Genomic DNA, 72,089 nt, shown 5'->3' on the forward strand with positions numbered 1-72,089 from the left:
TGACTTTTGGATCTAGGATGCCATGGGGTATTCAAGCAACAGATATTCTTTAGAATCCACTGAAGATTTAAGATTATTTTAATACTTCTCATTCCTTGCACAACATCTCTGTAAAGCGTGCCAAACTGTAGGAAATTTTAGAAATTTCAACAAATGCTATTGTTAACCCCAAAGTGCTTAAAAATCATTAATTCCATTCTGAAAAAGCTTTAGATGAAAATAATAAAAACAATACATGCAATGCATATAATAAAAGCTAATGTCTCACATTTTCAAGCCTTCTCTGATATTATTAACGGTTACAAACATTGCCTTTTTATTGTTAGACTTAATATATTGCATATCCTCCATTGTTACAGACAAACACTAAATAACTGAGTCTTGCATATAATCTTGAGCTGGCAATATTGTCCAGATGGCAGTCTTTTTCCTCCAAACTGTGGCAATCCATCTTCACCCTTGTTTCCATGTTAATTATTCATCCACATTATTGTATGCTTATTAAAGCTAAAAATCTAGAATTTCCAGGTCCTATTCCTAACCCTTTTGCACTACAATAATGAAACATGGTTGTTCATAATCTTGACAATTTTTTTCATGATGAAGCCACCACAAATTGTTTCTGATACTGTCTGGTTAAAGTTGAAGGTGATTACATGTAATGTTGTATATGTTCAGTGGACTCTTGTTTGGCACGTGTGGCAGGCTATCATGTGAAAACAGGTAAAGTTGAAGAACACAGTAATAGATCATTTCTTTCTTTTTTTTTTTTTTTTTTTTTTTGGTAGATATAGAAAAACTGCCATTTTACATAATCCAAAATTTCCTGCCTTTGCCTCCCTTGCCGTTGATGCCATTGGAATGGAGCATATTCTGCACAGCTCTAGAAGTTAAGCTTTGTATTTCAATGGATTTGCAATTCTTCCTGTGGAAATACAACATAAAACCCTGAAACTACTGCAGGTCTTTGTCTGAGTATTAGATCACATGGCTGTTGAAAGAAACATTGAATGAAGAAAGTTGTTCATAGGCTAAATTTCCATCAGCATCAAGGGATCAGGTAAGAGTTCATGTGCTAGTGAAAGCTTTAGGAGTCCCTATATTCAAGACATTGTTGCATAAAAATATTGCAATGTATTGCATTTTGATTTGTAGAGAGTTGGATTCTCCCCTGCATTGTCATGCCATAACTACTTTAGAGAGTTTCACCGAATAAACAGGGATAATTACAGAGTATTGGCTGCTTCCACTCACAAGTAGGACCATCAAGATGCTATTATTTTCACACAAATTATTTTTAATGTTTAAGAAGCTGTATTAGAATTACTTAAATGTCTTTTTTTTTGGTGCAATCTGAGTTAAGTAGGTGAAAATTCTGTCTTCAGATTCTCAAGTTTCAAAAAAGAAACATAACTCTGGATTTTGGATGGTCTGACTTCCTTTTCCAGTGATGTGTCAAGTCCAGTATTTCAGTGTGAAACACTGATGTGACAGACTGCCATAATGCAATGTGTTTAACCACCTCAATGATGCATCAACTGGAAGGAGTTCCCAAAGATTCAGTTCACACATGCACATGCACACAAAAAAGTGAGGGAGAAACAGTTTGGGGAAGCGGAACATAAATCTTTTTCACATAGTTTGGCGCAAATTTAATTATGAAGCATTTGTAAATGTTCAATCAATTAGACCACTCAATTGTTTAACTTATAATGTTGAAGGCAGATTATCTTTTCCAAGAGAAAAGCTTCTCTTAACCAAGACCTTTTATGTTAACTGCTCCAGAAGGAAAATGCTACATTTGCCATAGGACAAGAATAGAGATGCAGAAGAAGAGTGTGTAATACCATGGTGTCTATGGCTGAATTTCAGGATTTTCATAGGAATGGGCTAGTTAAACCTTTAAACTCCCAAAATACCACCCCCCCCCAAAAAAAAAGCAACCCACATTTTTCTTCCCATTAATAATTATATTTAATAGAAATAGTCATGTAGTGACTTTATCATATTTAATGTTTATAGTGGCAATTCAATATTAATTGCAGGTAGATTTGTGTTTACAAGTTGAAGAAACTGCATGAAAGCCCATTCATTTTTCCTTAATTTTCAAATACTTTTTCAGAGTCTCACTTTCACAGTTGTTTTACTTGTAACTTATTTAAGTTCAAAACCTGGCAATTCCTGTACAAGATAGCATAGTCTTCATAAATTATCAACAATCACTTCACAAACATTGGGAACCACAGTTGGGTGACTTGGCTGGCATCTGGGTGCCATGGAGGGAAGACTTGTAAATATGGAGATAAAGAAAACTAAGAGTGAGATGGGAGGGAGATCAATACCAGGAGGGTACACACCACGCACTGTGGTATTTCTTGAGTATTGCTTTCCAACTCTGTCATCAGAGGGAAAAAAAACCTTGTATTAAACATTCTGTCCTGTTGTAGGGGCAGAGCATGCCTATCGGAGAGCAGGAATGCTGGTGGGTTTGGCAGCCCCACGATGGCACCAGAAGCAGCAGTGAGACACTGGAGGTGGAGGTATGTCCCCTCTGCGGAAGAGAAACTCACAGTACAAATTCATTGCATACATTTTATGTGGACAAACCAGAGCTGCCTGCAGTCTGGGAGTAGATGAGAGCAAACCATGAGTGGCTGTGGTCCACTGACAAAACAACCACCAAAATATTGTTCAAACAGAAAAGTGATTGCATTTACTCTCTCCTGTTGAAGGCAGTTGCTGTGTTGGCTTCAGATGGAGTTTGACTGAGCCCTGAACATGCAGACCAAAACTAAATCATAACCAGAGTCTGTCTGAAATCTTGTCTGCCAGCAAGCATGACAGAAATTATGTCTGTCCAAGTGCTGTTGCCGCTGAGTTAAGATGTATCGTAACAATGAGCTGCCTCACTAATTCTAACTGAACGCAGGAGTCTTGGCTGCCTGCTTGTGACTGCATGTAACCTTTTCAAAAGCACCCAAATATCTGAGGAGCCTGAATCTCATTGAAAGTCAGATAGCTGAAGGATGACTAACATAACAGTCTAAATGCAGTGAGATTGCCTGGAATGATCTCATAAATCTCAGAGCTCTCCTTCTACCCAAGTTTTGGCAGTTGTACTCTGTGGAAGTTGCATAGTGGCTGGCTGAGTGTTAAACAGTGTTTAGCTGGCCAAATCTGGCTGATTTTTGGAAGAGCCAGTGGCTGCTAATTTTTTTCAGCCTCCTATCACCCCTCCTTGCCCATGCCTGTTGATCTTCTCTGGGACTTGCACTGGCCACACGATGTTGGTCTGTAGGTGTGTGGTGCTGCACTTATGCACCATGTGCTACCCGAGGTGGTGGTGAGTGTGGGGTGTTCTCACAAAGCGTGCAGCATGCCAGCTCTCTTTAGTTCAGTAAGGACTGGAGGGTTTTTTTTCCCTGTGGATCTTTTACATGCAAGTCAGGCTTCACATAGACCACAGTCAAAAAAAAAAAAAAAAAGAAATCCTCCACTACAGAGACAAATAGCAACATGTGGCTGGAAGATAACAGAAATGTACATGCAAGTGCAAAAATTAAATATGGAAATACGAAAATGAGGGATTTTTTTTTTTTTCAAGCAAAAGAATTGATTCACTTGTTATTGCTGGAAATTACATGGGGCTTTATTTCCTTAGCAGCCCATCTCAGAAAAACAATATAGAAAAAAAAAAATGTCCACAGATAAGAAGCACCATCACAGTACCCTGACTTTTTGGTTGGCTTTGGCAGTGGGAGCCTTTCGCAAAACTTTGCAGCCGGCCTGAAAAATAACAACAAAAAGATAAAAAACAGCATGTTAGAACAAAATGTGCAGAATGCAGATGTGCAATCTTCCTGCCATCCCCGCTCTGTCTCCAGTCTTGCTGCAATGTCACACCTTCCTGAGAAACAGTGGATTTATTTTAGAAGACAGTTTCTTCATTTTCCACTGTCACGTTCCGCAGCTCCTCCCTCCCTCCCTCCATGTCCCTTCTCCCTGTCCGTAGCCCATATCTTTGCCAGATATTTAATGTAAAAATTATTACCTCAGCTTCTTGCAGTCTCTGCCCCTGCTCTGTGGTGGTTTAAACAAGCTGCCTGGTTGCTACAAAAAAATCACGGCGCTCAGCAACGAGGCTGGTTGTCTCTGAGCCACATCACATTGGCGTTTGCAGTTAAGAGCTGCCTCCAGGAGCAGCAGAGCGATAGAGACACAGACTCTAGTGTTAAAGGTGCAGACTGTTGGGATCACTGTTCCTTCTCCTGTTAGTAAGTCAGTCTGTATTTACAGAGGAATAAAGCAAAAGAAGACCCATGATCCTGGAATTTTCATTAGTCCCCAAGAAATCAAGTTATTGAAGTATTCTTCAGTAGGGAAGAAAATGAGTTATCTAGGCTTCCTCTTCTTATGCAAGGATTTTGTATGAATTTTGCCCATATTGCATTTTAAAGTGCATGGGGCTGGGACTGTCTCTCACCAGGGGCCTTTGCTGTGTCAGGTACAATTAGAAACCAAGGCTAATTGGGGCCAGTATTCCATTATACGTAGTACAGTGATAGGGAAATGAGCTTTCATTTTAAGGTAACTGGTCCTGGCCTGTGTGTGGAAGCAGTCTCGACCCTGGAAACAAGCACAGGCCCATTTTGCATGTATAGACACCAAATTTTCAGGGTGCAAAAATGAGCAGTGACCTATTGAGTTTACTTACCAGAATACATCCCAAAACCTGCACATGCTACAAGTCTGAGGCTGCATTGTCTGCCCTTTAAAAAAACCAGAAAATGCTTTTAAAAAAATATATATAGTTTGATAGTTAATTAGCTTCAACATTACGCAGTAAAGGCAGCTTTCCATTAAGCAACCAATAAATAATTTAAAATTGGGGTGATTTATCAGTCCCGTGCTATACAACCGGAGCTTCATGACAGTCCAGCCTTTATGGAGGGGATCAGGGCTCTTCAGTGCACCAGGAAAGGCAGCAGATATGCTATTCATTCTTTAGCCATTAGAAATAAGTAGGGAATCGTGGTGCCATCTCCTTCCCATCTGACTAATAACAAGCTGTGCTTCAGAGCATGCTGTTGCAAAGATTGAAGAAGGCAGGATTGTAGTTAAGCCTATAGTTGTATGTGCCAGAGATGCTCAGGCCTTCACAGCAAAGTGATTGCTAGCGCACAAGGAAAAGAGCCTGGTCCTTTTTTGTGTGTGTTGTAATATCCAAACTCCAAACAAAACAGAACGTGAGACAGCCTTAATGTCCCTGGTGAGCAGAGGGTTCTTGGTAGTACTCCCCTTGCTTGGCTGTTGTCACTATGTTGTTCTCCCACTTTTTTGTTTGGTGAAATCGCAAATAGTCCCAGCTTGCAGGATGGTGTGACTGCAACATGGTGCACCCAGAGGAGGCTTGTGCTCAACAGGTCAGTGCCTGATAGGCTTCCAAGATGATGTATCCAGGTTAACAAGGTGCTCATGACCCTAAGCAATGAGCATATGAATACAGAAGGGAGTAATCAGAGACAGAGGACTACTTGCTTTTCTATATTTCACATCAGTCTAAAGAAATCAGGTTTTCCTTTCTCTTGACAGAGTAATATCTCCATTCTCCAAATGAGGTAGGCATCCTTTTACTGCACCCCATTTGCTCTTCATTGGCACCAACACACCCTGTTCCCACAATTTCTGCTCTAGTTTGCACAGATATTTACTATTCTCTACTTGTTTCCTCTACTTTGAGATCCTATTTTCTCTGCTTCCCTCTCTTTATGTTTACTTTTTCCTTACAATGCTTCCCTTATTAAACTTTTTGCTCCACTTGAATAGCTCCTTTCCAGTCATTTTCACTCTCTAGAGAGTGCCTATAATTTCCTGGGCTAGTAACAAACCTCTGACTGACCACTCCTCAGCTTTGAAGACTGTCTTTTGCCATCTCAGCCATACAGGTTATGTACCTTAATTTATCTTCATCTTCTTCCGACGTACGGTTCCTCTAACCACTTCTCCTGCTTTCCACAGGTCAGCTGGTCATATTCAGAGACCCTGGAAGGGTAACCTGCTTTGAAGGTGTGTGCTACCTGCTCATTTCCTGAACAGGAGACTGCCAAGTTTCATCTCGTCCCTACCACAGTTAACTCCAGGTATTTGTTCAATATTTTATGAGTCAGAAGGAGATTATGGGACAGACTACTTCTTGTCTTTGAACGGTGCACAAAATGGTAAATGTTTTTCATTTTGCCTACTCCTGATCGGCTCCAGAGAGGTAGGACAGTGGAGATGCAGACAATTCTATAACTTCTTGGAAGATTTAGGTAATGAGAGAGGATTGGTCTGGTCCATCCTGCACCTCCCCATGATGCTATGAGTGCAGTGAACAGATAGGCCTGAGTTACTACGAGCACTGGAGTAGATTATCTTTCCCTGGCTTGGCAAGAGTTTGGTGGAGACCTAGTCAATCAAAGTACTGTGCACACTTCGAAACCAAAGGCAAATCAGTCTCCTCCTTTAATATGCTGAGCATTCATCACTACATTCCAGATCACATGTTTCTTGGAATGATTGCCTAAAGAAGGCACAGATAAAAAGTAGAAGAGTCCAGTTTAGGTGTATAATGTACTCTTTGTGTATGAGTCGTCTTGTGGAATCTAGGGAGGTTGTAAAAAACTGCACAGAATTAATGTAGTAAGTTCATACCTCATATATTAAGTAAATAGCGGCTCTGCTAGAGAAATACATACACACTGAGTATATGTTAATGTTCAAAAAATACACAGATAGGAGGCAGTTTTGTGTGTCTGTAAAGACTTTGCTGTCAGTAGACCCACAGAATAATACCTGTCCTTCCAGAAATGAGATCAGAGATCAGAAAATGTTTTCACAGTTGCAGAAGTAATAAAGAAAAGCTGCAGTCTCTGCCTGATTGCAGCAGTAACTCCTGGCCTCCACTCTCCCTTTTAATGGAGAGATGGGTGTTGCTGGGTGGGTAAAGTATTTTTTGTTTTAATAATACAGTCTTTGATAACTTGTGGGAGGTCTTCAGTGGGAATCTTCCATGAATACTGTGACCAGAAGAGCTTTACCAGCTTTTATGAGAGCAAAATAAGTTTTGTGATGTTTTCTCAGTTCTTTGCTCTTTTTTGGAAAAACTCTGGAATTATCTATCATTTAAAAACAAACAAACAAACAAACCCCAAACACCAAACCAAACAAAAAAACCCCCCAAAACCTTCTGCTCTCTAGCTCTTGTAGTTTCAGTAAAAAAAAAAAAAAAACCAAAACCAAAGTCTGTAAATACAACCCAATGATGATTAAAGGTGAGGGTTGTTATGAGGAAAGCTGCAAGGTGAAAATTGCTATACTGTATCAGGGAAGTGGTCTGTATATTGCAGCTCCATATCTCTGGCAGGCGCCAGGGTCTGAGGATTCAGTTGAAGACACAGAATGTTGTGACAGCAAATGAGGACTACACTGTTCCAGACCCAGGTCTCCTCTTATTTACCGGTAATTCGTGTTAACTATTGTAATGCTGGAGATCCTTGTATTATATAAACATCTGACTTCAATGTTTAATATGTTGGATTTAATCTGACTTTGGTGAAATATCGTGGTATTGCATATTAACCACCCTAAATATCCAAAGTGAGAAAAAAAGGATTTCCTTTTATTGGTTTTGAATTTGCATCTCTTTATTATCACTCCTTGTCCTTGTGTTACAAAACAAGGAGAACAGAAGCAGTAGATCTATATTCTCTAAACCAGCCACGGTTTCACATACTTTTTATCCTGTTCCAGAGGAAGCTGTGCTATTGTTTTATACAATGCCAGTAGTACCACAGTACTTCAAACAGTTCTGTGAAATGCAGTTTCTTCTATTCCTGCTGTTATCATTTCCTAGGACATTAGAAAAGATCCCGAGCCCAAAAGGTTGGATTAAGATCTTCACTTCTTCAACAGCTGAGGTCAGTGGCTCCTGTCATTTGGTTTGCACTTCTTCTTACTCAGTCTGAGACAGGTTACAAATAGACTCCCCCAACCTAACAAGCAAGTGGGTCTTACAGGCAGCTGTTTCTGCTGTTGTGTCCCTAATGAGTGACCCCTAAAGAAGGTAATTTCTTTTCTCTTATCCATTATGTAGCATCAAAACCTGAATTCAAAACTTTCTGTAGTTTTAAGAGGTCTTCCCTTAGTGCTGGGGTTTTTGAGTAAACTGTGCACCTGATACTACTCAGACCCTAATTACTGTAAGTCAGGCATCTGTTTCTTTCTACAAGAAACCCTTTTGTGTTATTAAAATACAAAAATGTCTAACTGACAGACTTCCATATAAAGGGGGAGGGGAAGGAGCCACACATAACTTGAGTTACTCGAGCATAAGGTATTTTTATTCAATTGAGCCCTTTACTTCAGATTAGGATCATAGCTTCCTTTGAATGTACAACTTACTTTGAGTTCTTAGTTCAGTGTTGAAAAACTAACGCTTCTAGACATCCCTGGCAAGTTCAAATAAAAATCCATTAGGATCTTCTGAATTTAAATCTCACTGGGAAGTTGAATTTACAAAAATGCCTGTCTACAGTGTATATGGATCTTTACAGGAAAACAAGAACACGAGTTAAGGCAGCATGGGAAAAGTCTTATTTGTATTCTACATCTTAATATTGGGAGAAGAAGAGCTGTATGTTATAGCAAACAAATTTGTAATGGATTCTGAGGAAACGGTGGAAAGATTGTGCTTACAATGAAAAGTGATATGTGCATTTTTTCATATTATATCAATGTGTAGTAAGAGGCAATTGCACCAGTGTCAGGTTCTTTTGGAAGACTATTGATTGGTTTATTTATTTGTACATATATGACAAGGGAAATATAAAACATTTCTTTATAATTTGTCATATCATAACAATAAATTACGTGGTTCTTACGCTTTTTCTCCCCTGGCTTTATAAAGAAGGCCAGTGTTTTAACAGATGGATAACTCAGAACTGACCAGGAAGCAAAAAAAAAACCCAAAAAACCAACAAACTCCTCTAAAACTAATACATCTCAAGGAGGCTGTAATTATTTCCTTCTCTGTGACTTACAGCAACATATTGAAAGTTAATAAAGATAAATGTAACGTTTACCGGGTAATAAGAGATTGTGGAAGGAAATAAACAAACCTAGGATATAGTGCATCTAAGTAAACACAAAGGTTGTAAAACCTTCAAACTCAAATATCAAGAGCACTGCAAATTAATGCTGCACACAATAGACCCTTTGGAAGCTAACTTAATCCACCCCCATGTATCTACATGAGGGCCATGCATAACAATGCATGAGCTGGATTTCCATTAGAGTTTCCTCTGCAGGCTGTCAGTTGTTTGAAGAAATAACAATTTCCTAGGCATGAAAGCTTTTTCAGAATGTTCCCACTGATGTGTAATAAAAGTGACTTTACTTTTTTTTCTTCCCCCCTCTCCCTCAGCCCCTCCCCCCGAGATGTGACTTTGGGGGGGAAGAGGATGGACTTAGACCATCGGCCCCCTACCAGTTTACCTTGCCTGGATTATCAGTGCAGGTGTTAAAATAATTGAAGGTGTGGTAGGAGATACAACCCCTAATAGCTTTTCCTATATGGAGATTACCTAGGTAGAGAATGCCAGAGTACCTGAAGAATAGGCATGTGAGTACCTTATTAACATAGCACCATTCAGCGGCAGCTGCATATCTGGAAAAAAAACCCTTTAAAGAGCCTATTCATCTATGTTAATGGGCCCATTGCACAGTACATTGTGTGGGAAATTAAGTCTCTGGCTGTGAACTTCCTGTGCTGTGCAAGCTGCCTTGACTCTTTTTTATTGCTTCAGTGTTATTATCTCCTCCTGGAAATAAAAACAATCATGTTCTCACATTTGAGAAGCCAAAACATTCCCAGATAACAAACTGGTTGAAAGTTTCTTTTGTTTCCCTTATTAAGTGAAAAAATATGTTTTGAAATTAAAGTAAACCCTAAATTAACATCAAAGCCCATCAAATTAGCTGAGCTGTCATACGCATGACAATGTTGGGATTTCTTTTTTTTTTTTTCCCCTCCCCTGTAAAATACACAATTTAAATTGCTTTCCTATTTATTGTTCCTTCCTTGGAATTAATTTTTGCTACAAAATATGTTAATTTATTCAAATGAGACATGATTTTTGAATGTTTAACTGGCAAAAGAACTGCTTTCTTGCTGAAAGACTGAGGTAGAAAATAACATATTTTTTTAAAGCATTTCTCCAAAATATAGCCCCTTTCCAATTTAGCACAGAGTGGACCAATTCTTTAAAAGCAGATCTGGAGAAGTACACCAAAAAAAAGGAAATTTTGCTTATTCAACTTATTTTCAAACTCTGCCATGAATTTGAGAGTAATATGTGACATTGTGCAGCCTATATCACCTTCAAGAAAGAATTATCATCAAATATTTAAACAATTTTTCATCTTTTCTTTATGATCCAAATGCTGCACATTGCATCATCGTTATCATTATCATCATTATCTTCATCATGCTGATAAAAGAAAGGACTAATGATCAATACTAACTGATTACAACCCAATTAAGGAGGATCTTTCAGTGTAAATTTTTTTTAATCTTGCCTATTCCAGTCCTTCTGCATTTAACATTTTCAAGTTAACTTAATATGTTCCACTATTTAACATGTTTAATGAGCATACTGGAATGTAAGTAAAATTGTCATTTAATGTGCTGTATTTCTTCCATGGTGCATAATCAACTTCCCTTGGACAACACTAATATATAAAGAGCAGCCAAAAAAATCCAAACTCTTGCTGTTAGAAAATGAGAGTTATTGATGTAATTTGTGATAGAATTTAGCTCTTCAGATAAGCAGCTATCTAGAAGCACTGTAAAGATGGCTAGGAAAAGCTCCAAACCACTTACCAAGCAGTAGAGAGAGTGGAAGGAAGCCAGTGTGTAAGGAGCCTCCTAATACAAATCATCACTTTATCCAGTCTGTTTGCACAGACTTCCCTTGCAGCCATACTATTATTTTTCCTCAAAATTTTATCTGTGAACATTTTGGGGCAGGGATGGTTTGGTACACGCAGTACCTTGCTCTGTTTTCTATGCTTGATAGTGCTCAACAGTGTTATCGTAATGCAAATTGTTGTTGTTGCTGGTAAGGACTGCACTGAGTGCTCTTTGGGTATCTGCAAGTCTGACAAGTGGTAATACAGTAATATCAGAGAGGAAATCAATATTTCATATTAGTTAATGATTTAATTATGGAAATCCTTCCCTTAATGCCATTTGTTAACTAAAGTCACCATAAATTGTATTCTGTTCAGCTGATCTTTCAGTGGCACTCTGAATTACGCCTTCCTGACATTTAGATATTGGAATATTAAACAGATTTCGCTTTCCAGTCCAGTCCAACACTTTGTTCACGATGCAGGCCATCTGGGAATGTGTACCCATTAATGCTCTGGGAGGCACTGTTAAGAGTTTGCATATTTTAAAAAGTCAGAGAAAATTAGAACTGCAGGAAGACCAACACATTGCACTCGCATTACATCAGTAGAATTGACACCAACATGATTATTTCTTTTCCAGTGGTATTTTTCATTGTATTTTTTCCCTCTGCTCATATATTTAGCTTTTAAAACAACTTGCAACTTTTTTTTTTTTTTAAGACTGGCATTTTTCAGATTTTCTAGTGTGTTGTTGAGTGTTTAAAAATATACAATGAAGTTCCAGGCTAGCTGTTCCTATTTAGTCACTTTTACACTGTTATGTTATTTTTATATAACAATGTTATTTTTATATAGCCAGTGTGCTGTTGGTATTTCGAGAATCACAGAGGCGCCAGTAATTTGGGTGCAAGCAAAATTTTTTGAAACAGTTCCTGTAAAGATGATTCAGATTAATGGGCCATTTACAGTCTTGCTAACTTACTAACTGGCTATATGCTGTAGGTAATCAGGGTGACATTACTGCCGGCACAAAAATGACATCTCGTCATCAGAAATTTTCTTCATTGGCACAGAAAATGCCAGGCACATCACCTCTGACTGTGTGGCCACCACATCTATTAACCTTATTGATTTGGAGTCATGCTGTGCCACACTGGAAGACTACTCCCTGCTGAAAGACTCAAGTGGATCAATCCTGAACCATGAACAAAAGCTCAATAACAAAATGTAGTAGGCACCTTTCTCCATTAAGTATTCCTCAAAGTAAATCACATTAGAGAACATCACCATGAGGAACTTCCCTTGGGATTCTGTGATCTCCCGGAAGCTAACAGCAAAAAATAGCAAAATAGGAAGGAAAAGATGTGCATATTGCTAAAGGTACTTTATATCACTTGATTTTGTTCTCAAGTATCTTCCTATAACGATATTTTAATTTTATACTGTAACTCAGTTCGCCTTTCTAAACCTTAAAAATCTAACTTGCTGTTTGTTTTTAATGATGATTGTCCCCGGTAAGTCATCCAGTGACAGACAACTCTGAAAAAGAAAGTTTTCTCTCCTTTATGAACCCTTCAGCGTTTTCATGTATTTATCAGCATTTATTTTTGAGACCCTCATTGTGATGGGGCTTGAAAATGAAACAAGGCATCTAACTCCTTTCAGCCGCATACAGTTAACAAAGAAGGCAACAAAAGGAGTTCCAGAGCTTCATATTTTCCTGACAAAAGATAGAGGACTGCAGCAAGCCCCATTCATATTTAAATGTTCCTGGCTTTGGAATTAAAGTCCATCTTTCTTGTTACCATTTCCGTTCCTTACTTTTTTGTTAGTGTTTGCCAGCAATGAAAACTACATCCCAAACATTAGTGTGACTCTTCAGTTCAGTCTGCAGAACTTCTGTTCCTAGAAAATATTCCTTGTCACAGACAACTGAGGCTTTCTTAAATAGCAGTCGCGCATCGTTACAGTTTTTAATTGTCTTGGAAGACTCATTTAGGACAAGAAAAGTGTGGGTACAACCACTCTGTGCACATGTGAGTAATAACTGATTATAGCTGCGTAAGTTTTATTAAAGCCAGTGGAACCCCTCTCCTTGGGAAAGATTACTCGGATGGATAAGGAGTACAGGATGGGACAGGATCGTTTCTGTTGCTCAGTACTGCGCCAACAGTATTTTTGCCCAACGGTCTGATCTGAAAACTTGACAGCTAAAACCTACAGGCGTAGGGTTTAATTTTGCATTGGCTTTGGAGTTAATGAATAGAGCAAAGTTCATTAAAAATACTCCTTGCACTGTGTTCAGTCATGCCTAACATCTCTATCTATATTAAATATTTTAATATTTTATTTCAAAGAAAATTCTGGATTATGCAAAGAAGGGAAAAGAAAATGCAGTGACATATTAGAAAATATTTTCAGTTACTTGGAAAAAAGTGGTTTCTCAAAGCCACATAAAAGTCTGGAAAGTATTCTTTTTATTCCTTAGGAAATAACCCTGGGTTTCTAATTAATATCATGAAATTAAGGCCATTTATCTGAAAAACTGAAAAAAGATCTATATATGCTCCAAAGTTCAGTGTTTGTCCCTGAGCTCTAACATGGGATATACTGTGTGAAAGTCTAACATGGGATACACCATATATCATCTCTATTTAGAGCCCCTAGGCAGGAAGTATGGATAAAAAAAAATAATCAAAATTACTGTTTTTCTTTACTGAAAGCCCTCTAAGGAATTCATTGGAATGAGTTCTGTCTGCCCATCTAATTGATAATTATTTAATTAGCAATTTATAATGATAATGGGATTTTACCCCCCACCAGTCCATCTTGTCTGTAAGAAAAATATAAGTAGACAACCTTATGTATTACTTTACCACTTTTGGCAGTTGGCACAAGATATTGTGGGCCAGCGTTGCGATTCCCTACAGTTAAACCATAAAAGCAATGTATTCATATATTTCCTTTGCCCACAGTGTTTCCTTTTCTCATTACCGTGGGTGACTGGCATTCTCACAATGTGTGTGGGTGCACAGGCTTGTTGTGTCACCATGGACAGTTCTAAGAGCAGCTTCATTAGTTCTTTTTACAACAAAAGCTAGGTTTTTTTTCCTGCCTTCTCTTTCTTTCCCTTAGTTGGCATGCGGGTTGAATTTTTCTTGGACCCCCTGCTTGACTTTTTTTTTAGAGCTCCTTTTGAACAGTGCAGCAGTGTGAACACTAGGAATTGTAACTGATAGACTGTTTGCAGGAGAACTCATGAAAGTTCTCTTTGTTCACTTCACATCAACCAGGTCTATGCAGGCCCTCCCCCACCTCAGCCAAACAGGGAAAAGGAAATCCACTTTTAATTATACATTGATGGGAATCACTGTATAGTGAAATTGCATCAAGTGGAGAATGCCCACTTTATACTCTTTTATCTAAGAATCCAAAAGAAGCACTGGCGTAAAAAAAATGGATATGCAAGCATAGACTCCTCAATATATAGCCAGGCCTGACTAATTTAAATCAATTTGTCAACTCCACTTCCAGTCCTGATAAAAATTTTCAGCAGTGTCTTTGCACTGTGAGAGTGTCTTGTCTTTAGGCCTTGAGCCTGGAAGGTCTTATTTTTAAGACCTTACAAAAAACATTTTTCCCCAAAACAATGGGGTTTTTTTAATGCGAAAAAGAAGATTTGCAAGTGTAAGGCATTTTCAGAATTTGAACTGATGATATTGATGCTTTTTTCCTTTTTCTCCCTCAGACAAGCATATTCAAGAAATTGTGTAGAAGAGTCCTAAGGGCAAAAAGAAAGGAGATCTATCTGGTGGCAGAATGAAAAGATTACACAACTTTGCGACAAGTGTAAGTAAACAAGAGAAGCACTTTGTGTCGTTTTATGCTGCTAAGCCCAGTGAAACAAATGGAAAAATTTTCAGCAGTACCGCAGGGACCTCCAAGATTATAAATCATTTGAGTAATTTGCTAATAAATATGTAGTGTTAATTTTCTTAGACTTTTTAAAATTAATATCACAAGATACCATTAATATAGTGATGATAATGCAGGACATTCAACTTTACTGTGTATACTATTAAAGTTTACTGTGGTTATATTTGCCTTTTGAATCTTCCAGTACAGAAACAAAATATTGGTGGTTTTCTCAAAGATTTAGTCAGGAAAGGAGTTTTCTTGAAAGTGTTCTTGAAGGTCATTTTTTACATTCTTTCTTAAATTGCTTTAGCTTGGCTGTCCCAACTCATTTATTTTGTACAATTTAGGCAACTGTTTTTTTAATATTTCCTGAGAAAAAATGTTAACACCTGCAAAAGAAGTGTTGTGAAGACCAAAGAAAGAGCAGTCTACCTAGAAAGAGCTTATTATACTTAAAAGTAGTCAAGAAAAATGTTAACTAAGGACATAATTAAGCAGAGTCCTGTAAAGGGACTGAGGGAAAAAGGAGAAGATCTCCATGGATGGTGGGAGGCATTTTGGCCTCCCAAATGAAAGAAGCCAGGTGATGTTGATAAATCTCACCTCAAAGACAAAATCGTGATTACATCAAGGTCAAAGACAACGGTGCAATTCTGTCTTGCAGTTGCACCAAGGATGCATTGCACTGGTGACGGGCCCATGTGTTAGGAAACCCAATCTAAGCACTACATCTAAGTAGAGCCTGAGAAAACTCTGTCCAATTTCCACCACCAATACCAGCATACACTCCTCTGCTGCATGATCAAGTCACAAACGTGTGACTAATAGTCCTTTTGTGTCCCCATTCAAACTGGGACTTCTGCCTCTCTCCTATGTCACTGCTGTCCCAGATTTTCTTCCAAGACTCCTTTAAAAAGTTTATTTCTTCCTCAGCAAAAATTTGCACAAGAGCAGAGCATGTGGGATGAGGAGCTGAATGAGGCAGAAATTAAAAATTATGTTGGCTTAAAGGAACTGACTCGGAACTAGTCCATGACTAGTCTGCTAGTCTCGAGCATCCAGTTAACAACAAAACAACAGCCCCGTACCTGATAAACATACGCTGAACTTCAGTCCTTTCCTCACCTGCAGTTGCAGAAGTTATCTGCAGAAGCGTGTAGTGACAATTGAAGTTCTAAACAGACCAGGAGTTCTCCACGTCTTTTTTGGTTCATTTATTTACCAGACCCAAGAGCTCTAATGAGTTTCCCATTTGAACATGTCTGAATCCAAGTTTGTGAGATTACATAAGTCGGTCCATCAAGGGTCTGCTATACCAGAATGGGAACAGCGTAATTTCCCAGATGCTCATAGTTTCAAAGAAGTAATAAGGAAAAGAGGAGATTTTAACAGCTAAACACTAATTCTTTTGGGTATTTTTTTTGGCAAAACTAAGGTACCTTATGATGTTATACCACATGAGGCAATTTGAAAAGGTTCATTAACCCCCAGGGAAAGAAAGGAAGGAATCTTAAAACACGAGATCCCAGTCAGATCCCAGGACTGAGTCTAAAATTATTCAGAAAAGGCAGCGGGTCAGCTTCCAACCAAATGAGCTTTCACTGTAGCCAGCCACTAAATGACACAGAAGCATGGAAATTAAGGCCAAAGTAGCTGTGGCAGGAGTAAATGTTCTTTTAGGTTTGGGGAGGCTCAGACACGCAAAGGAGCCTCAAGAAAAAGACTACAGGGGAACAAGTGATGCACAGCAGGAGTTGCCTGGAAGTGGTGCCTCTCTGCCCGCTGTGAGGGAATCATCCAGGGAGAAAAAGATTGGAACGAAACTGACTTGGGAAAAGGGTGAGGGGGGGCGGCACTGAGAATAAAAAGATAGCTCAGAAATATGTTAAAAAGTAAACCTTAGGTTTGATTGTTCTCGTTTGCTTCCTTTATGCATCCATACTGGCAGTTATTTGAAAGAGTCCTCAAAGATCGGTGTAAGGTTTGCTGCTGAGAATAAAGCCACTGAGTTGGATAATGTTGTTACAACAAAAGAGATTAAAAAAAAAACGTAGGAGTGTTTTCTTGTCATGACTGCATTGTCTGGATTCTCTATAGCTCTCCTAGCAGTAGACCAGGGCGACTCCTTGCCTTCAGTGAAGTTACTCATTCATTTACTTCCTCATTCAGTTTAGAATCAGTACTTTTTTCTTTAAAGTTCAGAAAGATGTAGTTCAGCAAGTTTCCTTCTGTGGAGAACTTAGGAGCACTGTTTGAGGGAAAAGCCCTTGAGGCTGACATGCTTTAGTTGGAGTTCTGCTGAACTGCATTTGCACATTAAGTACTGTACCTTGCTCTTGCCTGCTAAAGCATCCCTTGTTTAAGACTACACGTATGTGTAAATAAAGGAAAATGGGATACAGCCTCAGGATTTATGCTGTGTCATCTGTGAACAGGCCCTTTGGGCTGCAAAGGGAGCCAAGAATTGCTGGATTGTGGATATGCAAGTCATATCATCCTTTCTCAGTGGTGTGCTCCTGCAACAGTGATTGGGAAGGCAGCCCCATACCACTAGAAAATTCACCAAGCCAAACTTCCCACAGCTGGATTTTTCTAGTTTAAGCTTACTTTGGGACCAGTGCTAATGCAATGCAGATTTAACATATGTAAGATACAAGCCCCTAGGTTCTTCAATAATCTTAGCTCTCTCTGCAAGAGCATTCTGTTCCAAATAATGAAATATTATTATTAATAATGAGGGGATGGATTTGTACTGCTTACTCATGTTGATGAAATATTGCCCAAGAGCACAATCCTCACAAAGGTAAGGATGTGTAATTGGACTTTAGATTGATAAGTAACACTAACGATTAAATGCTCATCTTGAGCAGATGTCCTGAATACAATCACTTCAGTCTTCAGTGACAGTTTTCAGGAAACCATGGCCAGGTTTGTGGACATATAAATGAGATGAGAATTTGTCCGCTTATGTTTCTATACTCTGCTTGGTTGCCTATAGCTGAGAAGGCTGACATCTATTAATGGAAAAGCCTTTGACAATGACATGTTTCTTTTTGCAGGAATCTGAATAACAGTGACAGATCAGGAACCCCATTTTGATGCTCACTGTATATTTTTCTTTTCTCCTCAGTTCAGCCGTACTCATTTCATTAAGTTGGGTCAGTTAGGTCAGACAGCCTTATAATTATCTCCCAGGACCAAAGCTCTGGCTGAACTTTTAGTTCAGAACGTTGTATCTTTGCTGGGACCTGGTGGTGTTATCCTCCATTTCGCTTCAAAATTACGAGGACCAATTCTTCTGTGCTTGTGTATACTTTGTATACCTGCCAAGTCCTCTCCTTCCATTTCTTCAGGTAGTCTCAGAAGTGACTGATTATAAATGCTGATCTGACTCTGTAAGCTTTCAGCAGCACACCTGAGGTTCCCGTTTTCTTTCATGGTGAACAGTTTTTCTTTCTTTCTTTGACTTTTTTGAGGAACTGATTCCAAAGATTTTATTCACAGTAGTTAACAGGTGTGAATTGGTGTTTGCTAGCATAAGTGTCGTGCTGGGTAGCCCTTTGTTCCCTTCCTGCTGCTTCCCTGCTCTATTATGGCAAAACTTACTTTAATAGAAGTTTTTTTTAATGGTTTGTACAGTGTGTATTTTTAAAGCATATTATGGAATAAAAGTGAATACCTATCAGAACAATGTGTTCCTATGAACCTCTAACAATTGGGCAGACCCCTTGATTTCAATGGACACACTCCAGAACAAGAGACTTGTACCACCTGAGCCGGAGTGCTAGAATCTGGCCCTCAACAGATGCAGTTTTGTTTCCACCAGCATGTGCCAATTAAAATGATTCTGCTGTAATAAAATATCAGGAGACAGAAAAGGAACCACCGTGAAGTGAGGAAAAACTGAAGAGTTAAGCGTCTTTTCAGCTGACACAGATCCCCTGCTCCATTGGTGATCAATGGTAATAATGACATCCACTTTCCAAGGTGGTGCTGGGCTGCTGAGGGCTGATTCTGATGCCAGTGGCTGGTGTTAGTTGTTGAGGGATATTCAAAGACCATGTTGGATGGGCGGCAGGAAGATCTGAAGCCACCAGAGATGTGGAGCAGAAATAATAGGAGTGGTAAGAATGACACCATTTCCAGAATGTCTGAATTAAGAAGGAAGGCAGGAGAGGCTGAGCTGTGTTTGAAATACCTTGTCATCTCAGCACCAAGTAATTGTACACCGTTTCAGCTACTAGTGCCTCGAAAATAAAAATGAACAACTGAAAATTTAGGTCTACAATTCTTAACAAGAGTGGTTTGAGACAGCAAACAAAAAAAAGTGTTTCTTCTGATAAGTATTTTCCTTTAACAGGAATATATAAACTGCTGAGTTAAGTCTCCAACTCTTTATACCTGTTTCATGCCTTCATAACATGACCCAACCTCATGGACGTTTCTGATTTCTGTAGGGCTCATACTTAAAGAAATTTTTTATTTTAAAAAAATTCTAGAGATAAGAATGCATTTTGGCTCTTTTTTTTTTTTGCCTGTTTCTCTTTACTGTGTCTAATGTTGCTTGTTTTAATAAGAACTGCAATGCTTGTATTTGCTGAGTCTTTCAGTAATTACAACTCAATTTCTGTGCTGATAGCTATGACACAATTTCAAGCTGATTTCAGTGTTACAGAATTTACAAGATTTTACTACTTTAATTGTGACATTTGCCCCTCACAGCTCAATTTCTTTCTCTGTTTTCCTGCTTGAGAGTTTTAATTCTAGGTTTATATTTTTTCATACACGTCTGTTTAAAAACTGATTGGGATGGGAGAAATCCAACATCAAACAGTACAAGAAAAGAAAAAAAAAGAGGGATTGTAAGAGCAAGAAAAAATGCATATAAAACAAGAGGAAACTTTGCTGCACCACCAATGTGCCAGGGTACAGCACTCCTATAATCTTCAGCCATGTTTCCTTATTTTCTCCCAAAATTCCACCTCTGTTAAGAGCTCTCAGGCTTCTTGTTTTCCTCATAGATTTTGTAATGAATCTTGCAAAATACCTGGTGCTGGCAGAGGCAGGAATGAGGTTTATCCCTTGAAGCAGAGAGCTCTTCAAAGCTGAAGCTCTTTGTGAACCTGCAGAGGCTTGTTCCCAGTAACCGGGAATGAAATCTAGAAGATCCATTTTGTAAGGTTAGACATTGGAAATGATATACCAATTTAGCCAGTGGCTGGTGACATGAAAAGCCTGGCAGAAATGAGCTATAACAGAAATGATTTTTAAAAGTAAACAGTCTTTTGTTGAAAGTGAAACATTTTGCAACAAAATCTTCCTATTTTTTTACAGGAAGGCTTGCTTTTTCTCTAAAGTCCAACATGGATGCTGAAGGAGAAGGAATGTGGTCCTGCATCCTCTCCCCACATGCAGATTCACACTTGAATACCTAGAATCATTTTGCGTGGAACCAGACATTTTGACTCAAAGCATTTTCTCAAAAATAGTCATATGATTGTTTTCAAATAGTTAGAAGAAAAATCAACATTTTGAAAGTTGATGCAAAGTAACTTATGTCCTCCAAATAGCTCTATTGATGTATTCTTTAGCTGCCAGAAGCAGAACTGTAGTTCAGCAATTATCTGCATTACATTCACATCTTCCTTTTTCTGTTAAATCATGCACACACATTTTCAATTTATTAGCACTGGATAAGTGGCCAACTATGTCTAGAAGCCTTGTAATGTGTAAATTACCCTAGCCAGTTCTAAGAAGGGATATGTGCCCATGAAAGTGAATTACTCACAGATCACAAAAGAAACCACCTTTTCAAAATTATTTCAGGTGGTCTAATTATCTGCAAAATGTAGGATTGGTTTAGTGCTGTTGAGATTTGTTAATATCCACCAAAAATGCTTGTGGCATTTTTGTATGCACAGCAGGAAAATCAGTATGGAACTGGAATTTGTTGTTAATAAAACTTGAAAAGCACAGCTTAAGGTCTTTGCTGAACTATAAATGGTTTAGGCCTCTCAAGCCTACATACTGTCTTAGGGTGAGAACATATGGAAAAGACACATGAAAAAGCAATTACAGAAAAATTTGGGTTCAGGTTATTGATATTATTAATTAGAGGTGAATAATGCTGATTAAAAAACTTGACACTCCAGAAATGGTGAAGCAAAGCAATCACTAACATGTCTGGAATTCGTATTACCTGTCCAAGCAATTTTCTTTCTCCTTCGTAAGTGCACAGTATTGTTCATTTCAATGAGATATTACAGACAGACACTAGACACTCAATTCCCACAACCGGGAATTAAATATCCATTCAGTTCAGTAAATGGTGTGTCTATCATGAAACTCCTTTTTAACTCTATGTCTACAGCTGCATACGCATGGTTGATATATAAATAATAGGCATTTTGCATCCTTCTGAAGAGCAGAAATGTGTACAGTTGTGGGCTTTTTTAAATTTCTGATTCAGGCAGTGGATGACTGGCACAGAATATATATAAAAATTATAGTGCTACAGGAGGAAGAAAAAAGATCTTTTACAGAGGGTTAGATCAAAGACAATAAGGTTGGTGACATACTGAAAATTAGTATCTACTTCTGGCTTATATTAAGACTGGGTAGGTTTCTCTGTCAATAAAAAAAACGTTCCCTTGTTATCCACATCTGTTTTGATTTCATTTTTCTTGAATTAATTTTAGTACCGATAGTAGGTGTATGCTGGGAGTGGTTTGTAAAGAAGAATACCTGAGTGTGGTATTGCATAGGCACGTTAAATGTGGTTTATTGTCTGTTCATAAAATATAAGGGATACAGCAGTCTGCTAAAGTCCTCAAGGGATTTCCCGGAGCTTGATGTTGAAAGTATAAATGAAGCATTTAAGTAACATCAGGTCACAACAGGAAAGATAAATTAAACTTTGGAATCAGCATTTAGCACTAAGGCTATCAGGAGATTCTTCCCTTCCAGGTTCACTCTTACAGGATGTGAATATAAAAAACTATTTTGAACTGAAGAGTCAATAGAAGAGATTTTGGAAGAAATAGGAGAAAATCAACAGGATCTAATTATGAGGATCCAATGCTGTTTCTCCAGATAGAATTCAACAGGGAAATTGCTGTTTTAACTTTGATACCAGGTAAGTTAGTATGACTACAGTTTCTACGAGAACAAATACAATTTTGTAGGAGCTCAACAAACAATGCGAGTTAAGATTGTGTGATTGAGATACTATATCTGGGTTTTCAAAAAGCCTTATAAAGCATCTCTAACCCAAAAATATTTAAGAAACTAAGTTCTTAAGAAATAAGAAAAAACAGCTTGGATTAATAACTGAATAAAAATAGGAGACAACGGGCAGGAATAAAATAACTATTTTCACAATGAAGAGAGGTTGCTGATGGAATCACAGAGGATTTGTGCAGTCTGTATATTCTTAAATAAATTTTATAAAGCGAGGGGGTGATTCAGAAGGTGCCAGTGTTTGCAGATAACACAAAATTATTTAAGGTTGACGGATCTACAGCTGGCTATGAAGGTTTGGAATAGGATTTCCTAGCTGAGCACGGGGCAAAATGGTCTAGGACATTCAGGATGTGTTCCAGTTGCTTGAAAATAGACATCTAGAGTCATTTGAGAGGGTACTTGACATAGCCATATGATGGTGGTAGAAGTCAGACACACAGCTTGTCCTTGGCTGTGTCATTAGATGCTTATGTTTGAGAAACAGAATCCTATTCTTAGTGCCTGTTAATATATTGTAATACTTATGGAGAAAAATAACATTAGGCCTATGCAAAAAATGCCTAGCAAAATGTTCAGGTAAGAGGTCTTGGAGTCAAAAATGTGTATGATTCTCTGAAAACATCAGTAGTGGCCAGAATTGCAAACTGATTGTTAAGCATTATTAGCAAAAAAATAGGAAAAAAATAAAATTACTGTGGTCCTGCATAAACCTGAAATAAAACCACAACATCATGAATACTGTCTTCAGTAGTGATCTTCCCATCCCCAAAAAGCCATAGGAGAACTGGAAAAGGATTACAAGGGAGACAGGAAGAATGGAACTGCTTTCCTGAGTAGATTAGGACTCTTCGTTTGCAAGAGCTGCATCAGAAGAGAGATAAGACAGAAAACTATCAAATCATAGAATCATAGAATCATTTAGGTTGGAAAAGACCGTTAAGATCATCAAGTCCAACCATTAACCTAACACTAGCGAGTCCACCACTAAACTATCCCTAAGTGCCAAAAACCATCAATGATATCAGAATGTGAACTAGGAATCATCATTCCCTATTTCTCACAGCATGAGATGCAAGACTCCAGAGCAACTGAGCCTTTTAGATTTAAAATGGAGAAAATGCTACCAGTTGTGGACTTCACTTCTACAGAAAACTATAGAGGTTAAAGGTATAGATGGGCTGAAAAAGCAGCAAGGTAGAGTAATGTAGTGTTGGTTCATCAGTGGTTCTTAAACAGGATGACCTGGATGCAACAGCGAGCTTAGTAAGTTCATAAGTCACTAATATCCAGAGTGCAGGAGGAGAAACTGAAGGAAAAATCACTTCATGTATGACACTGTCTCTGTTTTTCTCTAGCCAATCACCAGTGCTGGAGCCAAGAAAGAGAGTTATGGAAAATTTGGTGTGACTGATTCTGCACTTTTATTATGAGATCCCTCCCCTTGATCTCTAGTGCACTGGCTTCTCTGTAGCTTAAGAATATGGAGTAAATATGCAGGGTCTTTTCTTCCAAATACATACCATTGAAAGCCAAGAATAAATTTTAAAAAAACCCAGAATATGCAAAGAGAAATAAAAGAACCCTTCAGGAGGCTCCCCCCCAAAAATTAATTGTCTCATAATTGGCTATATTAACTTTGAATCATAGAACATACATAATGCACCTTAGACTGATACTTCTGACTGCAGAAACAGCCTGAAATCATCACTGAGTTAGAGGTACTGCTGGAAGAGAACAGCTTTTGAGCAGTTACAGAAACTTAACACAACCATTCAGGACGGCAGCTGCGTAAGGGAAATGCTGGAGAATGTAAGTGCACATGCTGAATTCAAACATGCAGAAGTTAGTTAAGAGAGTAGGGATAACACCACTATGGGGAGAAACAGAAACACAGGAAAAACGGTTCCAAAGATCAAAATCTTTATGGATTTTAATGACCAGAGCTACTAGTGGTTGATTTCATAGCTCCTATTTCTGGTTGGCACCTGAAACCCCCATGCAAAAGCACTTCCACACTGCTCTGAAGCATTGTGCTTGCCCCTCTTATAGGTCCTCCACAGCCTTTTCCATCCAAGCAAGGGCACCTAAAGCTCATTCATGCTCACATATAACAGTTATGCCCAATTTAGGTATATTCCAGAATGCACTAGAGGAAGCATCTATGCAATCTGGATCACTGAGTGAGCTCTACAGGGTTCACGTCAAATCAAATGCCACTAGGAAGGTTTTATGAGAAGTCATCTTTCTCTAACATGCCTGCTAGACGTTTCCTGCCATCTGGGATTGTTCTGAGCTTTTGCCTGTCCAGGTAAACGTGTTGCTCTTTGCAAGGACAAGTGACATCAACTGACAGCCTTTAGAGATGCAGCTCTGTTTCAGCCACAGAGTACACATGAATAGTGTTACAACTTGAGGTAATGTAATGGTTACAACAAAATCCTAATGTGAACCATAAACAAACAAGTAATAGAATAAAGTAGGCTCCTAATACTTGATAAGACTATTTCCTAAAATCGTGATTAATTTCTACTGTAATATCTGCTGATCTCTTTACTAATAAATCTCAGTGTGTTTTAGATTTGCAGACAGTTGTGCATGTGTGTATACACGTGCACACACACACATACATATGTATATATATGTATACATACATACACACATATATATACACATTTTTCTAGATATAGATGTAGACATAAAATAAATTTCCTGAGCAAGGGAAAGATGAATCAAAGGCATAACTGATGTTCTTGTGGTTGTGCTTGGATCCCCACAGCAATGAAGCTGGATCTCCCTCCCTAAAGAGAGCTTTGGGTGCACACTGGGAGAGCTGCCACCATAACAGTTTTCAGTGCTGCGGGAACATTGCCTGCTGACAAGCCCTTTGCCATTTTTGGCACTCAGGCTTTGCTGAGTTGCTGGTTTTCAATCACTGTGCAAAGCAAGAAGCAAAGAAAGGCACAATATGGTAGCAACATGCAGCAAGCTTGCTGTGAACTATGAAATAGTTATAGCAGGTAAAACTGAATGGTTTTGTATCACAAGGAGGGCAGAAGAGACTGTACTGGGACAAGTGCTAAGGAGCACCAGGGATGCACTTAAATAGGCAGGGCAGTCCTGAAGTATATGATAAAGTCTATCCTTTATTTTATTTTTGTGGAAGACTTTCTTGCCCAGCCTAGACAAGAAAGTGAATGGCGCTAACGGGAAGGTCCAGCTATTTCTCAGTCAAGTTATTTCTTTACTAGGTAATTACTGGACCAACAAGGTGATGTGCCCCAAACCAAGAGGACTAACATGTGGGACTGTATACCTTAGAAGATAAATTGCAACCCCAGACAGTATACGAGAAATAAGAAAAGCCTGACAAGGAATGGAGGTGGGGGAAGGACAGCTAAGCAAAAAAAGGTACATCTTGGCACTTCATAAGGATAGCGGTACACAGAATTGGCAAAAGTCAGGCAGAGTCAGACCTTGCAAACCAAGTTAAACAGATGGCAAAAGCTTTCTCAGCCATATGAGGGGAAAATAACCAAGAAAATCGCTGTGCAATGAGGATAGAATAGAGATTAAAGATAATCTAGGTGTGACCCAAAAACTAAATTAAGACTTTGAGAATAAAAAAAAAGATCAAAATGGGAAAATGGGATTAATGAAACATTAATTTTTTTTTTTTTAAAAATCACACAGATAAACTTGTTATCTCACCCCCTTTATTTTAATGACAACTTGATTGTTGAGATAAAGCAAATGCAGTAGATTCAACCTTTCTGCTTTTCAGTAAAGCGTTTGATACTACTGCATGGGGAATTAGTAGTTAAATTGGAAAAGATAAGTACAAGTATCAGGACTGTAAGATAAGTAAAGAAGTGACTGAATGGGAGACAAGAGTGAGTTATGTTGAAAGGATTTCTCTCTCTCCCTGGAGGAAAGTTACTAGTGGAGTTCCTTTAGGATTGGTCTGGGGATTAATTTTATTTAATATTTTCCTTAATGACCTAGGCAGAAAAAGTAGGAGTGTACTAATTAATTTGCTGATGATACAAAACTGGGAGATGTCATGAATACAGAGGAGGATTGGAATATTATACAGGAAGAATTAAATGACCTTGAAGACTGGGGTAATAGAAATGGGATGGAATTTAAGGTCATGCACTGCAAGGTCATGCACTTAGGGACTAATGAAAAGTATCTGCTATGAACTGTCAGTGCGAAATAACAGAGAGAAAAACCACCTAGCTCTAACAGTCAATCATAGAATTACTATGAACTACCAGTGCACTTAGACCACAGAGAAGGAAAATGCAATTTAAAGATATATTGAGGAAAATATTTTTAATGAAGCGAGGAGAGTATTCATGCCATTGACCAAGGTGCTTGTTAGACATCACCTGAAATTCTGAATCCCTGTGGTTGGGGTGCAAATGTTTGGGTTTGGTTTTTTTTTTTTTAAAACAGGTGCAAAGAGTGACTAGTATAGTGATCAGAGGAAAGGATGGCCTGTCTGAAAAGAAGCTGTGCCCAGCAAAGCAGAGGTTGAGAGGGGAAGCAATTGCTGTTTATAAATACACGATGAGGTAAACAATGGGCAGAAACAAAAGCTCTTGAATTCACATGATAATTTTGACATGAGAACAAATGGATGTAAATTGCGTATGAATACATTTGGACAAGAATGGAGAAAAGCTTTCTAGACACCAGAACCATAAGCAAAAGAGTATGGGAATAAGCACAGAGCTGGATAGATTTATTAACTGGGTTTATGCGATGTGATTCATGTGCTGGCACACGTTTGAACTTGATGACTCCTGGTTAGCCCTATGCCCTATTTTTCAGGAAATCTTGCTTCACCATCCTTTGCTTGGTTTATTATGTTTTCTTGCACATTCTTGGTTGCACTTGTGGATATATTTTGTAACATAATCTCCTTGATATAATACAAATATTACATGAGATCTTTAGTTTATCTATTCTCTACCTTCCTGAGAGGCAAACAGCAATGACAGCCCATGTCTTGCAATGACCAGAACAATGGAATGAAACAGAAATAAAACTGCTGTTCCTTTACAACAAATTTGTTGTATTGCAGCAAAAAATCTAAAATCAGAATAAAGTAGTTCAGAAAATAAACACCTTGAGTCACATCCACTCAAAAAACACATTCAGAAGTAAGAACAATTCCACTGAAAGACAGTCTCTGATTTTTGTCTTTTTGTTTCCATTCTGTATATTTATACACATTTTTGGAAGTTCCTCGAGTGCTTTCCAGTTTTAAAGTTTACTCGGTACATAGACCAAACAGTTTTCATGATGACCCATTACAATTGTTATTAGGTTCTTGTGTTCATGCAGTTCCTTCTCAGATGAGAATTACACTTGCAATATCGATAGGAATTTTTTTCTGAGGACTACAGACTCTAATATTTTATAAAAATAAAAAGTTGGTTTGTTTCTCAGAATAAAAATATTCTCTTTTCTTAACTGGAGCACAATTTTTAGGTTATAATTCCTCAGTTTTATTGCATTATTACTGGGGGCAGAGAGCGGGGAAGCCCTCAGTTCTCTCTCTGTTGAGTGACATGGCTTAATCATAATAAATGGAAATAGTCCCAAGGATATGTACTGTATTTGTGGTGTAAAATCAAAACAGTCATATTGTGTCTTTAATGCTGTCTCAAATGGATACTCTCATTATTGTGTTCTGAGAAATTCTCTACCCCAGTATGTCTCAAATCTCATTCTAATCATTATAAATTAGCAATGCAGAGGCTGAAAAGCAGCAGCGGCATGCTCTGATACTGAGTAAATAACGACAACCCTGTGTTTCCCAGGAGAGGGTCCTTCCTTTATGATAAACCAGTAAATTGAACAGGTTTCTCACTATCTGATTGAAGAGTTACAACTATTAAAAGTTTGAGATTATTTGCAATGACTACTGCATCTGACAAATATTGAGTTACAATACTTAGTCTGTGTAACCAACAGCTTATTCCTTTTTGCCATGTGCTGTTGTGTTGTGTTTCATCAACTTCGGAGACAATGATGCAAAATAATGCAATGTGACACCATGAAATACAATAAGATGTGACATAACACATTAGAAATTTAAAGAATGAAAAGCTTCAGTCAGCTCAGGAAACAGGAACCCTGTCCAAATTTATTGTGACAAGTAAGAACAGTGCAAACACTAAACACTGTTTTCAAACCAGAGGGCACCATTGTTTTTTGACCACCCAAATTGCTTGCAGATACTGCCGTCATCTTTATTTTTAGTTTAATTTAATAGGCGCAGAGCTGGGAGCTTTTTCAGTTTGGGTGGTGTTTTTGTTGTTTTGGGGTTTTCCTCTCCCCTTCCCCCAGTCTGGCATTAGTATCTAAATATCTAAATTGGCATCTGAATGACTTGGCGTGATTGTCGGCAACTTTCCATTCCAAACAAATCCGTTCCTTGACATTTCAAAAAGATGCATTGCTAACATGCTTCCAAGGATTTTGTAAAAATCCAATTCTGTGAACACAGGATGAAAATGGGTGAACAAAAAAGCATCTGTGTTAGCAGAAAGGAAGTGTTTTCTGTTCATATCTAGGGTATGCTAATTGAAAATCTAGAAACAGGCTGCTTTCCTGTAGAGTACTAAAATGAATTGGAATATGAAACAACTCTCTTAAATCTGACTACTCCAGACTTTTCTTCCTCACGTTTTCACTGTCATGTATTCATATCAGTCTGGTGATATTTAGGTCTGCATTAATGGATTAAAGTCCACATTGATCTCAGTTGGAAAATATGAGTTGCTGTTGCTGATCACCCTATGCTATTGCCAAAGCCTTCTCCTTTGCTAGTAAAGTCAGATTCTATTGAAGTCTATCCCAAATAGTCATCTGTATAAACAATGATATGTGATTCTAAACTTCAAGCACATTTTCTGACCAGCTGTACTAACCATTTTTATGTAAGTTTTATTTAAGGGCAGCACTACCATGCCGTGAAGTCAGACAATGAAGAGATTAAAACTATTTTTTTTAAAAGCCATTTTGGGGCCTGGATGGCTCATTTGATCAGACACTGGCCTTCCATCACAGGGAAAAGCAGCTCATATCTAGCCTTGACCATTGTGTTCAGAAGTAATCTTTATGGCATGCTTATAAAATGTTTATAATGAAATGAGTACAAGGATTCTTGGTTTACTTGTCAGTACAGTGAAGAAGAACAGGGAGCTGTCAACTAGTGTATATGCAGGTGAAAATTAAGTCTCCTGAAAGGGATTTTAAAAAGCGCAAAGCTCATACAAGCACCTAGCTAAATGAATAATAGACAGGTGACTGCTAAAAAACACATCTTCCCTGGCAAATCAAAATTAAATAGTACAGAAAATCCTTCTAAATCAATAAGTGCTATAAAAATCTCTGTGGAGATTTATTTTTGTGCGCAAAAGGATAAAATCCAATGTTCATTGAGATGGATGAAGAAATAAATGAATTAAATATATGTTCTTCTGTGCTGCTCCTGCCATTTTTAAAAAAAATAATGATTCTGGACCAGATCCTTAGCTGAATGACACATCTGATTAGCTCCAGTAGGGGGATTTTGTGGTAAATCAGATAGTAATATATAGCTACATAACTATTTTTCAGAGCTAAATCTGTCATTAATTGAGTTCCGTGTATTACAGCAGCTGAGAAAATAGCTCAAAAATATTCACCTACATTTTAACATGAATTGGTACCCAAATGGGTACAGTTGTAGCAGAAAAAAAGTTCTGTAATGGATGTAAGGCTGCTTGAGCAGCTTTCTAGACTTCAATGCCCTCAGGTAGAATAAAATTTGATACTGATGTGATTTAAAGCCAGCTTTTAATGTATTTAGGTAACTAGCCACAGTTCACTTGAAATCTGGCCTGTAAGTGTTGTTTGTTTAAAGAATTACTCACAATCATATGATCACATGATACTGAATTTTCAATACACCCAGAAAAACAATTCCCAGGAAAGCAGTCTTCCAAGTTTCTGTATTTTTTAACTGTAGTCATAGAGCAACTTAATCAGTGTTTTTCAAAATCTGGTTAGAATTAAATTATTATTTTTTTCTCCTTATAGGTTTAATGATTATTATGAACTTGGCAAGTTAAAACCGAGTATCAAAAATTGATAGGCTTTCCATGAGCTATTTGTTAGATGACATATTAAAATGAGTAAGTTCCTTTAAAAATACAAGAACTTAGTTTCAAGTTTTATGGAATAGCCGAATTACTGTCAGCCAATGAGATTCCACATATATACATATAAATATATGTATATAAACATAGATAATGCATTCACACTATACAGATAACATTTATAATGTAGGCTCAGCTTTAGCTGGTCACGGGAAAAGGCTCCAACAGGTTTCTGGGGCTGTACCTGTTACCCCATCCTGTGACATGGATGCAGATGCACTGCAGAAAACCTCCCCCCATTCCTGTGATCTGCTTGTTCTGCACTCTTCAGAGCAGAGGAGTGACCCCAGGGGTGGGTTAACGATTGGAGAAGAGCCATGGACTTCATCCTTAGCCAGGTGGTCTTCAGAGGTGACAGCTTGCCTTTACAGAGGTACTAGTAGCACTTTTCTTCTGTACAGGGAGGTTATCCGTGAGTCTGCCAGCCTCTGCGTACGCCCCTGGGATGGTTTGGCTTCAAACTGTGCCTTCCAAAGAGCAACTTGCAACTGGCATGGCCTACTGCTTATACTGTAATTTATGAGCTCAGCAGTGAGTAAACTTGTTGTGTCTTCTCTATTCTTGCAGTTTCCAAGTGCAAGTTCCTCTGTAATAGCCTGCCAGTTGAATGAAAGTAATGGTTTGGGGGGAGGAGGGCTATGCCCATTTATTCCTTGGTTTCTCTGCTACAGCTGCCAAGAAGAGAACAAATTGTAGTGGTGTCTTTTGTGATGTGGACATCTGCCCACTGAATCTGGATAAGCCCACCAACATGTTCCATGTAAGTCACCAGACAATCATCACATGGTAATGACTTTCAGTCACCAAAGACCTGTCCAGATTTGAACATCTGACCCAGAGATGAAAGGTTTTCTATAACTCAGTGTTCTCCTGAGCTCACCAGTACCCCACCAGCTCACACTTCGATGAATACAGTCAGGAAAGACTAAAAACACTCTGCAAACAATACTGATTTTATGCACCAGATTCTGGAATCAGTTTTTCCACTGTGTTTTCTGCAGCTTCAATGCCATCAGCACAAATATAAGTTGTATAGCCAATATAAAAATGATCTACACCAGCTCTTGGTAGAAACCATTGATTTTTTTTTTATATTTTATTTTTTTAATGTGTACCTACTCACTGCTGGCTTCTGGGAAAATAGCTGCCTTGCAATTTGTAAGGATAACTAGATGATACAGAGCTGGCTGTTGCATGGGGTGGAGGATGAGTTTCTTAATATTTGTCTGTACTAGAATTAGAACTAGAGCAGGGAAGGTCTGTGAATTGCGTGGCATTTTGAAGCAACAGGAAACTGAATGGCAAGTCTTTTCACATACACCAACATAAATATGGATCAGTGGGTCTTTGAAAGCCGTGGAAATGCTGATAAAACAGCAGAATCTGACCCACTAGTTTAAGCACTCCTTTTACAGGTGTTACTTTGGCATATCCATGTGTTTTTAGTAACAGCTTCAAGCCACACAGCAGATGTGAAATAAGTCGCTAGTACTTCAGGCAATGCTAATATTGCTAATATTTACAAATGTGTTTTAAGTTCAAATTCAAAGGATGGCATGGTTTTTTCTCTTATCCTTTCGTGAATTAGAGGTTCCAAACAGGAAATCTGGTATTAGGAAACAGAACTTCTTCCCTCCCAGCTTGAGCAGCCAGTTCTGAGAAAGCACTATGCAACCACTGCTACTTTCAAAGTATCCCTATAATGTGTATAGCTTCAGGTCCCGCAAGGACAAGCAACCTCTTGACCTGACACTTTACTGATGGAAAAAGGTTATATGTTACTGAGGCTATATTTTGCCATATCACAGATTATTACAGCATGCACGGTAAAGATATTCAGCTGGAAAAAAAAATAAGAAAGAATGAAAGAAATTCTAAATTGTGAAACCACCCACCCTACTGCTTATTGTTTTAAAATCCTCAGTTAGGGCTCAGTGTAGGGAACTGAAAGGCTGAACAAAAATATTTTTAAATCCACATAGTGCTATTTTCTGTAAAATAGCAAGGAGATTTCTAAATGATTAAGCTTTTTGCATTCTCATGTGAGTACTCTGCCTTGGTATACAAATGAAGCGAACATAAAATTCAAATAGTAACTGTTCTTTGCCATGGTGTCCAGATTAGAACCATGTTCTGTGCAGAAGTGATGGGCATGTAAGCCCTTCGTATCAGGAGATCTGTCTGGCACTCATCAGGCAGTGTTACTTGATCACAGCTGGATAAAAATGCACACCCAGGGCAAATCTGTAAACACCAGCTTAATCTGCATGGGAAAAGTTACTGTCATCTCCTCCGACAGAAAAAGCCTCCAGGACACATTCCAGCAGTAACAGTCGCTTCGGTTTGTTACAAATGTTGTCAGATTTAGACACAAAACCATTATAGATGTCAAAAAGCTACAACTGAAAAAAATAAATGTATTGCTTTTTAGGTATTTTATTTTAGAAAAATTAGGAAAGTCAGTAGTTTTATCGCTATGACCAAAAGAGTGTGTATGTTGTGGGGGGGATCCCTATCATACAGCACTAGCTAACAAGCTACATTTTAGACAGTAATTCACAGTTATCTAACACAGCTTTGCTTTTATATCAGGATGTCTTAAAGAGATTTTTCTTTAGGGGAGGGATTGTAATTTGGATAATACTTTGCAGGAGTCTTCCTTGTGCATAAATTTAAAAAAATAAATCTGTATGTAGGACAAGCCAAAACCTACTTTTGGCTTCTTATGCCTCTATCAATGGTCATATTTGCAATTGCAAGACCAGAGCCCATTACACTTGTAATCAGCCCTGGAAAACACCCTGAATCACTTCATCATCAGAATAGCTATAAACTAATGGGAAAAAAAGGGCTTTAATCAACTCCAGACAGTTTAACTAAAATAATACAGTTAGAGATTCACAGCTTGCTTGTCTTTTCCAAGCAGATATTCCCATTTCCCTCAGAGAGATTATGCATATGTGCAAAAAAAAAAAAAAAAAACCAAAACCAACCCAAAAAAGCAGTGCTTGGGACTTGATTCAGCTATCCAGGACTGGCAATGGGAAACTTCCGTTTAAATCTAATGTGAGCTGGACCAGACCCCAGAGTTCCCAGTGTAAAATCTTAATGCTACAAATTCCTCCCCCCCCCACCCCCCCAGCCTCATATCTTCCCTTCTACCCTCCCATGCCCACACTCCTGCATAACAGAGCTGCAGAATGACTGGTTTCTGCAATGTGTTAAATAGGAGGAAAGGGAACATTCAGAAGAAAACTAGGTATTTGGGGCTTTCTTGAACGCAAGATTAATGTCAAGAGATTTTTCTTAGCATTAGTGTCAGTGCTAGCCAGGAAAAATGATCCCATTAAAGGGCCCCTCTTGAATAATTCATGAGGCCCAATTTAGTGTTAGTACTGAGGGTGAGAGATAAACAGGTGATAGAGTTTATAGGGAAACCATTGCGCTTGGCATCGTATTTTGGTGGTGTTATTTTTTTTAAATCTGTATATGTATTAGAGGAAAGAGACATAACATGTTTTTTAAAACTCAGGTTACTGTTCAACTTTGAGTTAAGGATCTATGTGATCTGTATTTCCAAATCATTAGTGATGAGCTATTCCCCCTAAGTGCATTAAAGTAGAAAGCTCCATAGACAAGCTGGTAATTTAGGGGCTGTGTTTGGCAACAGGATTCCTCACTTCTTTGCTGTTCTCTTCTAAGTCCATTGTGAAGCATAGTTAGTGAATGTAGCAATTAAGGGGTTTTTTTCTCCCCAAATTAAAAGTTACATTTTTGCAATAATTGCAGTAGTTGAATAATTTATGTCCATTTAAATAGAATAGCACTTAGCACTGATGTTTACTGAAAACCTTTTTGTGTTTAATATAAAAAGGTGAAAACAAAAGTGGTGTAGAAGAGGTACGGGGAGGCCTGTGAGCATGAGATTATTATCCTGCCTGTGCAAATGGTCAGACCTCAACCTACAACTGATTCTTTAAATTATAGCGTGAGTAGGTATGTTCCAGCCAAACAGAAGTTACTAGAGATGGTGCTGGGGCTGGTTGAGCCAGCTCAGCTGGTCACACAGAAAACTCCTAGAAAGGCTACAGTAATGAGTCTTTAATTTAAGCTGTATGCCCTGCTGCTGATCAAGCATTTAGAAAACCAGAGAGAAGTGATGCACAGTAGCTAAAGGTGACTGGGTATTGTGCCTTTTCCATGCTGCCCCTTGTAACACCAGGTGCAATTAAAATCTTTGCGTCTGTGTTGTGCCATTGCTCTGCAAGCCTGTTTCTTTCTAAGTTAATCATGGGGAAATGGCTACCAGCCACTCAGTGGTTTTGTTTTATACTGTGTATTTTGCACTTCTCACTTTTAGTTAGAAATGCCAATAGAAAGAGGAACTCAAAATCCCTGGCAACTCTGAATGGAGAAAAGGAGAGACAGCTTACTATGCACATGCTTGTTGGGCCTGGCAATGTGACTGTTTCCATTTTGTTATACCGATTTTTGCATTCAGCCATAGGATATGATTCTGATTTGCACCAGTATAATTCCATTGCTACTTCCAAGTTGCAAGGAAGGCAAGTGAGATCAGCATCTGTCCTCCTGGGTTTATTCTGATAAATATTTACTGAAGATTGAATTCTACTAAAATGCCACTAGGATTTTGCTCTAAATAGAAATTATGTCATTGGACTTGTGGCCTCTATTGCCAAGATCTGTGAGCTGTCAATCCCAGATGCTCATTCCCATGCAGTGGCTAGAGTTTGCATGGTTGAGCTGGTTTAATCCAAAACTAGGATGTCTCCACCAGTGAGTGATTGGCCTAGAGGCATGAAGTGACAGGACAGTACTTCAAAATTAATTTACTTAAGTGATGTTGCTGGTCTTTCTAGAGTGGTCACCTCTGTGGGACATTGGTTTTGTAAGCTAAATGCACATTTCTCAGTGTATAATAATCACTATCCCCCTAAGCCCCATAGGGTGACATAAATTACTTTAAAAAAATTCTGTAGTGACATGTCCATGCACATGATAGTTCAAGCTCCTATAGTAAAAACACCATCAACTCTCCAAGTTTCTGTTCTTGAAAACAACAGCAATCTATCAAGTCTGTAGTAAAAAAGTTGTATTTTTGTAACTGTGCTTCATGAGTCATTGCAAAATTGGGGCACATAAAAATACTCTCTGCTTTGAAATTTCTGTTTTACCCATTTCTGTTTTACCCTCAAAGTGGATAAAAAATGAAAGTGAACTGCAATCTTGTGATCCAGATGTTGAGGTGAATAATAATACAGCATACAGAGAATAGGTTTAGAACATCAGGCTGAAAATGTATTAACCTAATTTTAGAATTCCATGCCCCAATCAAACAGTCCTGGGGTCCCAGTTGTAGAAGATATGGCCTCATTCTGATGCCAAGAGATGGTTTTCTTTCTACCTGTGCTCTTCAAGTCACCTGGGGGATTCACCTCACTGCTCAGCAGGAGTAAGGATACGCATAAGGGATTCCTTTCTCTTCACTAGGCTCAAAAGGTTCCTTCTGCTGCAAGGATCGTGGTAAAATATCGCTGGGGCCCCAAACTTGAGTTTGCCTGGGGATCTACTCCATGGATTTGTTGAGAAGCTAAAATAGTGATGATGACGTACAGTTATCCTCCTGCCCCATGCTCCTGCAAAGCCCCACAGTCTTACACCTTTACCCTAAGGAAAGAGGGAGGAACAAGCGTGCTCAATGAGGTTCGTTGCTTCCTTTCTTCGTGCTGGTGAGTACAAGGTCTTGCAAGAAGGGAGTAGGCAAGATCTAGTTTTCACCGTAAGGATGGTCTGTCTGTCTGTCTCCCTCTGAGGCATTACTGGCTACTGGGAATATATTTGCTTGCTTCTCTGGTGAAGCACTATTCCTGAGGAGCGGGAAAGATAGCATTCTGATATACTGGCATTTGGGCATAGCTTTCTCTTCTATAAGGTGACTGTGTAGCCCAGTTGTACAAAATGTGTGTGTGTAAATATTTATCTGCTTCTTTGGGTAGTCGATAGCTACATAAACTGTATGCTGTATGTGGTTTTTTAGGTATCAAAAATATGCTTGCAAGTTTGGGAGTATCTGTTTTCTGTTGCATTTTTTGAGGTGCTACATAAACATTATTCTTCTGTAAAAATGCTTCTACCTTGGATTATGCTTGGAACCAATTTACATTGTAATATTACTGACATTGCCATTTAATTTGCCTAGTTGCCTATGGTCTAAGTGTAGGTAATTTACAAACCTTTAACAATGTTCAGCTTTCGTAAATGGTGGGGAGAACTGCAATTACACTTGAAATGCACTGGTGCACTATGTGTCAGCAAAAAAGGACCTACAAAAGACATAATTACAATGTAATTGCCCACAAGTTCATGAAGTAAACATACATTATTAGAAGGCACTCATCTATTCAATTTAAGTGACATTACAGATAACATATTGCATAAATAGGAAGCCATTTTGTGACTAGTTAGTATAATAATAGGAGTTGAAATTAAAATGTGGTATATGTATTCCTAAGAGCACTTCAAGCTTGGCATCTGCTCTATAGTGGCTTGCATTATGCTCCATTTCCAGTTTTAAGCATTTGAATATTCTCTGAAGATATACACCAATAAATGATGACACTATTAGGTACCTCCTAAAAAAAAAAGTTTCAAACAAATGTTTAGGGTGCCTAAGGCCATTTTTATCCAAGAAAAATCTGAGAAGCAGGAATTTATCAGAGACACTTGAGAAAATTTTCATTTGTTGTTTTTGATGAGCGAAATTGCCCCAAACTATGGAAAATTCAAGCTCTGTTTCATTTTTGGTCACCTGAACATCACTGTAACAAAAGCAACGTGACTGCAGTCTACACCCCATTCCAGATGTACATTCAAAAGTAACCACCAAAGACGCAATACCAGCATCCTCTTGCCTCTGCTTGGCGAGGCCTGGATATGTATGGGGGTCAGTGGTTATCCCACATCGCATCAGGCAGAGGATCTAAGGTGTCTGCAAACTTTCATCTTGGAGGCCAAAACTGCATCCTGAATTGCACGTTTTAGAGAATTTGGCCTTGTACCTTTTTAAGAAACAGCAGGTGAATATGCGTGTAGATTAGATTTGGTCACTGGAAGTTAATGGTCTCTCTGGATCAAATCCCCTCTGAACTGTCCCCCTTGCATCTGACAATTTCTGGTAGGACAGGCTTTGCAGGGATTTAGGGCAAATAACAGGCTTATTCTCACAAAATCTCTGGAACTAACCCATTCTTCACATGATGACACCATATCGTCCTAAATCATTTTGTTGTTTTTCCTGCTTGCTGAGTAAGCAGTGTGCATCTCCTCTTCCAGGTCCCTCACTGGAGCAGCTCAGCTCTTCCTGCAGTGCCCTGGAGAGGCATCAGGCTTCATCTCAGCAAGGAGGTAGAGCCAGAATTGTGAGTTTGGGGCCTGTATTGTTACCAAAAGCAAAGTTGTCCCCTTAGAATATGCTTGTGTTGTCAAGGACCTAAGTAGTGTAAAAAGCCACTTTATTTAAAAAAAAAAAAAAATCTTTATTATTAAGGTCTTGTTATGTTCTGTGGTCTCTCAGTGAAAAACACAGTTCAGTTTGAAAGTCAGGAAAATATCATAAGGCTGCTGGAGCCAGCTATGTCATGTTTTACTTTTCTTGTGTGACCTTATAAGCAGTCTGACACAGCGTAGGTCCAGAGTTGATTGTTTACTTTTAATTTGCTCATAACAGCCTTTGTTGCCAACTTTTACAAACAACATGATATCATAGATTTTTACTTGGGATTCCACTCTGTTGAACACAGCTCAGATTTTTTTTTTTTTCCCCTCTTACCTCTTTCACTAGATTAATATAATAGTGGATTACAAACTTGTTAAGTATTTCCTTTTGGAAAACATTGTCTGATACTTGATATTGTACCAGGGCTCAAAGTAAATTGGTTTAATTCCTTGTACCTGCTGTGTAGTTAGATGAGATCAACTAGACAGACCTTTCCCATTGGTTAAAGGTCAAAAATAGCCTAAAGACATGTTGTTTACAGCACATCATATTGAGAAATATACTTTTCGTAGAAGGTATGACCATATTTTCATTAGCAGTGATAAAAAAGCTTAAACAGCTCTGTGGATATAATTACAAAGGATTATTTCTAATTGCAAACCTATTTTTAAGAAAATGTAGAAGAATAAAATTCACCAGAGAATATTTTCGTTATTATTTTACTATAATTATTACTAGATTATATATAATGGGGGGTTTTTTCCCAGTATTTGAGTACATTTGAGAAACCCCAGATACTTCAGAGTAAGAGTTATATTCTGATGACATTTATGTAACTGTAAATAACTTCACTGATGTCTGGCCCTATGCAAAATTATAATGGAATCCCTGATGGCTGAAATTATGACTGATATTGTTGGGTTTTCTTATTTTAATTGTTGTGAGATGACAAGATGGAAACTAATCAGTTTATTTAAACTTTTCAAATTATTTCATCCTTGCAAAAAGAATGAAATTATTAACAAAATTTTAATGCTTTGTGAGATGATTTTGTAAATGTTTTGTAATCTTTGTTTTGCAGAACTGAATGGCAAATGTATTAAGTGCATCTTCACAAAGAGTATGAGTTTTTAAAAAGCTCAGGTTAAAAAAAAAATACAAGCAAGATTAAGAAATGTAAAGGCTGGGGTGGGGTTTTTTTTGGATGATGGCTTGAATTTTACACTGTCCCATAATAGTTGGGATTCAGTGGTCACCAAAATATTGGCACCATCATATTTTCAGACATTGATGTTACTTTTTCCATTTTTTTAGGAAAAGTTCTCAAAATTATTTGCTGATTAATATAAACTTATCAAGAATGTACAGCAAGCACTTTAGCATTAGATTTTGTGTTTAGTATATATAGTTTCCTAGGAAAAGACTAATTTCCACAATATTTCTACAAAAGAAAGGCACTACAGGTTTTTCACCTTTCTTTTATACTAGAGCTCAATATCTTAGTATTTTACTTGAAAATGGTTTATATGGACCTACCAAAACAATTGAGAGGTTTTTTGAAGCAGTTAAGCTGGAAAATGACTTTTTTATTAAGCTAAAATATCTCATGTTGACATTTCAAAACAAGCCACTAATATTTTTTATTTCAGAAGTCATGTTCATTGGTAGGTGACTACTTCATTAAGCCAGCCTTTCATTCTGATGGGAGAACCAGAAAAGGCTTGAGACTCAGATGTAACCATTATTTCTTTAAAATTGGGGGTTGCATAACCCTAGATTTTTAAATAGTGTGCTTACATTAACTAGAATTTATAGAAATGATGAACGCTATTCGCGTGCTGTGGTTCAAGGGACCTGGATTTAGAAGCCTGTGTCCCTTCTGTAGTTGCAGAAGACACACGCATCTCCAGGGAAGGATTAAACAGTTAATCTCTGTTCAGTGAGGTATTAGTTATATGGTAGATAGCATGCCAATGATGAGTTTGACAGATAATAGCCTATAAAGTCTAAATGCAACATCCGAAGTAAAAATGGACGCAAATATTCCAAAAGTAGAGACATTGTTCTGTGGTGTTGACATCCTCCCAACAGTCATATCTGTTCACACAAGTCATGTCTGAGAAGAGGAAATAACATTTTCAGTTTTATATGGCTTGACATCTCTAGAAGACGAGACAGGGGAAGATCCGATAATTCTGTAATTTACAACATTAGATAATTAAAGCACTGAAGAGGAGGAAAAAAAGCATCAAAATGATGATGAATAGTGACTTTCAGACATTTGTGATGGCACATTTGCCTCTTATATAAAATTCCCTGAGTTTTCATAAAAGATATGTGCTCCAGCCTTCAAAAGCCTGATTTTATTACGGAGGAGACCTCTCAAATCCCATGATCTCCAATCACCTACTTGGCACAACACCCTTACATGCTGACTTTTGAGGTGCTGTGGCAAATCTTGATCAGCTAACTTTCTGATGCATTTGTTGGTACTGGAAGCTACCAATGTCCTGAGATGTGAAACCAAAGTCAATGGTAGTGTCAGATACCATACGATTTTTGAATACACTTGATGATATCTTAAATTCACTATTGTGCTTGATTGTTCTTGGTTTACCTTTTCAATCAATTGCTTAACAAAAACTTTGGTGCATATTTTAAAACAGTGCTTAAATGGAATGAGTGAATCTTAAACATTCAGCAAGTGGAGAGTGTGTGTCTAACATGGACAGTGGAGTCCATGTTTGTATTTTATATGACAAGAAGCAGTAACTTGGTAATTAAGTAAATATTGTAATAAGCATGGCTCTGACATCCACTTGAAGCTTATAACTCCCCAGGGAACAGATGCTTAATTTGTGGCCGTGATAATAACAACCTAATGAACTTCCCATCTTACTGGATAGCTTAATAAACTTCAAAGAAAACAAAACAAGAATCTATGAGTAAAAGTACATCCTTAGCTTTTCATTAAACAAAATGAGCATGAGTCAAGGCCCAGCATGGCTTCCAAAGTTAAAGCTACCAACTACAAAGCAAATGTATGCAGAGAAATGTACAACAAAAGACATAGCTTTTAAACCTCCAGTTGAGTTTCCATAAATGTTGCTTACAAAAGCTACCATTCTCTACGTTAACAAAAAGTTGTGGATATGTTCTTCACTAAATCCTCTTTTCCCATATAATCCACCTTGTGCACTTTATCTCAAGTGTGTTTTATCTGATCTAATCCTGGGCTCATTCATTCTCAGATAGAAGCAACAGGATTATTTCACACTTAAACCAGGCCCAATCTTTCTGTGGGTCCATAAGAGGACACCTGGGTAATGAGAAATTATCTATGGAACAAAAGATTAAGCAGGTGCCAGGAAAAAAATAATTCTTTCAAATACAGCAATTTTTAAGGAAAAGATAAAACATTTTTATCCAGAAAAATGTTCATAGGAGACCCTACATTTTAAAAGGAATGAGCTTACACCATATTTAGTACCAATATTACTCGGTACAAGTTTTATTAGGAAAAAAACAAATTCTGTTTCAGTCACCCTGAAGTGACATTGATTTCCCTGGAGTTAATCTCGATTTTAATAGGTGTAAAGTGTGCAGCATACAGGATGTATCAGAGCATTAGTTTTAACCAGGTCAAAGAGACCAGTTCATACCCAGTCATATCTTTCTTCCTTGTTCTACCAGCCCTTACTTTAGCACACTTTCAGTTAGGGGGAGGAGGAGAAGGGAGGCTTCGTGGCTCAGTAAATTAGCTTCAGATTTTTTTTTCCTTTGCTGTAGTGGGCAGACAACTCAGAAATAAAATCAAAGCCCTCTCCTCCCCCCTGAAGTTGTGAGACATGGATTAGTATGAACCAAGTTCAGTCTCCTTCGCTTGACTCAGCAGAAACATTAAATAAGAAATTTATATGTGCATGTATATCTATATCTATTCCATCTATAGCTATATCTATATATCTATGTCTTGTACGTCTCCTTTGGCTTTTAGAGACCACAGGATCACCCCAAATATTGTCTTCTATCCATTTCCAGTGTATATCAGACTCTTGATGTGAAGGTGTGAAGGCAGAGCAACAATTTACTATTTTAAAACAGCGGACCAGTTCCTCAGGAGACATAAACTGGTATAGTATGTAATTATTTTCCAATCATTCCCTCCTTCCCTTCTGTCATCAGCCTCATGGACCAATGTACAACAGCAGAGAATTTGTCCCTTAATTCCATGGACACAGTGGGACCATGGACTGATAGAATCACCATAGAATCATAGAATTGTTTAGATTGGAAAAGACCTTTAAGATCATCAAGTCCAACCATTAACCTAACATTACCAAGTCCACCACTAAACCAATTAAGGGTAGAGTAGCAATTTCATGTTTCCTGGCCTGGTGGCTGGATTTTTTATAATGAAAGTAAAAACTAGGAATCATTAAGATTGGAAAGGACCTCTAAGATCATCAGTCCAATCATCAACCCAATACCTCCATGCCCACTAAACCATGTCCCAGAGTGCCACTACACATTTTTTGAACACTTCCAGGGATGGGGACTCCACCACCTCTCTGGGCAGCCTGTTCCAATGCTTGACCACTCTTTCCATGAAGAAATTTTTCCTAATATCTAATCTAAACCTCCCCTGGCACAGCTTGAGCCCATTTCCTCTTGTCCTATCGCTAGCTACTTGGGAGAAGAGATCGACAGCCACCTCCCTACAACCTCCTTTCAGGTAGTTGTAGAGAGCGATAAGGTCTCCCCTCAGCCTCCTCTTCTCCAGACTAAACAACCCCAGTTCCCTCAGCCGCTCCTCATAAGGCCTGTGCTCCAGACCCTTCACCAGCTTCATTGCCCTTCTCTGGACACGCTCCAGCACCTCAATGTCCTTCTTGTATTGAGGGGCCCAAAACTGGATACAGTATTCCAGGTGGGGCCTCACCAGTGTTGAGTACAGGGGGACAATCACTTCCCTGCTCCTGGTGGCCACACCATTCCTGAAACAAGCCAGGATGCTGTTGGCCTTCTTGGCCACCTGGGCACACTGCCAGCTCATCTGAGTGGTGATCCTTTGAGTTTTCTTCGCTCGAAAGGAATACAACAGAAGTACTGTATGTAAGTAGTTTCACAGGATTCAGATGAATACATTACTGAATTATTACACTAGAGATTGAAAACAGATACCCATTAGAAAGGAAAAAAAAAAAAAAGAGTGGATGTGATCTAAATCCTCAGGATGCAGACTAATCTTCTGCTTAACTGGCTAATAGGGAAGAAATGTCCCTACAGCTGCACAGTAGACATTTTGTTCTTTTTTCCTTTGTAATATCCGGTACTATGTGATGTCAGTCACAGAACAAAAGAATGGTCAACAGATGCAGGATTTTATAGTCTGTCTTGCTCAGGTGTAAAGATGAATCTGGAGTTTACACTGGGTTTGTAGTTTGGGAAGGGGGGGTCCCAGTGCTGTGAGTTTTCAGTTTCCCTGGAGGTACACAGGGAAGTGAGAGTGCTCAGCACCTTGTAAGGGTACGAGTCTATGGCTTGACAGTAGAAAGCAAGATTACCAGATCCAGAAAGGCGTTTTCCTAAAGCACTCAAAAAAAGTAGCCTAGCTTCAGCATTTTAAGTTATTACTTAACCCACAATGCGTGCTTTGTAGAAGCAATGGTGCCTTAGCAATACAAAGCCTCGGTATGGAAATTTATTATCAAAGCTGATGAGTTGTACTGAGAACTGAAGTGAAAAGCTATAAATGCCTTCGTTTTTGAATTGTATATAAATGCAGTTTTATTCATTCTCAAGGCTTGTAAGCCAATTTCAAACTGGCTTCTAGGTGAATCTGTATGAATAACCATTTTTTAAAGTGTATTTCCAGATAGGCTGAAAATAAATAAATAAATAAATAAATGTATCATTACATAGATGGAAAAAAGTCAATTGTGGCTTAAAAGTTTGATCCTTTAAATACTTTAAGAAACACAAAATGAAATAAATGAAATCAATTCACTGTTATTTTGCAAAAATATAGAAAAGTTTCAGTTGGAAAATGATATTTTTTTTCCTGACTGTGTAGAGGCATTTTTCTAAGTGGAATAATTCCCAAATTAATGAAAATTAATTAACTGAGAAGGGTTGCTAAACTTCTGATTGCTTTTGTGTGGGACAGCTCATTTATGCACCATTTTATCTCACAATTTGACGGAGCATGTTCCTCCCCAGATATTCTCTGCTAAGATCCGTAGATTTATTGAAAGGCAAATACAAACACTTAGAAAGGAAAAATCAGAATAATACTAACACTGATGAATGACAGTATGAAAATAATACTCATTTTTCCCCATAAGCATTTGCCTTCAATAGGGCAAGTTGTGCTCACCATCTTGGTCTCCCCAGCTCCTCCCAGCTGGTGGGACAATCCCAGCACACTGACCAAAAGGGTGGAGGATGGGAAAATAGAGTAAATATGTAAATATCCAAATCTCCATAATGTACAATTAATAGTCTTTTTAGAAATGACTGAACATGGAGCAGCAATTTTCTGTCACATGCAGAAATTCCTCTAACCAAGGACACATGCAGATTGATTTAATAAATTACCCGTCTCAACAATGGAGAATTCAGTGCCTGCAGTTTAGGGTTATTTAACCTGGGATGTTTTACCCAGGACGTGTACAGAAAAAAGTTCATAACAATTTTTTTGACTTGTCATCCAGCAGCAGTTAACAGAAATGCAAAGTTAGGTCTATTGACTAGGTAAAATGAAATTTTAAATTAATTTCATGTGTACAATTTCATATTTATTTCAAAATTTTTAACAGTATGATGTTACTAAAAAATTAAATATCAATAGACTTGAAGATCCCAATGCTTTCAAAACTATATTTTAAAGACAATTTTTGCTTTTTACCAGTCTCATGGTAAAACATTTGTCAATTTAAAGGATGCTTATTAAACTTATTTATGTGTGTATTTCCATTTCTTTATGATAAAATGTTGATTCAAATAGAGCTAGGCTTTTAAATAATCCTTAATTTGTATATGCAAGATATGTGACTGTAAGACTAGGCACAAAAATAAACACTGAAATGACATGGCATTCAAGCAAATCAGTTAACTTTCTTGGCTTCTTTCATAGAGTTCCAAAAATATAGTAACTGAGAAGAAAATGTTTCATGGAAAAAAGATCACCCTTAAGTACTCAGGACTCAACAGAAACAAAATCTATTTGCTGTGGGTTGTTATTTGTGTATCAGTTGCTTTTCTCTTTTAAATGAATATTGCAATAAAACAATGGCTGCTTCTCTTGGAACAATGCAACTGTTTTAAAGCTGATAATCCTTTACAGTGTGGGTGGGGGAAGAAAAAAACCTTTGAAACAGTGATTCAGAATCAGCATGACAAAAGATACTACGCTGATATTGCCAGACTTAATTTTTGATTAGTTAAAAATTATTTTCTCTTTCTTCTGTATAATGCCCCTCCACCCATGCAAGGACCCGTACTTGTTATTTGGATGTGAAGTTTAAGAATAAAAAAATGACATGCAAAGTGGTACAGGGATAAATAAGACAAAGAAGTGCATATCTGTATATATATATAAAAAATATGTTTATATATACACATATATACACCTATATGCTATACCCTATCTATTTCTATACCATGCTGTTTGCTCTTCTGACCAACAGATAGTGGTAATTATCTGTGTATAGGTACGTGTATGAGAGAGGGAGAACAGATGTCCATGATTATGTAAGTTATGGTAATTAACAGTACATAAATGAAACAAGTTTGTTTTTGTTGATGTGTCACTTGCACACTGCTCCTCTTGAGCATTGGGTTACATCCTGTACACGATCGCCTTATTGTCTACTGTCATAAAAATTCCAGTTTTGTTTCTGAGCAGTCACAGAATGGGACTTGCCAGCTGTCATGGAAAATGTATTCAGTTTCATTTCCACTTAATTTATCTAATCTTAATTCTATTATTATTTTATTACAATTATTTAAGTGCTTGGGGCAACAATCTAAAGTAAAAACAAATAAACAGTAGGAGTTCCAGATAATTTGTAAGTGATCTGAAAGGTCTAATGGAAACAACATCATTATTGCCGTTTTATTTTTTGAAAGGTTAATATTATAGAATCTTCATCATTGCTGCTATAGTTAACAGTCTGTCAACACTGACATGTTAAATTCCCGTTTCATGAGATTAATGGCTAAACTATAAAAACTCACTCTGGACAGGGAAAAAAAAAAAGTTGTGAAATAAGTGTTTAGATATTCAAAACCTTGTAACTACAGGCCTCATATCACCTTCATTTTCAGCACTATCTAGTTCAAACACAGACGAGCATCCAAGCCCGTGATTTAAGTCCATTTCTGTTCTGCTCAACACTTCCATGCGAAGGCACCTGCTAGCTTCCTTGACTGCAATGAAATCTGAACACAGGCTTAAAGGTGTGACAGTCCAAGTGTTGCATCAAACTGAGATGAACTTGTGGTTTGCTGTCCTGGGCTCAGCTGCTCATCTCTGCTCACCCTCTTCAGCAAAAAAAGTGAGTAGCGGCATTCAAAGCAGTGCATAGCGATCGTCTGTCTGGTATCCAAGGCGTGGGTTTGTTGGGGTTTATGCTTAATCATAACCTTTAGCTTCCATTTAATCTCCGAATCCAGCCACAGTTGCTCTCACAAATGTGACAGCCACCCTGTCTACTGAGTCTGTGTAACCACAGAGTCCTCATTACCACTCATTTTACTTCTCCATTACCCTTGTTGCCTTGCCTTGATCCTCCCCATGACATGGCTGGTTTAGGGCGCCTTGCAGGGTGATTTGGATTCTTGCTTTCTCTTTCTAATGCAATTAGTTAGTTACTTCTGGTGTTCCAATCTTGCTTTAATATCTTTTTTTCTCTTTTTCCTTCTTTTCTTACTCAGCCTTTAGATGGCATGATGTATGTTTCACTGTGTTTATGCAGCTAAACCACATAAAAATATATGAAGAGGCTAATAAATCAACTCATTCAAACTTAAGAAATCACTAATACACAGTTTTTACTCTATTCTAGAAATTACAGGTAAGAAGTATGAAACCATTAAATTCAAGTATTTCATGGGTCACATAATCATAGAGTGTTTTAATTTCATCTGCTGTGTAATAAGACACTTGATTTGACTAAGAAATTGCTGTAAAGTATCCTGGGCCTGATCTAGCCATCATTGAAGCTGATGCAAGGTTTTCTATCAATACAATGTAAAGGGGATTAATTCCTAATTATCACCATACACATAAAAATGAATGGCTAAATCTGGAGCAACGAGATTCAAAAGGAGGGTTTTGAATTACATGTCAGCTTCTAACTTCTGGGAATTTCAGCAGCATTCAGGACTGCTTTAAAAGAAATTTGGATTTAACTGGAGATAGGCAGCTGCAGATAGCATTACTTGTCTAAGATGATTCCTCTCTGCATCTGAGAGGAGTCCTTACGACGTAGGAAAGAAAAGCAAAATTCCAGAGTGACGACTCCAAAAGTGTTTATTTAGAAACCAAAGCTCGACTTTGTTTTCTTGCAAAAAACCAAATGTGTTAGTTTGGTTTGGATACGGTGTATTGACAAAGGGTGGGTGGTTTTTCCTTTTTATCTAAACCTGGTTGTGGAGATGGAGAAAAATAATCTGTCCTGAGAGCAAACAATGACTGAAACTCATTGTTTGCTTGAAATGGCTGACCTTGCTAGGAAGATATATCTGCACAGATGATCATGCCTCCAGAAGCAGTTAGGAAATCCTGGCAAGTGACCCGATGCCTGTGTGAGCAGATGCAAGGCTCTTCCTTTGTGCTCTGATCCAGAAGCCGTGCAGCCCTGGTAGGTGAGCAGTGTGCCGCAGGGAGTCTACCCTGCAAAGCTTGGCCCACGTCTCCTCCTATTGAAATTCTTCTGGGGGGAACCAATATTCTCTCTCTCCAAAGGGAATAGGGAAAGGCATAATGAGTCAAAATCCATGCCCCCTGCAGTGGCACAGCCTGCTGCCCCCGGAGTCACGTTACTCTTAGGAGTTTGCCTTGGCGCAGGGCCCGGGCAGGTGGGAGCCGTGCCAATGGTCACCCTGTCCATGGGGCTGGAGCTTTCATCTCCGACCCCATTTTCTCACGATGGACAATACTTTCCCTCCTCTTGTTGGCGTGGGAAAGCTGTGAGGCTGCAACACAGAAATCACCTTGTAGCTGGCTATTAAGAAAGTTTAGCAAATTGACTGCTGCTAAAATAAGAGATATGAAAGTGCCATCTGCAGTTCAGTCACACGGGGCAAATCTCACAGGCCTTACGCAGCCAGAACACCCATGGAGCGCACACGGCGGGAGCTGACCCGCAGGATAATAGGGATGCATACTGAATGAATTGGAAGTAATACCTGGCCTTTATCTGGAAAATTACCATTTTTTTTAGGCCAATCTTCAAAGCTGAACATTTCTTTAGGACTCTGGAGCCACTGAGGAGGCAGACAAAAGGAAGAGAGTCATGGAGAGACATGTAAAAGCTGTAGACCCAGCAGAAAGTGCAGGAGGGTATGGAAGAAGGCTGGAGGAACAGGAGTCAAAACCTCAGTGTAAAATTCCAGTTCTTCCTGTGTGGATCAGTTTTTCCAAGGGTGAAAGGAAAACGAATTTCCCAGTGCATTTAAGTGATTTCATTACACAATTACGTGCTTGCGTAAACTTTAGCCACATACTGTTACCCATCCTTGCAAGTAATCAGTTTTTGGTCTGTGTTTTACAACAGGTACTTAGTTTAAACATAAAATACATTCGTGGCTGTGTTTGCAAAGAGACACATTCATCAAACTCTTTGCAGTATTTCTCACTCTAGATGTAGGGAAGGCATCATTTCTGGGTAAACATACATACCATAGAGGAAGAATGATCAGTCTTTAGAAACATCCAACACACATTTACTACATATATCTAATTAGGAGAAAATGCCACATTAGCACTCAAGTTTCCAAACAGATGCTCAACTCATTACACTCAGGTGCAAAAGAAACCATTGCACAGCTCAACTGGAGGGGTGTATGGAGAATACTTGGCAGTTGCATTCTCACAGATATCTTGCTCTAGTCTGAGACTGATCCAGCGTAACATATGAGTAGGTTGAAGCTGGTAGAAGTACTCAAATGCTTAAAATTTCACACTTTCTCAAATGCTTACTTTTCTGGATCAGGCGCTTGTGAATAATCGGGCCTGCAGCTTCTTGGACTTTTCTTTGGGTGATCAGGTCATAAAAATGAGAATGCCATCTTTGTAGAGACTTAGCAGTCACAAACTGCAAGCTGATCATCAGCCTAATTGCATGTCATCCTTTCCTAAATCAGATTAGTCACAAATGATTATCAATTGAGCCCTAAAATCCTGACATAGTTTGAAAATATATGAGTTTTTATGAAGGTTATCTTGGAGGCCCAATGAAAAAAACCAAACATGCCAGCTTTTAATATATTTGGTGACACTACCTAACAGCTAAGAGAAAACATTAAGGAGAATTTCTGTGTAAAGTTAAAATCTTTTCAAGAACAAGTTAGCTAGCTGACCTACAGCGCTGGAATCTGCTGTCGTTGCCAGCAGCCACCCTCAATATTTTTGTGTTGTTTTGCCTTCACTAGCTCACAGCTCTGTGGCAGCTATTGGTATTTTGAGTAAATTATGCAGTTTTGATTTGCATAGGCAGGGAAAAATCCAGGCACCAGGTCTACTCAGACTGAGTTTTTCTGTGCAGTCTGGTGTGAGCTGTAGAGGTTGCATCAGCCTCCAGGTTGGACCATTAGTCTCAGAAAACCTCTACAAGCATTTCACGGACAACAGGGCGCTCCTGTCCCAGGAGAGCAAGCCTGTGCATATGTATTTACTCAACTTCGTACAATATTCTTAAGTTTAGTGCAAAGCAAGGAGCCAAAGCCACAGTCTGTTAACATCCCAGTGACATGCCACATTAAATCAGGCAGACACTTCAGCACTGTCTGTGTAGTGCTGTAATCACAACTGCATGTTATATCTTTGCAGAGATACTTCTTGAGACACCAAGTACATAATATGTCCTAGTATGTAACAGGTTCAGGTGTATAATATGTCTTGGCTGAACAAATAATTTCTGGTTTACGTTTCTGTTCATCTGTCTCTTCTACTACTGGAATTGATTTTTCCCCATATTAGTCTCTTGATCCATAATTAAAGGGCCAGATCTCTCTATTTCTTTTCTGAGCACCTGTTTCCTGTTTTGAAATGTAGGGTAAGTGATAGTGTGTATTTTTTTCCTGAGGGGAAAATCCTTTAGTCCTAGAGCACAAATAAGGTTGTTTATATTTGCCTCAAGTGCCAGAACTTAACATACTTATGCTCTAGTTATCCAGCTGACATTTTGTATTTATTAGATTTTTAGTACAGTATGTGGCATTATAATCAATGCATTATTGACAAAAGCACTTGGATCACACACTATTTATTTAATTTATTACACTGACTCATTTAGTAAACTTAATACATACACTGTGTTTTCCTGGCACATTCAGATACATTATTCAGAAAGGGCACATAGATTGCACAACAAACCACTATAATGTCTAAGCTATGTCACAAGCCTTTCTGTAAACTGTTGATCATTAACCTGTTCTCTGCTACAAACCTAGCTTGCTACCCATGTATTGGGCAGTAACTTCTGAAATTTGGTCATAGTTATACAGCATTTTTAATGTCTGCTAAAGTCATAACACAAGAAGCATTTTATTGTAACCTGCAGGCACCATAAATACTAAATCTCCAACATTTTTATAACCAGTTATATCAAAGGCAATCTGATTGTCACTGTTTTGCACATAGGATTCTCCCATTAGTAAGCAGTCTTATATTACAGGCATAAAACACTGTTAAGCTTTTTAGCTCCGCCAGACTAGCTGCAGCTGTGTCACATTTGTGTTTCCTTATTTTATGTGTGCCAGTTATCTAGATTAAAGTTGGAATAGCATAGCACTCCACTAGATGACAGGCTTGGTTTAAAGCCAGACCACTTAGTGATGCTTATCAAACAATTTTCAGCTACATACAGTAGCATAATTCAAAAACCTGAGAAGACTCAAAATTATCAGGCCTGCCATGAGAGATCATTTCTTTTTTGGATGGAAGATTGAAACATTCCCCTCGCAAATACGTGGAGTCTTCCTAGTCAGAGGCATCCGTGAAATAATCTGATTTCACTTTTTCTGCTCAGTTTTGAATGAATGTGTGACCCTCGTGGTTTTGAACATACACAATCTTACCCAATCATTTGGGGCCCAAGATGGAAAATGGGTCAAATCAGTGGCCTATGAACTTCAGAAAGTCCTGCTTTCAAAAACTCATTTTTCTGTTCTTTGTTCTTACGCTCATTTAGGCTTTGTTTGCTTGGTTGTGGCTTCTAGGCTATTAATGACTGATTCAACTCCAGCTGATGGGCTGCCCCAAGGCAGCTATGCATTAACTTGCAACCCCATTAGATACAAGTTCACCTTGAGCTTCCTGTTGGTTAAGGTGGGACAACTTGTGCTCATAGATCATCACGTGTATTTGCAGGAAGAGTGTGGTTGTTGATTCTGACACATCCTTGAGAGAGGATGCCTCCTGAGAGGGAGAGGGGGAGTTATTCCTGTACTCTGATGAGTGCCTGGACTGGTATCGTGACTGGCCTGCTGGGTGGGCTGTTACAAGAAGGAAAACGTGGCTTCAGCATCCAATACCTATCTTTACCTCATCCAAGGACCTTGTTTAAAGTAAGATTACTTTTTGCATTAGAAAAGCAAATGAAGTAAATTATGTGGAAGATAGACTGAAACTATGCTCTGAACCTACAAGTTTGTCTGTTGCTGCTGTGGAAAAAAATTGAGAACTATGTCCTGTACAGAGAAACAAGCCAACAGCCTGACTGCAACACTACCACCTCCATCACAGCTTGGGAGGTATGGAGTGGCCCAAGCTGTGCTTATAGCTGATTTCTTGCACACTGAGGAATGACAGTTAACTTGGTTTAACTTCAGAGAGCAAGACAAGGCTCATTGCCTGGCCCTACTGAGGGAGAGGGTGAGAGGGCTGCTCACTTGCTTCTCTGACATCATGATTTGAAAGAGAAAGCTCTGAGTTAGCAACCCCATACCTCTTCACTCTTTTTGAGTGAAGTACCTCTTCTACTATACTGTAGTTTATAATAAACAAACTATAAACAACAGCAAAAACAGCTAGCATTTTGTAAAATTCCATAAATAAATGGAGTTAAGAAATGCCAGGTAACTTGTGCATCTGTAGCAATAACATTAGAACTGGAACCTTCCTGTTACAGAAGCAAAGAAGCAAAATGCATCCTGATGTTCAGAAAGGTTAAAGAGCTAATGGTATGATCTTTGCAAAGTCCGATTCGTTCATTATTCTCTTCTCAGAAAAATAAGAAAACACAATCACCCATCCTTTAGGCTTATGTTGTGTTCATTTATATTTTAATGTCTATTAAAAATGTTCTGCACATTTCCCTTAGCAGTATCTGTCAGTGTTTTAATATTACAGGGCCTGACTGTTCACTTTCTGGAGTTGGTCTAAATTTTCCCACTGATATGACTGACAGCAGAATCTGGCCCCTAATTTTTAGAGGATTGAAGCCATCCTTAGAACAGCATATGCTCCGCTCTCCACTTTTCTTTGATGACTTCTAACATTCTTTTGATGTGGACTCCAAAAAAGATATTTTCATCTTTGGATATATGTGTTTTAAAAGATGAAAAACATTGAAAAGCAGAGTAAGAACATTTTGTGTTTCAGGCCACAATCCCATTTAAACCAAAACTTGCTAATAACTGTTACGTGAAAGAGAAGAAAATGTAGAAGAATAAAAATATTGGGCGAACAAAACGAATAACAACTAAACAGACGCTCTTCAAACTCATGAAAATACCATACTGTTTGGATCATGAGTGTAGGCATGCATGATATGCACTGACATAGCATAAAAATGTCACTTACGCCCTGGTGTCTGTCTACGATTATGAGCAGGATGTTCAAGCAGAGGTCTTGTTTGTGAGCATCCTGCTTCTGCTTCTCTGCACTCTGCAGAAAGACTAGTTAAGAAAAAAAGCATAGGAGGGTAAATGCCATTTATAAGTACAGAAGCCCAGTGCTCTGGCATGCTGATAGTGAAGGGAGGGGTAGAGGCATGTCAGGATTAGATTCACTTAGGATTCACTCCCTCAACGCTATGATGAGAATAAACTCTGATGAAGGCTGGATTAAAAATAAAATCCAATGGCTAGAGAATCGTGGAAGATGCTTGGCAGTCCTGCAAGGTGCTGAGCAGGCACAGCTCTGATTGACTTAATGGAATACAGTTGATGGAACAGTTGATGGGATGTAATCACATTGTTTAATGTAATATGCTGGAAAGATGCTCCAATATTACAATGATATGTGTAGTGTAAAAGCTGGGAAAAAATAGAATAAGATAGAATAGAACAGAACAGAATAGAGAAGAACAGGACAGACCAGAGTAAAATTTCCTTTCAGAGGCTGGGGTTTCAACCACTGCTCTGAACTGACTTGAATTTCCTTTTATTTTTTTTTCTTAGTGATTAATTATTATCAAATATTCTTTAAGAGCTGTGACATCTGTTAAATGTAATTACATTGTCTTCTCTGTGTAAATCAAGGTCTTTCTTTAAAAAAAAGAGGTATTTTATACTTAAATTAACTACTTTTATCTGCAATTTGCAAGTTAAGGTATATGTAAAGCCTGTGGCTATACTAAAGGCTCAGTTGTGCCTCCTAGGCATAGCGTTAATTAAAGGGTGATGTGGATTCATACCACTCTGAGGGGAACTCTAGAAGGGATTATACCTTAGAGAGGCACAATGCCTCCAGTGCACCACAGCATGTAAGTAAAATGCACATGCTGTGCACCACCCGCATTGGTGTTGCTCAGCATCTCTGTGGGCCTCTCTCCTTCCCACACCTCCTTTGCTGGGGTTCACACCTAGGGGGGGGACAGGGAAGATGCAGTCCTGGCACTCCTGACCCGTTCCTGCATGCCAAGGCAGAGGTGGTGCTGACACCCTTATCTTTGCTGATAACCGCTCAGAGGCTGGATGCAGCCTGGCCAATGATAAACAGAAATTGCCAAGTTTCATTCCCTAGATATAGGTCCTCTTTTTATTGAATGACAGGTCTTTTAAAGTCTGACAGTGGGCATAACGCTTGACAGCTTCTTACATCTTACCTGAGCCCATCCTACACAGCTAATTTTGAATAATTTTATATCCAGCATCTGATTTTGTTCTCCTTGGTATTTGTCATCAGGGATCATTTTTCCCTAGGGTAGCTCTCTTGACATCAATGAAGTTTTAGATATGATTTGCCCCTGTGCAAATAAGATCAGCATCAGACCCATAGACCTTTGGCTTAAAATATTGACTGTATCCAAAGGACATATTCCAATATCTATGTAAATAATGCCTGTGATTAATTTAATGCACATTTAAGGGTTTTTCAGGGCCATATTACTCACTGGATTAAATGTACATTTTGGTAATATATTATTGTTATTGTACATCCAATAGATCTAATTCAGCCCAGGGTGATTTTTTTATGACCAAGTAATAGACCACTGAAAATAGGATTTATTATAGAAATGCCAAGACACTCTTATTTATAGTATAATAGTACAAATTGCCACTATAATAAATACTCTTCAGTTATCAAATCATCAGTCTTTTATGGTAACATTGACAAATGATCCCATCGGCAGTATGATATTACTAATGTAATGTATTAACTTTCAATTTTAAATTGGTTATTAGATCTGGAACAACTGTACATTATATGATGCAGTTCAAGTAGAACTTGTGACCTAAATTTGCATATCTGTACAGCAAAACATGACTACACATAGCGCTTTAGACTATCCACATATGCAACATGGAAACAGTATCACTCTCAGTCCACAATCCAACACAGATCTGTAGATTTCATCCACTTAGAGGAAACTGTTAGCAAGACATGTCTAAAAGAAAATTCTAAAATCATGCCAAAAGTTTTTGGGAAGTCATTGTCATTATTGGTCCCAAGAGAAAGCAGGTCAGTTGTTAAGAGTTGATGAAAATAAAGAAAATAGAAGAATAGATTTTTTTTTTTTAATTCATCTGTTGAGGGTTCTTTCCTTACCAGCAGGTGTTTGTTTCGTAAGAAGCTGTTCATTGTTTCTATACAAGAAACAACATTTAATTATGTATATTTCATCTGGAAAAAGTGCAGAACCAAGTCCTTTGTAGAGATTCTACATCTGTATAAAGTAAAATAAAATAAGCAGGCTGGATTAAGAAAATGTTATAAAAGTAAGCTTTGCAAGAAGTATTTATTTGAACAATGAGATTGGCAAGTCTAATAATATAAGAAATATACACTTAGCAACTTTTCATACCTTAGATCTGTAGTTCTCAGCAGATACATTTTTTTATCCTCAGTTCAGTCCCATATTTCAGTACTAGAAATCCAAATTATTATTAAATCATTATTAGTCTTAGAATGAGCAAGTGTCCAGTACTATTTAATTTCATAAATTTTATGCTTCAACATCAAACAGTAATTAATTCAGAATTTTAACTGCTCTTTCTATACATCAAGACTTGATTGGAAATAAATGAAAATGTACTATTTGTCTTTCTGGTCAGCTGGATAATGTTTGTTTTATTTAAGAGAAATTTAGCACATTCTTTCCAGCAGCCAGTTAAGTGTGGTCATTGTTGGTGCCAATGCACTATAGAGATTTTAAAGTAAGCTAAATAGTTTAGACAGTTAATTGGAAAAAAAGTAGTAATCACAATGGGCTGTGGTGAGGATTTTTTCTATGTCTTTCTTATGTCTTTTATTGAAAAGATATACTCAGCACAAGAAACATTTTTCCATCATGGGGAAAATCATAGTTTCCTGCTCTTGGCTTACTCTCCCTCCCAGCACCCAGCCGCACAAGTCAACTAGAGCAGCTAACTGGCTGGTCAAACTTACGACAGCTGGCTAGCACCCCCAGACCATGTTATAGCATGGAAAAATTCATGCTGGATCTCAGTCAACAGTCTCTTCCCTGCCTGTCTGTCCACTCCCACCCAGCTAACAGGGTCTCGTCTCTTCAGAAATTCCTGGACTTGAAGACACAGCTTTATCCCAGGTGGAGATTCCAGTGCTTTTACACTCTCCACCTGAAAAACATTTAGATACTAAAAATATATAGCCAAACAGATATTTCTGCAGTCCTTTCTACTCACATTTGGCCAGCAGAGTGTATCTGTAATTTTATTAATTTACATTGACACAACTCTAGACTGAGGATTAAGTGTTCACAGCAAAGCATCAGTTGTACTCATTAATAGGCAGTAAAAGAAGTTGTTTATGTCTGTCTATCCATCTTTATTTTTTTTCTTAGTAGAAAGCATTGCTATTTAGCCCAGCTACCATCTCACACATTCATAAATAGTCATCTAAAGTGTAACACCCTTCAGTCCCCCTGTGGGAATGTCCTCTCTTCAGCTCGTCTAAATGAACTCTACAACTACAGTATACAGCAGTTTAAAAGTCCAGTTCAGCAGCCCTTGTCTCATCAAAGCTTTTGCCCAAATTAAACCTTAGGTAGCTGAAAGATCAGCAGTTGCTATGAAAATTAATAATCTGGAATTACCCGGGGCACCAGTAAGAGTCTGAAACAACCCCTAATTCCCATTCTCTGTTGTCCAAGTAACAGAATTTGTCACCAAGGCTTCATTTTGAGATGGAACTTTTGATCTAGGGACAAAAAATAATTCATCGCTGATTTACACCTGCAGTTGCTTTTGGAGATGTAATTATATCCGCTATCCCAAAGTCAGAGGCCAAGTCAAAAATCATTCTAGGAATCAGATGCTAAATGGATGGTGGTAAAGGCCTCGAACAGCTGCCCATGCTCAGTTCACACTTGATCCCAAGCCCATTGAAGTCACTGTGAATCTTTCCTTTGACGTCAATGGGCTTCAGATCAGGTCCTGAGCAATTTTTTAAAAACCTCAGACAAATCAAAACCATTTCCTTTGGAATGAGACTGTTCACACCCCTTGGTGAAGACTATTTCCTTTCCAAACACAGCCTTCATACCAGAGTCACGTCAGCTGAATTTCTATTTTTTACCAAAAGCTGCATTTTTTAAAGAAGCAGGAAGTGTATTTTTTACTTATATTTCATCTATTAGCAGCTAAGATGGTTTTGTTCAAACTTTCAAAAATATCCCCAGCTGGGCAGGCCAGACCTACAACAAAAAATGGGGAACATTTTAGAAAGTTATGGCCATTTAAAATGTTACAGCCTTTTTAAAAATGTAAACTCCTTGCAGATTTAACCATAACAGTCACTGCATTTTATGTGGCGAGGGGCTGTCCCTACACACTGCAGCCAGTAGACTCCAGTAGATCATTTTGTCTTATAAAATGTACGACACTATAAAAATTGTTATAACTTGTATAACAGAACTAAAATAACATTAACTCTTATACAGAATATTGCACTAAATACTGTATAAATTGGTTTAGAAATGCTTCCAAAATGCAAAATAAATTATAAGATATAGACTTGAGAAGAGTAGATCCACCTACCAGGCACTATTTCTGTGTAACAGTTTCCTGAAAGTAATGGGGAGACTCTTGGATAATTTTGTCCATGGAAAGCAATCCTTGTGATGACCAAGAGAAGAGTGAAGTGTTCCCCTTTTATTGAAGACTGTGAGAGTGGTGAATGTGTGTTCACTGCCTGGAAAGAACAAAAAGACATGTTCAGAGATACCATGTTGATATGTAGAAGAGGCCAAGCAGAGTACACCGATTTGAATCTATTCCTCTGTGTAAGTAGATCTCCCATAAAGTTTCACACAGGCATATTACTGACCGGTGGGCTACGGGAGACATTCTGTCCCTTTCTGAATGCCATAGAAGTAGCCATTCCTCCAGCTGCAAGAAGTGTCAATCTTGCTGCCGAATGCACTCCTGCAGGGGCACCTTGGGACGCCATGCACCATACAGCCTCCTGGAGCAGTGTCTGAGATTGAATTTGGATCCATATATTTTGTGTACAGTTTTTTCCCTTCTACCTAAATACTTATTTCACCATTTCTATATTGTTTCATCAACACAATAACTCTGCCAGACTTAACAGTTAAGACTAGCGTATGCCACTGTATATCATCGTTTCACGGAATGAGGGTATAAGGTCTCTTTGCTTCTTGACCTGAAGTAACTCTTTATGGTGATGGAGAGACTATCTGAATTAGATTAGGTGAGGTACCACAGGAAAAAATCAAATTAGATGAGCTGTGTTTTCTTTTTCTGCTCAAGCATGGGCATGACAGCCCCACCTCAGTGATGGCCATCTCCTGTTTAACATGTGATTGCAACTTTACTCTGGTAAACCGCACTCTCTGAACATTGCTTCCTGAAGAATGTCCTAGGGACACTTCTTGCCAAGTTCACTGCTGTGTTTTGTTGTATTGGGCCTCCATCCCTTGTGAGAACATCTGTGTAAAACAGATGGATAAGGTGATCTTCATCTGCAGTCTCCCCCCATAATTTTCTGAGTATTCTGAAAAGACGTACCTCTCAGGGGCCCCAGATCTGTGATTGATTTTGATGCAGGAGCAAAAGCACGTGTTTTGCAGAGGAAGAATGTAGGTCTTGTGGGATAACTTACGATGCACAGTAGTCTTGAGTAGAAGCTAAGTGAGTGAGATAAGCCAGAAGGTGATTCCCCGGAGCCTGCTATTAGAGGAGTAGTCCAAGCTGTATGGTAGACAATTCTGGGATGAGATAAAGCAGAAGAACTGAGTACAGAAAGATGACGTAAGAAACCTCTCCCAGAATGAAAACAGCAGCTAAGAAGCCTGACTAAAAACCATTGTCAACTACTGCTTCTGGACTGCATCACTTCACCTACAGTAATGAAAGACTTACTCAGAAGAAAATTTATTATCCAAAAAGGGCTTGTTCTAGCACTTTAAAGGGGGCCAGTATAAGGGACAGAGATGACTAGGTTGCTGTAATATGTGAAATTGCCCCCAAAATATTGTTGTGGTTTAGCCCCAGCCAGCAACTCAGCACCACGCAGCCGCTCGCTCACTCCCCCTACCCTGATGGGATGGGGGAGAGAATCGGAGGAGTAAGAGTGAGAAAAACTCCTGGGTTGAGATAAGAACAGTTTAATAATTGAAATAAAGTAAAATAGTAATGATAATAACAACAATATAATAATCGTAAAAATAATAATAACATACAAAGCAAGTGATGCACAATGCAATTGCTCACCACCCGCCGACCGATACCCAGACAGTTCCCGAGCAGCGATCGCTGCTCCCCGGCCAACCCCCCCCAGTTTCTATACTGAACATGACATCATATGGTATGGAATAGCCCTTTGGCCAGTTTGCATCCACTATTCTGGCTGTGCCCCCTCCCAGTTTCTTGTGCACCTGGCAGAGCATGGGAAGCTGAAAAGTCCTTGACTAGCATAAGCAGTACTGAGCAACAACTAAAACATCAGTGTGTTATCAGCATTCTTCTCCTACTAAATCCAAAACACAGCACTGTGCCTGCTACTAGGAAGAAAATTAACTCTATCCCAGCCAAAACCAGGACAAATATGTACTGTGCCTCACATGAAAAACAAGCAGACCAGGAAGTATAAAATAAGCCTTGAAGGCAGTGCAGGGGGTCACAAGTTTTTTTTAGTGTGAGGGTCTTAGTGGACTCAGCTGATGTCAATTTAAAGAGACAAATGATTACACCAGAGGCAGAAAAAAATAATGTGGTATTATTCCCTGAGGTATCAATATCTCATCAGACACCTTTTTTTTTTTTTTTTTTTTTTTGAGTTAAGCAACAAAAAAGAAGGAGTTGGGCAGGGAAGCCAAAAATACAACCAAAAACCCCCAAACCACAAACACCATAGTTCCTCTGAGTATGAATTTAACCAACTGGTTGCCTGGATTTATTATGTGGTTCTAATCCCATGAAAAAACTGACTTGCTTATCCGGCTAATTGGGACCCTGCTTGTATCATGTCAGTTCAGGAATCCTAAAGAAAAGGGCTATAAATACAGACAAAAAGAGAAGGAAAAAACAGGCAGTCATCCTGTGGGTTTAAGAATTTCCCTAGCAGATACCAGATTCCCAGTTCTAACTCATTTCTTAAACAGCACTGGTGAACATCAAAGAGTACAGCATGGAGCATGCTGAGTCCCAATTACACACCTCAAAAGTAAATGTTACCTCAATGGAAAGTCTTCAGATATTCTAAATGAAATAAAGGCCAAGATGCCCAAATGCTCCCTGAAAAATGTAGACCCTTTCTTTATTGATAACAGTTGCTTCATTAAAATACATAGTTGTTAACATACAAAACTACATTGCTTGGCAAAAAAATATTTTAGAAATGTGTTAGAGCACATATGGATATTACTACTCTTTGCAAGATGTCAGGAAAAGAAGTGTCAAATAATTAATTTCAGTGCATTTCTATTGTTTTTTAACAAGCCGTCTTTAGAGACAGGAAATCTTTTCTGAACACAGCTCATGTTTCAAAGGAGAAATAGAGTTAGTACCAATAATTAGTGCTCGTTGAAGTCAGAGGAGCATGAGTTGTTTTATTAAAATAAAGAAGTCTTTAAAAGCTGTGTAAACTCTCTGTACCTAAATACAAATTCAAAGAGTTATGTCTTTCACATCATTTAGCAAAAAATCATGGCAACAACCATCTTTGATTTGGGGTTTTTTTTCTTTCTTCCCACAGTACTGAACAGATTTTTCTCTAACACCCTAATCCAGTGCAAGGAAACAAACTTAGCAACATGGCCATAAAATTAATTCAGGTAAGTAATGAAAAAGGAAATAAGCATAATGACTGTCCTTTAATTTCAATTGTACATCCTCCCTAACTTTCATGCCAGTGCTCACACGCATATTCCTGTCATATCTACTTGCCTTCCTGCAAGTATATCCAGTATCCAGTGAACTGGCTACTGCAGGTGAATGAAAATATTGAAGTACCTTCTGTAGTTGCTAGCACACCCAATGTTACTTTAACGGAACATTACCCCGATGGGATGGGGGAGAGAATCGGAAGAGTAAGAGTGAGAAAAACTCCTGGGTTGAGATAAGAACAGTTTAATAATTGAAATAAAGTAAAATAGTAATGATAATAACAACAATACAATAATGATAATAATAACTTACAAAGCAAGTGATGCACAATGCAATTGCTCACCACCCGCCAACAGATACCCAGACAGTTCCCGAGCAGCGATCGCTGCTCCCCGGCCAACCCCCCCCAGTTTCTATACTGAACATGACATCATATGGTATGGAATAGCCCTTTGGCCAGTTTGCATCCACTATTCTGGCTGTGCCCCCTCCCAGTTTCTTGTGCACCTGGCAGAGCATGGGAAGCTGAAAAGTCCTTGACTAGCATAAGCAGTACTGAGCAACAACTAAAACATCAGTGTGTTATCAGCATTCTTCTCCTACTAAATCCAAAACACAGCACTGTGCCTGCTACTAGGAAGAAAATTAACTCTATCCCAGCCAAAACCAGGACAGGATTCTAGTCTGGATGCATTGCAACTGAAAGTTTCTAGGTAAGGGAGATGTGTCAATACTGAAACACATAGCAGATATTCATGTTGAATGTCTTCATTGATAGCATAAAGACTAATTTTGCAAGGCCAAATAATTGAAAGAAGGCTTCATTTTATCATGTAATAAAAATAATTATTATGTTTTCATTTCTCCAAATTTGTCAGAATTACAAAATGTTTTCAACTTACCCTTCATTGTTCTCTAATTCCCTTCCTTTCACTGCTTTTCTGTTATATTTTTCTTGATTTTGTTTTCCATAGCATTTCTTAATTTATTTCTCTCTTTCAACCCATGACCATAGTATCTTTCCTCATTGTATTGCGTTTCTCTACTTTTTTTCCCCTCTCTCTTCTTTTTCAATAGTTCTGTCCACCATAATTCTATAATTTACTTTTAAAAAGAATGGGGGATCGTACAGGTGAAGGGGGAGAATTTACATTAGATTTCATTTTAAAAACAACAGCTGAGCTTAACTGTAAGCACCATGGTCTAAAATCCTTCAACCACTCATTAAGACCTTTTCTTTTAAATAAGCACCTATGAGTAATGTCCTTTAACGAGAACAGTGCTCTCATGTTAACACTCCTTTCTGTTGTGAAAAATAGCAGAAAGTCATCTGGATTTGCCCACATTGTCAGCCCCCATCTGCTAGACCTGAGTTTAGGTGCTGCCTGCACCCAGTGCCAAAAGACAAGGAGAGGAGTCAACAGCTGAGCTTGCAGGGCAAGTGCTCAGCAATAGCAGTGAGCCCTGCTAAAGAAAATATTTAGATGTAAAAGAAAACATTTGGATATAAAAGGGTTTTTTGATATTGCTGCTTGATTAACCAATCATTATGCCTGCCGAGGGTTCTTATACATCTCAGAGTCAGGTGTGGTTGATCAAATATGGGCAGAAGCAGATTTGCATGCAAGATTAGTCAAACCTATAAACCTTTACATCAAGATAGGTAGCAGCTGCAGCAGTACTGAAGCTAAAACACAGAAACCACACAGCAGGGAGGCAATGCACAGTAAAAAGTGAGGAGCTCTGAAGTCTATGTTCTTCTCTTCACCCCTCTTTTTTTTTTTTTTTTTTTTTTTTTTTTTTTGCATGCTTTTGATCATTTCTAAAATAGTTGAGAACTGCCAGTTAATGCTGAATCCAGATAAACGGCAGCAGTTCCTACATGTCTTAGAACATGTAGGATGATAAGGGTTGCTCTAGGTACAGACTTCTGGGGGGGGCTTTCGCTACCATAAGGGCTGATGGTTTACTTTTTTCCCCAGGAAATCTTGGATTGTGGACCACAACTCATTAGTCATCCCTTGTGGCTCAATATCACCTTCAGCATGATCCAAACCACAAATGTGAGTCACTAATTATCTTTCCTTTGTTTCATTAGAATCGAGCATATTTACAGTTTTTATTATTTTTAATTTTTTATTACTTGTTTTATCAGGTGCACAAAAGGAAAAATTTGTTCTTCATTGGTACCTAAACATGATGTACATTTTTTTTTTTGTTGCTATTTCAATTTTTCTATAACACAGAATTATCTGCTCTGTGATGCCATAAAATGTCTCTTGCTGTTTTACAGTAAATCACCAGTTTCAGGACAGTCAGAATGGCAGAAAAACTTGCTTTCAAAGTTGTACTGAAAAGGATTCTTCGGCTCAGACTTGATAGGATAGCCTTGTGCCTAGATGATATCAGCATTTTTTCCTATTAGCAATTTTAAGAAATTTTCTCTTAGTACAGTGGTACTGGACTAATACAGACTACTTTTAGATTTCAGGTTACTTGGTTCAAACTGCAGTACCTGGAACTTTCCACAAACTGCAGTGCACTCAGCCCACTAAAAAAAAATGGTTTAATACAGATTTATGGATCACTGCTGTTAAAAAAGATGATTTTCAAAATGTCTCTTTAGAGCCCTCTTATTTCTTATCACTGTTTTACTATTTCTTGCACCAAGAATACCAAGGCAAACTGATACACTCCCTTAGAGTTAGAGTTGATTCAGGGAATATACAGACTATTTCTGCATTGTAATGCTACAACAATTCCCCCAAATTCTCTGCGTGCATGGAGAGCTCTAGATTTACCTACTTTGGTTCCTGTGAGCCTAGACAAAGAATTCACATCAGTACTTCCATATTTCTGCCCAGGATTTCCCAGACACAAATATGTGTTCACATATCCTTAAAATATTTGAGGTATGCACAGTAAATCCATTACTTTCATAACATGTCAGACGTACTTGTGAATGTGCAGAAGAACTGGACACCACATGCTAAGTAGCTGTTATGCCTCCTGGAAAATACAGATACGCTGTGAGTGTCAGAACCGCCTGGCAGCGCGATCCAGCACTTCCTGGAGTCAACAGACTTAAGGCTGCACCACTGTCCCACAGGACAGTGAACCTGCTCTTCCCAGCACAATGCTCACACACAGCCCACTTGCATAGGCTGCCATACACGTAGGAAAGAGAATGCCTCCTCACCACCGCCAGGCACTGCGTTTCTGGACTGAGAGCAGCAACAGGAAAACCCCTGAGCAGCTGGAAACCCCCTGGCAATGCCAGATCACACGCATGCAGCCCTCCTGCAATTCCCATAGAAATGATGGAGCTATGCTGATCAGAGTAAGGTTAGGGTCTGACCCAGCCTCTTTTCCTCTCAAGAGAAGACTTTCGTCTTTGGAATTGGGTGTTACCATAGATCAACAAACAGAACCAACAATGGGTAGAATATGCATTAGCGTAAGGATAATAACAAGCACATCAAGAAACCCAAGAACGAATTAAGCCAATAGAAACAAGCAAAGCAAGAATATCTACATGTATACACAATCTGGGGAAAGATAATATTTACAACAGATGTTCAGCTTCTTGACCATTTTCTGCAATTCCAAGTTTCAGGAGACAAACACTGCTTTGGCAATGTTACTGTACATGTTTAATGGAAGGTACTTAGCATGCATGTATGCTCTTTAAAAAGTTGACATTCATGTTGGGGGCGGGGGGGGATAAAAAAAGAAGAGAAAAAAAAAGAGAAAAACATAGGTAAGATGAAGATGCTGGAATTGGCTCTGTTTTTTTCAATTCCACATGCAAATGTTGCTGGTATGCTTCTTCAACCTGGACACACTGACAGGTACAGACAATCAGACACATAGAGCCCAGCAGCGGGGAACAGGGAAGCAGCTGAGCCAGGGTCAGATCTCAGGATGGGAGGGGAGAGTGGGTCAGGAATAGGGATTTTACATCCTGGGAAGGATATTTTGTTCTTTCAGGAGACTTCTATGTTATAATCCAAAAATGGGATGTTACGCATACAAGGTTTAATTGCTGTATTTCAGCCCCAAAAAAGTAATGTGCAATGCAAATTTCAAAAAACCATGTCCCTCGTTCTTACTGGACAGCTCTGGTGAAAGTGTGTATGAAGAATGTAACGTATCTTCCTTGTATTAATATACAGTATAAAGAAATAGCTTTAGAGCTCAGGACACAAATGGAGCTTTAGATTAGCTGTCAACAATGTCATATCCATGTTAATAATGCCCTATTCATGCCTGGGGCTGACAGTCTTTCTTATTTTTATTCACAAATTCCATTTAATAACAGCAATAAGTCACTCTAGACAGTGCATTTCTAAGGGATTTTTGCACTTCTCAGGTGGTTAAAGTCACTTGACCTTCGGCCTCATGCCTTAAAAACTCCCTAAGAGATGTGCTAAATTGCCCAGAAATACATTGCCTGTCATGTCTTGTTGCTTAATTAAGGGCCAACCTCGATGGCCTATAAGGACTGCCCTTAAGTAATTACTAATTGATCTCCTACTCAAGAAAAATGAATAAATTCCACAGCAGCCGCACTGTCAGATGGCATTAACTCAAATTCATATTCCCCCAATAGAGAATGAAAAGCACACAGTGAACGGGTGGATTGAGGGCAGAAACATCTTTAGAGCAGCTAAGCCTCACTTCCAGAGTTTGTCATGTCTTATTGGCTGTAGCCATCGCTCTCAGCCCTTCGCTTGCATTGACACAAAATACCTTGCTTGAAAATCAGAGCTTTTAGGAACTAAGAAATATCTAGAATTTTCCATCTGGATTTACCTACTTTGAAAGATATTTCATCTTTGGTACAAATATCTAACTAAGGAATCTCAGCAAGAGTGATAAATTGTCACCAGCTGACAGAAAAATAATTATAAGCTACCAAAGCAGCCAGAGAAAACACATTTCAAAATTCTTTTCTGAGGAAAGGAGGTGGGATTTAGGCTGGCATAGGAGAGGTTCTTGCAGTTTTTGTTACCCACATTGTTTATCAGAATGCATGAAACAGACTTCCTGGACTTGTTGAATTGTCTGTCTAAAGCTCCAGACAGTCAAAAAAAGTGATGATATCTTCTGTTTTTATAAGATGATGAGAATGCTTTGGGCTGCCTCAGACATCTTGACTGTGTATAGGAAGACATTTTCAGGTATGAGCAATATGAATGTAATGCTCTTAAGAAATGTATGGATGACAACATTTATTAGCCTCCTACTACCCTCAGTAAGAGCGCATTTATATATAACCCTATCCAAGCAGGTTTTACCTACTCACTTCTCACACCTACATTAGTGGTTTACACATCTCAAAATTACTCAAAAGACCCACCTCTGAAACATTTCCCTTGGACACACTGGATGAAACTGGGACTCATTGGAGTCAAAGATAACATTTCTGTTGACTTCAATGAGGCCAAGCTTTTAGTCTGGTAGACAAAACTATACAAAATTTGGGAAACACTCTGATACATGATAATATATAGAACAGGAGGATAAGCCGATTTTTTTGGTGCCTTGTATGAAAAGCTGCAGTGGTTCCGTGCTTCAGCTGATGCTTTACGCAGGGCTCCCCACAGTCCTCTGAAGCCACATTAGGGGAAGAGTAACATTTGCACTGATGGAGGGGACATAGGGGATCTGAACTCTGGAAAGACGCTCTGATCACTGCAGTGGCACTAACACCAACTGCATAACACTAGGAACCATATTAAGACACCAGTCTCGCTTATTAAATGCTTAACTGCTTTATCTTCCATATCTTTTGATCTGCTAAATGTTACAGAGTCAGTGTATGTAAAATTGCAAATGTTATGGATAGCTGGGACCTGTCACAAAAATGTACCTTCTTGTCATCACAATTATGTAACCGATTGCTATTGTTTGATTTCAACATATTGTACTAATTGTTTTAAAATATCAAGAGATCAATAAATTAAATAAATGTGCTAATCAACAGCCATTCCTTTAGCCCGTTTGAAACAGAGATAAATAGCGAGCTATGGAGGGCTGCTTACCCCTACCTGAATAAAACCGAAGGACTGAAAAGCACAGTCAAAACTGACAATCAGTCCTCTGGGTACTTTGTTTAAAAATTACATCCTATCCTATTTCTGCAGTTGATGCAATTCTGGAATAATATGTTTGATTAAGCTGGCTACCAACAAGATGTGTAAACATATGCAATGTAAGCTAATTTTTTGTGATATAACATTTTTACAGCTACTCGTGGGCAGCAATGAAATGCCTTTTCTAGTGTTTTTTTTTTTTTTCCAGAACCCCAGAGCTCAGCTAGGGATTTATCATGTTAATATCATCCTAACTAATATCATCCTAACATCAATATTCATGCATCATTTTGGTGTAGTGGGAAATCATATTCCTTTAAAAATAAGGGAATAGTAATACTGATAATTCTGATTCCTGGATGTGCCTAGTTCCTTGCAGCTGAAAAGGCTTTTGCTGTCATCATGTTCTGCAATGATTTTTGTGTTTTTCTATAACATTTTTCTCCCTACACATGTGGGTTTTATATCCTCTTCATGTTGGTATAGCATGAAGTCTTATGTGGAATTTAGAGGATCTGAACTAAATGCAGCTAAAAGGAACTTTTGGATGAACTGCCTGGGATTTGTTCAGATCTGTTAAAGTAATGGGGGAAAGCACAAAAGGATAAAGAAAAGAAAGGCCTTAATCTTTGTTCCATGAGTGATAAAGCAGCATCACATGGGTGAAAATTGGCCTGACCTTCACCCACATGATGCTGCTTCTGCCTCAGCCACTCTTTCTTTGCTCTGATTAAGTGAAGATAGCCTCTTTCTCTGCAAGGAAAAGTCAAAGAACAAAAAGAAAAAAATCCTGTCTTAACTATAAAAGGTTTATTTTTTTAATCACAGTTGGGCTCATATAAGCCAGTTTCTAATCTTATTTTTTTAAGCTAAAAAAGTGCCTTTTTAGAATTTCTTTGGCTCGGTTTCTTTAGCCCCCCCCGCCTCGAACCTCGGGGCCTAGATCTTAACTTGCTTCCCTTGGATGTGCTTTGTCGCTCGTCTTCACTTTTACATCATAGCTCTTTGACTTAAATGGGTTGTTCGCCAAAGGATTGCCCCTTGGGGAATGGAAAAACTGGAGGGAGGGAGAGGAAAAGCAGTACTCAGCTGGCTTAAATGGCATGTACAGTATATCTATTGGCAGGGTATTGCCAATGCTCTGAGGAAACTTTCAGTGCTCAGCCTTTACCACTGGATGCCATACACCAGCTGAGACATGGTTTTATGTATCAGGCTATCCATGTTCATATAGGCAAGAGAACTTTACTGCGACACTGCTGTCAAACAGCTCCTGTGACTAATATTTTTAACAGCGTAATATTTAAAATTTGACAAGGATATAATAATTCATTCTGCAGATAGTCAACATGGTTGGAGAGCTGGCAATGTCTTCAAAGGTTTCAAAGGGGGCCCATTGAAATTAGTCTCTTTTTTAATAGGTACTAGGTAACTAATTTTTGGTTACACTATTGCAACAGGATCAAAATGTATTTTAATTGGACATCGACCTACTAAAAATCAGTTAAACTCACGGTTATGTAGGTGTGTATATATATGTATGTATCTGGCTGAGAAACCTGGCTGAGATCCAGTGAATTATTGGCTAAGTCCACAGGCTAGCTTCACTTTCCACTGGTCATTTTTTCCCTGAGGAGCTAAGAATATATGATGCTGTGCAACGTAATGGAATGTCACTGTAATGTGTAATGTCTGTTATTGTATTACATTTCTGACGTAGGGAATGAGGAAAGACCTCCCCAGCTGACCTACAAAACACAGGCATCAGATAGCTTTTAGCTGGAAACGCTCTGTATATTACTTAGACATGCTGTATTACAAAATGGCAAATTACTTAATAAGTTCATAGTAGTTTCTAAAATTGAAATCAGACATATGGATACTAGCATGCTCTGTGTAAGTCCAGTGTGACTACCACTGATTAATTAGTGTTGGAAACAACAAACACCAATTCAGTCTGTTTAGAAATTTTGCAGCAGCTATAATTTATAAGAACATGCTTAAAATAATACTGCTTCTAATTTTGATACGTGAATACACTGACACTAACAACATCTCTTCCTCTCTGGCAGTGGTTTCAGAAGCATCAGCATGAGTTGTTTTCTGGCCTGGAGAGACATTATCTAGCTGTACATCCTCACATGCACAGCTGAATCAATTGATTATTTTTTAGTGATATAACTGAGATTTGCAAGACCTAGTTTTTGAGTGTGTAATAATACTAGTCACACCATCTAAGAATATGTTCCCATTTGTTTTCCCAAGTAAATTCCACCATTGTGCCCACAGAGAGTACCACACAAAATATTGCGGTTGTAAATATGTTCAGCAACAGTTAGAATTTGGACTCTGATTCAAAGCCCATTGAAGTCAATGAAAAGACTCCTATTGACTTCAGCGTGCTTTGGCTCCAGCACTTGATTCTTTATTTAGAGCTTCTCATGATTATTCAGTGGAAGAGGCAATACTGTGAGCTTTGGGTGCTGCAGTCCTCTTGCTAAAAATAAAATTATATCTATAAGGGAAGAATTTTTAGGGGAAAAATTTATAATTTGTATAGCAAGTTCAAATTAGTCTGCTATTTAATACATATGTACATCAACACACACACGTTTATGAACATTTATAGGGAATCATACACGCTTGCATAATACATACAAACACACACTCTCTCACACACCCCCTCCATGCTCATACAAATCATATTAAGAATTTAAGATATAAACCTCTAGGGACTGATACATTGGCCAAAACAGGAGGGTCCAGAGGCATCCATGGTGCTGCATGGTATCTGCAGCAGTCCCCCTACGTGGGACTGGCAATTATGACAGAGGGTCTGTAAGGGTCATATTTTCTTCTGAATTGGCAGTAGGAGGCCTGGTGGCATCGCCAGGCCTTGCCAGATGGCATCAGAGTCCTGGTTTGAGGCAACTGAAGGGAACCCTTAGCCTCAGTAGTTAATTACCGATAATGGATTATCAAGGTTCTGTATATTTTCTCCCTAGTCATCTTACAGAATTGTTTTTAAGCTCAGAATTTGACAAACCAACTGGTTTTAATTTTGTGGCTTGAATCATTATTTCATTAACAAGAGGACAGTATTCATGATGGCATTTAAAATATTGACGCAATAGGCTAAATTTAAAAAGATGGAACATACTGAAAACCACATTAAAAAAACAAGAATGTGTTTTTATTTAAACCACTAAAAATACTTTTAAAATACATTTTTGGCTGAATTGTCTGGTTCTCTCAGAGTTTCTCAGTGCTACGGCATTGCTTTCACATGCCCTTAAAAGCTCACGTTGGGCATACATGGTACCACCCTCACCAGTAAGGAAGGGAGGTAGTTTGGTAACTTCACTTGCTAGTTTGTAGCTATTGACAGGACTAATCTGAAGCCTCCTTCACCATCAGAAGTTAATGAGTACCAGTACTTTCATTTATTTAAAAGTCTGAACCAGCCATCATATCATACTGAAAATGCACGTTTCTACATATTAAATTGCTCTATATACAGCATGTTTTGTATGACTTTTTCAGTTCATGGCAGCTGCCTCAAACAAGCTTGAAAGGCTCTATTATGGTCTATTGGGTCAAAAATGGCTTTTTTTTTAAGTGCCGAAGTACTTAGTTACAGTGAATTGGTAACACAATATCCACACCATAATATGCATATTGTGCATGACAAAAGGCGAATAATTTGTAATCCCCATTTAAAATAAAAGCATAAATACCTACTGTATTCAGCATATCTGAAATGCTCTACCAGTACATATTTTAAAGAAACTCAATGTGTTCATGTGAAAGACCAAAATGGTCTGCACTTTGTTTATGCAACTTATTGAACAAAAGTAAGATTTATAGCTCTTTTTGAATTTTTGTTTATTCCCACTTCAGTATTACCATGTAATCACTATTGAAATGTAGCTTAGGAAATTCACAAGTGAAAATCTACATGCAAGTAACAGGAATGAAGGAGGGAGAATAGACATTACGTCTATCACGCATGTGATCCCCCAGTGTGACGTAAATTCAGATCAGAGAGATGTCTCATCCTTCTTGGAGGGCCCATTTCTGGCTCTGTCATTCACACTAGGAGTTGCTTCTCCTTGGAGAAGACAAGAACAAATTAAGGAATAATGTAAGACTCTACAAGTGTCAGAAAATACGTTATGATTATTTCACTGCTGTATCTCTTTGCTGCACAAATTCAGTCCCTCTAACTTTTGATAACCTTTTTTGTATAGTCCTTCCTTATCTATGATACTTGTTATCTTTTTGTAAGAGAAGAAAAGTTCATTAGGCAGGGGGAAGCTTTGGCAAGGGGAGAAGAAACCTGTCCAATGTCACCATCAGATGTGGGTAATGCTAGTGACTGCTGTACCATATGACCACTGTCCTCCCTGTCCTTCAAACAGTCCTTATTTACCCTACTCTGCTTGCTGTTTCTCACAGATTTTTGCTGATAACATATATAAATATCATCCTCCCTTCTGTTATAATTGTTTAGTGATCCACATGTAGTATACATAATATGGGGACTTGCGTTCATTTGCAAAGCCTGAAGATATTGTTCATTATGTTTTATGTGCCAGAATAGATAAAAATTATTCCCAGAAAGGTACGTGTTTAAACTGGCAAAGAAAAATGATTGACATCTACCATAAGTACTTTTGTCAAAGCTTTGGCATGTTATCAGTTTGCAAAACTATTCTAATGAACAGTGTCCATACTCACCAGATGTGCTATTAAGAATATGCCAGATACTTGTAAAATTCTGCTGCAGTCTTAATGCCAAATGTGTAAAACACAAACAAGTTAGGCTACAAATTCTGCTAGATAAATTTGGTTGGATAAATAGTTGAGCCTAAAGGGTCAAAGAATGTAAATAATTCTAGGCAGGAGCCTACCCTCTTGGCTAGTTTCAGAAAATGTGGATTATTATCTCTATGCTCAAACACTAAATTGCCTTGTATAAATTTGCAACTTTAATACTGATGCAGGCAGACGTAGAAAATGCTTAATTAAAATAAGACTTTATCTCTGCATCTGAGAAATAAGAAAAACAGTATTGAATATTACTGTTTGTTTATCCTTTTATTCCCAAATGCCCATTCCTAGCTCATAAACATTATTGTTTTCAGAGGGTACAAGAAC

This window comes from Pelecanus crispus, chromosome 9 (genome assembly GCF_030463565.1).
Source record: "Pelecanus crispus isolate bPelCri1 chromosome 9, bPelCri1.pri, whole genome shotgun sequence".
In the NCBI taxonomy this organism is placed as follows: domain Eukaryota; kingdom Metazoa; phylum Chordata; class Aves; order Pelecaniformes; family Pelecanidae; genus Pelecanus; species Pelecanus crispus.